The 59,480-nt window shown below is 28.1% G+C and overlaps 2 protein-coding genes and 1 long non-coding RNA gene across 3 annotated transcripts in view; 1 reads left to right on the forward strand and 2 right to left on the reverse strand.

Annotated features, from left to right (window-relative positions):
* The window catches only part of LOC132800354 (uncharacterized), a 1,961-nt gene extending 668 nt beyond the window's left edge, over positions 1-1,293 (reverse strand). The window contains exons 1-2 of the long non-coding RNA XR_009635389.1: positions 840-1,293; positions 667-727 (exon numbers count right to left, since the gene is read on the reverse strand). This is a non-coding gene — a long non-coding RNA (uncharacterized LOC132800354). The remainder of the gene's footprint in view (positions 1-666; positions 728-839) is intronic.
* A 17,995-nt stretch (positions 1,294-19,288) lies between these two features.
* LOC107426958 (BTB/POZ domain-containing protein At2g24240) lies at positions 19,289-21,724 on the forward strand. Its single transcript, XM_048465115.2, has 2 exons — positions 19,289-19,847; positions 20,094-21,724. Exon 2 carries the CDS (start codon positions 20,110-20,112, stop codon positions 21,445-21,447), a length of 1,338 nt encoding a protein of 445 aa, XP_048321072.2. The 5' UTR covers positions 19,289-19,847; positions 20,094-20,109; the 3' UTR covers positions 21,448-21,724.
* A 1,575-nt stretch (positions 21,725-23,299) lies between these two features.
* LOC107426965 (omega-6 fatty acid desaturase, chloroplastic) lies at positions 23,300-29,125 on the reverse strand. The gene is made up of 10 exons (XM_016037291.4): positions 28,788-29,125; positions 28,607-28,661; positions 27,141-27,379; positions 26,719-26,862; positions 26,406-26,557; positions 25,529-25,651; positions 25,229-25,406; positions 24,532-24,650; positions 23,999-24,113; positions 23,300-23,668 (listed from the first exon to the last, which is right to left on the reverse strand). Exons 1-10 carry the CDS (start codon positions 28,824-28,826, stop codon positions 23,507-23,509), a joined length of 1,326 nt encoding a protein of 441 aa, XP_015892777.2. The 5' UTR covers positions 28,827-29,125; the 3' UTR covers positions 23,300-23,506.
* Between the last annotated feature and the right edge of the window lie 30,355 nt (positions 29,126-59,480).

Raw genomic sequence — 59,480 nt, forward strand, 5'->3', positions numbered from 1 at the left:
GGGAGGTTAAAGAGAAAAACTTGCAGTGGTCACTTCGGCGTCCCGACAGTACCGACTGCTAAAAACCATCACCCGGCCAAGGAGGGGGGCGGCTATGCGCAACAATAACCTTGCCTGCCCACGGTCCAATGGCAACTCACGGGTGAAGTAATAACCGCACGCTAAACCATATAATAACCGCGTGCTAAACCACGTGTCCATACACCATACACCAGAACACCAATACTGTATGAGTGCGTCTAAAAATAAACATAAACAACAAACCGTACCGTTTTTCCAAAAACCACCGTGGGAAGTATACCAAAATTTCACAAAACACCATCCCACATATTTTATCCAATCACCCGGTACGAAACAGCGATAACAACAAACCACAATTTTCTCGAAATACAAAATGCAACCATAAAAATACCGCGGGCATAATTTATAAAATTTAACCAAATATTTTCACAAAATATTTAACCCAATTATGCCCGAGAAATCACATTTGAAACCACGTAAAATTAATACCGAAACATACCTTGCTCATGCATAACAAATAAATTAAATTAAACCGCATTAAAATCATAATTAAACCACACCACATGAGCATAATTAAATACTAAATTAAATACCAATTAAATTTAATTAATTGCCCAAAATAATTTTTGAAGGTGGGTCACTCACCTGGAGCACGTAATTAACCCACGATCTACTACGGGATCAATTCTACGACTCACCGGTGCTCCTAGAACAAAATTCACAGACAGTCAAATAAATTAATATTTTATTCGGGTAAATAATACCCGGTACCCGGGGGCTCAAACACAAACTTTAACCAAAATGGTCGAATGATATACCGAATCGAAGCTCGTGGAACGAGGATCACCAATCCGGTCTCCGTCGACCCCAATTCCGCCGGAGGTGGCCGGAATTTGGTCGGAAAGTTTCGGCCGGTGTTCACTTCCCCATATCTCGCAAACCACTTCGAATTTCTGGGATTGGAGGCCATTTTTGGATTCAGAGGACCCAAAATAGGGGGATAGGAGGCTCAATTGGGACTGGGCTGGCCGGAAAACACAAGAAAAGAGGAGAGAGAAACTTGGCCGGCCGGCGGCTTCTCCGGCCCGATCGGCGCGCGTCCGACGGTGGCTGGCCGTGAAACTTGGCGGCCAAGCTCGCGAGGTGGCGGGCTTCCTTGGTGGCTGGCGCGTGAGGGCTATGGGTGGTCGGAATTTGAAACACAGGAGAGAGAGGGACGGTCGGGAGAGAAGAAAGAAAAGCTGCGTGTGTGTGTGTATTTCGGGGAAGAAGAAGGAAAAAAGAGAAAAAAAAAAAAGAAAAAGAAAAAGAAAAAGAAAGGATTGGTGTTTTCCCACGTGGGGAAAAGAAAAGAAAAAGAAAAAGAAAAAGAAAAAGGAAAAGAAAAAGAAATAAAAAAGAAATAATTAAATAATATTAATAATAATTTTATTATTCAAAAATAATAAAATAATTTGATTTTTTTCACATGGTTGACATGTGTAATTTCACCATGGTGACACATGGCCACCTTCATTGAGTCACACGTGGCACATCGTTATGCGTGTAAAAATAATATTAAAATAATACAGTATTTGAAAAACTTTACAGATCCATAACTTTCAAACCACATGTCCAAATCGGACGTGCCGCTAGTCTACGGACTCGTATCGACGAGCACTTCACAACCATGCATGAGTCAACACTCAACCTTACATGAATAAAAAGTCAACTCTGGCACCCCTTGGACAGTTTGGACCTCAACTTGTTTTACTCAAAACTTTCAAACCGTAGCTCCGTTTTCAACGTGCTACCAGTCTACGAACTCGTGCCAACGTGTACTTCGTAACGGTACCTCAGTCAACCTAGAATTCCAACCGGATCAAAAAGTCAACTTTTGACCCCTTCGATCAACGGTCAACAGTCAACCTCGGTTAACGTGCACGGATTCCGGTGCGATTTGGGACGGGGTGTTACACATGCAACATTTAATAGCTGCTAATTTATTTTTATTTGGGCAGATTTGAATGGATTCAAGCAACGAATTAAAACATTAGTTTTGCTTGCAAATGGACCTAGAAAGAGTGTAATATCTTACAATAGATACATTATAGGGGCAACATTTTCATACGAAGGATGCTGAAAAGTTTATACAAAACAGTGAAGTCTCAGTTAAAGCATCAACAATATGTTCATCAAGTGCAAAGGACAATACATAACCTGTTTGAAAAAGTTACATATTATAGCATTATTAAAGAGATAATTCTATTAGATTATTTTGCACTTTAACTTCCTGTATTTAAGTGAGATTGGGCAAGTGTTCCAAATGATATTAGGATCCAAGATAGTCTTATAAGTGTTAATCTTCACCAAGGTCAAAATAAATTTATGAAAGATTCTTTTATTTTGGCATCGCAAGCAAAGTAGGTTTTTTATACTAGAGAAAATGATACATCTAATTAATATATTTTGTTAAAAGCTCCTCCGAGAGGTTTCCACAATTTGGATCTGTATGATGAGAATATGGATACTTATTCATCCCATCAATCACTCTGAATGCAGATGACAATGATAATAAAATTGGTTTTGTACTATTTGACTATGGAATTATTGTTGTGCTTAATAAAATGATATTTTATTTTTATTTTAAATTGTTTTCTTAAAGGTATATTTGAAATGTAATTAATAAAAACTACTTTTGAATTTGAAAGCCATTCTAATAACATTTTTATTATAATGTCATTGATAATTTAAATTTAATACTATTTTTTATAAAATTACACCATATAATGACATTATTTACAAATGTCATTTAATATTCCTATTATCTAAGTAAAATTCTAACATTATTTACAAATGACACATATCTTTCTATTATATAGGTCAATGAATAAAATCTATGAAAAATACCAATTAATTATTTTTTTCAATTGTGACATTAATTTTTTTAAATAAAATATTACAAATCATTAACATTTTTTAATATTATAATATATCCAAATTAAATGTTGTTTATACAAGTAAGAAAAGTAATTTTGTAACATTGAAACTAGTATATTTGAAATTTTAGTTATTAAAAGAATTAATAAGATTTTAATAGCATACTAATGATCAAATAAATTTATTTAACAGTATAATTACTAATAATATATATATATATATATATAATATAATTCACATTTATTTGCTTATGGCTTTTTTTTTTATTTGCTTATAATATAATTCATTATAACTTTATAAGATTTTTTAGAAAATAAACAAACTTTCGAATAATAAACATAAATCAATAAAGCTAATTAAAATCAAAATATAATTTCATAATCATAAAACCATATATCCATTGTCAAATAATGTAAAACTTGTAAACAAAATGTTACATCCCGCTCAGCTACCAACGTAAATAAATCAAGTATTAATAAGTATTTAATATATCTGCTTAACTGTTCAAATGAAAATAACTTTAAACGATATTCAATTTTGTATTATTAAACTAATACCTTCACATTACTTCATATATTATTCAATAACCTATAACAAAACATAAAATGGTTATTCGAGTGAATATACACATATATAATTATTGTAAGTTTTTATTTTTTTATTTTTAGTAAGGACATATATATTGCAAGTTATTTGAATAGGTATTTAAACATAATATTTTTCTGATTGTATATTTTATTGAATTATTCATTTTAATTATGTGAAAGTAGTTTAAATGATATTACTCTACAATATCAAAGTTAATGAAAATACACTTTTGCAAAATTAAATTTATAGTGTGTTACCATTTATTTACTCCATTATAACTTTGTCTGCAGGCCAAGCTACTGTACTACCTATAGCATCTTTAATATTATTCATATTTGATGTTGATCTCCTTAAATATGCTTCATGTTTCTTTGCCACATCAAGCCAAATTCTCATAGCATAAAGACCAAGAGAAATATGGTGAACAAAACCTGTAGGATCACTTGAAGACCAACAGTCTTCAGAAACAATTTCTCCTGATCCAACCCAATCTAGCAACTTGTACTTGTTCTTATTGGAGTTATTGTTCATACTCTTTAACCAACAAGGCATCAAAATAATGAAAATAAATGTCACTTACAAAACCATTTTATTAGCTATAAATATGCATGTATACAAATACAAAAAAATAAAATAAAAAATACCTAGGTAGAAGATATGTGAGCATTTGATGGTTCCTCAGTTGTTTGATTATGGCTCTATAAGTTTAATTATATAATCATGGAAACATTAACCACACAAATGGATTATTAAGAATAAAAAAATAGTTTATTTAATAGAATGTAATATTACCAAATTTTTCATCAAATTATTAATTAAACTTTCCGTACGAGCCACTTTCTCTTCCAGTACTGCTTGCTTATCTTCCATTTGATTGATATACTCATCTCTTTGTTGAAGTAATAATAACCTTGTCAAGGTAACTCCTTTACTAATCCCTCTTACTCTTCCTGAATTCTCTCGACCAACAACTTTTGTTAAAGTATTTTCTTGCAAATTTGATGGAGAAGATGGTGATTTTTCCTCAACTTCTTTGAGCTTATCCTATAAAAAAAATTAAAAAAAATATTTCATGAACATAAATATTTTGCATTTGCTATATAATTACTTCTTAACACATTCACAAAATAAAAAAGGTAAAAAAAAAAAGGATCCAAAGTCACTTCTAATTCATGAGAAAAAAATAAATGCAAAACCAAAAATAAAAGAATAAATAAAATAAGTACATCCATTTCAATCTCATCGAAAATAGATATAAAATGAAAAAAGCATAAAAATAAGTGAACGATATGAGATGTTATGAGATTAAAATAGAAGTGAAAGAAAGAATGCAAAAACAAGAGAGAGAGAGAGAGAGAGAGCAAAAAGAATAGCAATTGAATGACTAATTGGATACAAGCAAAATGACTAAAATGGTAAACTAAAAAAACAATAGTAATAAATTATAAAAACAATAAAACTTACAATAACTTCAGCAGCTACAACATTTATAGGTTCTTTATTCTTTTTTAGTATGTGCTCGTCATCAAATTGCAATTCTATCAATATTTTAGGGTTGTTTACTACTTTTTTTCTACACAATTATAAACAAAACATATTGTTAAAATTTGCACAATACTAAATAAAAAACTAAACTCAAATGAAATTAATTACCATATCATCGGCTACTTAAAGCAAATCTTTTGCGACTATAAGTGTGGGGGATCTATTTTTTTTCTCATGCCTCTAAATTTATCACTTATAGCCTGAAAAGATTTAAATATATAACATTTATATAATAATATGTCAAGGCTCATTCATAATTATTCAGCTAACTCTTTACACTTTGAATTTTGCACTTGTTTTTTATTTAATAAAGTCCTTCCAATCATAATCCGATATGATATTACTTGGTTTCAACTTAATTTTAATGCTCACCATAATTCTCCCATCTGTTTCAAAATATACTCCTTTTGCCAGTGCTTATTGACCTTATATTTTTTTCCTAAAAGTTTGAAATGTCAATGACATGTAAATAGAGTTTAAATATTAAGTTGAAAAGTAATATATTTAAAAAAGACATAGAAATATACTTGGATAGCTTCCCATAAAACTGTTTCATAGTTTTGGGAACATTTCTCCAATTATTAATTGTAAAAAGTACAATTTCATGCATTAAAGGTCCAAAAAATGAAGATAAACCAACAGATTCAACTCCAATAGCTTGTCCATATGGATTGTTCTGTTGGAGTTTCAATATCATTTACTTGTTCTTCTATGACTGAATCTACTTGATCAGCAATTTCAATGTTCTCTTCAGTATTTTCATCTATGTCTCCTTGCAGTGACAATCTCCTACTAGTAGGAGAACGGACTGCAACAACATCATCCACATGTTTAATTAATGGTAGCTACATAAGTATGTTTACTATATTCAATGGTGCTTCTTGTTGAGAAGCATTCCTTACACCTTTTAGTTTGCAAGATGACTTTTGACTTGGCATTGCTGAAAAAACAAATAAGGCAACAATTAGTATGATGGTCATATTTTCAAAATCATTAAAACAAATACTAATACCATTGTGCCCTGATTAAAGCTTTTAAATCCAAAGTAAGCTCTAAATAAAATCTACCCGATAACTCTACCTGATAAACACCTAAAAAAAATAGAAAAAGTGAAGAGAAATATATGAGAGAGAGATATGTGCCAATACTTTTTTATATATAAGAGACAGAGACAGAGACAGATATAAACCAAGACAGTATAGGGTGGTTTAACTTAGCATCAATTACCATAAATGAATTAAAAAACAAAAAAAAATAGTAGAAGGAAAAAACTGAAATAATATAAAATAATAGCATTTTTACTAAGAGAAAAGATTGATGGCAGAAAGCAAGCTTTTCCACTAATGGTTATTTCCAATTGGCCAAAGAATAAAAGAAAAAAAAAAAAGAGGATAATTGAATTCTCCGTTACTTAATATTAAAGTCCTAAACCTAAAACTAATATAATACCCTAAAAGCCCCAATTAGGAGAATTAAAAAAAAAAAGGGGGGGTCAGATTTGAAGAAAACTAGTAACATGTTACACAATCTGGTTCATGTTTTAGTTTACTTTTATTGGAAAAGAATATAGTGTCTCACTTGTACCCGATCTAAATTATAGAATTTTTCATTTGGTCTTATATTATCTAGAAAAAAATACAAAAATAAAAGCCCCAATTAGAAGAATGAAAAAAAAAAGAAGTCAATTTGAAGAAAACCAATAACATGTTCATAGTCTGGTTCATGTTTTAGTTTGTTTTTATTGGAAAAGAACATAGTGTTTCACTTGTACTCAATCTAAATTATAGAAATTTTTATTTAGTCTTATTATATCTAAAAAGAAATACAAAAAGGACATAATCAAAATAATGAATAATATTTCAAACTATTATTAACTTTTTTTTACTTATTGTATCAAGATATTTCAAACTTCAATAGACTAACTGAAACATGTTTAAACCAAAGATTTCTAAACAAGAAAATTGTGAATTTCTACCATTCAAATGTTTCACGATAATATAATAAAATTACAACCTTTAACATATATCATACAACATAATATGAAGCGATTACATAGACATTTATTAAAAATGGAATTTACTTAGTTTGGCATTTATGCAGTTTTCAAATGTGTACTTTTTTTTTTTTTTTTTTGCTTTGTTAATGCGGTACATACTTTTATTAATGCTATCATTTAGTATTGTACCACATGAATTAGTTTATTATGAAATGTATTGTTCCTTAGATCAATCATTATATGATTGGGGCATATGATGTGCACGGTTGTTACTTTTAATAATTTTTTTCATTTCTTTGAGCTTTCTAAATTATAGTTATCTTTAACAAAAAATCTTCTTAGGTTGGTAACATTAAATAAAATTTGGCTCCAAAAGACTTATTGTGCATAAATTTGTATGTACAGCTCTTTTGCCATTACTTTTTAAAATTTTGTATACATTTTATGTTCAACCAACTTTGTATTTAAATTAGTGATTTAGATATTATAGATATAATTAACTCAATTGCATATTTTATTACTAACTCTAGTTTGTTTAATGTGTAGTTTCTATGGATCCATGTATGCAATACTGTTATCGATTATAGGCAATGTTGGACTTAACAGAGAATGATACAATTTTAAATATGTATTTATTTTATTGAAAAAATAAAACATATCATATAAAAATAGATTTTGATTAGTCTTTAATTTATGAATTTTTTATATAATGATATTCATAAAAATACTCGAGATCCCACACAAATGCTGGATATTTGGGATATGCCTGATGGTGAGAAATATGAAATTGTATGTAATGAATACGGTTAACCAGGTGATAAAATGACAATCAAATTATCAAGCTTCATTGGGACAATTATAAAAATGGAAAAAATGCCCCTTTTATATATAAGAATTGGCATGATGTACCAAGAATATACAAAAAAACAATATGGGACATGATACAGGTACATAAGGAATACTTTATTTTAATTATATTCCTTCTTCTTGTAATAGTTTTAAGTATTTTTTTAAATTATTGGATACATAAAAATTGTTTATAATATTATAGGAAAAGTTTATCATACCTGCTCAAGCTAAAATCTGGGTTATGAAGAAATATGGCAGAAAATGGAGTACCTAGAAGGCTTATATTAAGAAATAGTATTACACTGAGCACTTGAGCTTTGAGTAACAAATGTTATATAAAGATAAAGGAATATGTGATGATCAGTGGGAGTACTTATTCAAAGAATCAGCCAAGAAAAATGCTAAGGTATTTATATATATATATATATATATATATGTATGTTCCTTATGTTATATGTTATAAAAAGATTGTATAATATGTAACTAATTATTTTTTTTAAGGCAACAGGTGCCAAGAACAAATTGAATCGTGGTAAGAAAAAGTATAATCACACCATAGGAATAAAGAGCTTTATACGAATTAGAGCAGATAAGGTATGCATTATTTACAAATATGGTTTATAATTTATACAACTTTTTAACTTTTTGTACACCCATTTGTAAATTTGTAGAAGGAGACATGACACTCTCCCTGCATGTCAATCTATTTCAAACTTATTATACAAGGAAGGATAGATTTTTTAACAACGATGGAACAAGAGAAATTTTGGCGTGTTAACAAAATATGTTTTAATATAGTTTGTGCTAACATTTGATGGAACTCTCTAGGTTGATTTATAGATATCTCAAATTGTCGTTTATTTTTCATGTAGGTTTCTAATGCTAGCATACTTTATATGTTACAACAATCATCATTAAATCATCTATCTGCTGAGGTAATAAGCGATATTATATTTAATTTAAGCAATAAGTTTGCAATTGTTTTATGAAATTATGTGATCTTTGATTGTAGGGTGATGATAAAGTATTGTTGAAAAATCTATTTAATGAAATAGAAATTGTTGTCATTGGGGTGCTAGCTAATAAAGATCCATCAACTGAAATAGTTGAACAATTAGGATCTGATTCTGTAGGAATAATAGTTCAAGTTGCGTTAAAGCCAAATGTACACTTGATTAGAAAACATGATCAATTTAAAACAATTGGGGAAGTCATTGGAGCATCTATTGTATGGCCTTCGCCATTTGTGGTATGTTATTTTTTAATCAACTTATTTATATTATATTATTAAGGTTTAATAACTTAAATTGAAAAATATTTATTACACGTTTTTTATGCAGACCACTGAAGAGATGGAGGATTCTATTTGATGATGTTCATCAACATAATCCCGTAATGATGCAATGTTTTATTAAATTTTTTTGGGATAGTTAATCTTAATTTGATTGTCAATACTTTTTATTTATACCACTATTGGTGAGTACTTATTAACTATAATTTTTATAGATCAATGTTGTTATTCTTATATTCTTTATTGAATATAATTTTACAAGTTTAATAAATAAATACATAATATATATATATATATATATATATATATATATATATATATATATATATATATATATTGGAGATAATTGGAATCTTGGGTTGAAAATGATATAATGATTAAAAATAGAATGCTAAATTTAAAAATGGAATGAAATATTATGAAAAATAATATTTTTTTTGACATTTAAATAATGACACTAGTTAATGTAATTAAAATTACAAATATCAAATTATTTTTAATGTCACTAATAATATTTATTAACATTTTAAAATATCTGTGTCTATATTAATCTAAATAATATTAGTAAAATATTTTAATGTTACTAATAATATTTTATGTCATTTTTAATTTATTATACAATAATGAATTAATAATATCCAGTAACATTTATCAATGTATATTTATTGCATCATTTTCAAATGTCATTATACTAAATAATAAATTTCATTTAGTGACATTTTGTTTGTTTTAATGACATTTTAAAGTGTTATTAATAGTTTTTTCAGTGACATTTGAAAGTGTTATTTAAACTTTAAGTTACATATTATTTATCATACTTTTTATGAGTGATACTAATTTATTAAATGTCATTAAATATATTTTGTGACATTTTGAAAGGTCATTATATTCAATTTTTTAAATGCTATAAAATCTATTTGGCATAGCATTTTTAAATATTATTAATATATTGTTCTTTGCATTTATAAATGCCATGAAATCTATTTGATATAGTATTTATAAATTCTATGAAATCTATTTGACATAGTATCTTCAAATGATGTACCAAGTAATTCATATTACATTTATAATTATTATCAGTGTATTGATCATAAGATTTAGAAATGCTAAAAAGTCTACTTGACATAGTAATTTCAAATGCTGTAAAAAAATGTATTTAATATTGCATTTACAGTTGCTATCAATATATTAATCATAGCATTTAGAAATACTATATAATTAACTTAATATAGCATTTTCAAATGCTATGAAATCTATTTGATATAACATTTTAAAATGCTATCATTGTATTGGTCATAACATTTGTAAATGCTATGAAATTTACTTGACATAGCATTTTTAAATGCTGTAAATATACCGAATATTGCATTTACAATTGCTATCAATATATTGATCATAGCATTTAAAAATATTATAATATATACTTAACATAGCATCTTAAAACGCTATGATATATACTTAAAATAGCATTTTCAAATACTATAAAATGAATTTAATATAACATTTCAAATGTTATAATATGATATTTATAACTATTTTGAAACACATAATAACATAAGACAAATGTTATTAAATGGTTATTTATAGCATTTAGTATAACATTTCAAAAGCACTATAAAAAATAAAAAAATGTAAGCTATGATGACATTTCAAAAAATGTAATTATATATCTTTTACAGCATTTAGACATGCGATAAAACCTAATATATGTTGTAGTGGTACTGTTTCTTTTTAACGCGATAATTTTTTGTTTTTAATAATTTTTGTAGTTTAGACTTTAGAACAATTTCAACTGACATAAATCATGTTGATTATGAATGGAGGATTAAAATCATAATACGTACATTTAAAAAAAAAAAATTAAACAAGGATCGTAGCCAGATTTTCAACTTACAAAGTGTGAGGATTTTAACTTATAAACCCTCAAAAACTGTGATATTTAAAATGCATGTAGTTATAAAGATGTAAAATTGTAAATGAAGAAGAGGAACGTTATTGTAAATACAACTTTTTTTTTTTTTGGGGGGTAAATGTTGTAAATGCAACTTAGGAGCAATAAAAAGAGGTTAATATTCCAATTGTCACGTGCGGTGGTGTTGCTCTTTGTCTACTTAAATAATTCTTTGATAGAGATCGAACAAAGACAGCAGTACTTGCCATGCTTCCACTTCCCAAACTTCCACATGCAGCTTGCTTTTTTTATTTTTTTATTTTTTTTATTTTGGGGGGTGAGGCATAAACTTTAAATTTTCTGATCAAATATCCCACTGATCTTTTTAATTTTTTTTTATTTTATTTTTCCCATTGTAGAATAAAATATCCCAGTGACCTAATAATCATGAAGGTTGCCCTACAGTGAACAAGTCTCTGATTTTCGCATGTGATGAGGAGTGATTTTCCAGGTCAAATTGGGCCCAAGCCCATAAAAATATCAATTTCATTAGTGTAAATAAAAATAAATAAAGTGAAATTAAATTACAGGAGAAAAATTTCCTGGTACAACTTTTGCATAGAACACGATGTAGCAAATATAGTAGCAATCTTTTTTTTTTTTTTTTTTTTTTTCTTCCTGGCAAATAATATAGTAGCAATCTTTGGACACTTGGAAAAGTAGTCAAAGACTCAAAGATTGTTGGGTCACCTTCATACATGACCTTTTATTGATACTCTAAAACTACATGGGTGAATAAAAGGAAGACAGAAGTGCCAAAAGATTTGCAATGTATACGGTGCATGACACATTATTTGATTTTCGAAAAACTAAAAAAAATATATATATATATATATATGAAATTTACTTGGGAGAAAAATGTTTCTCACAGAACATTTTCCTAAAAATTAATTATCAATAGCCACGTTTATTTCTGAACCGCAATGAAAAGGAAATTGCCTATCAGTAATCATTTGTTCCAACCAACTATAATTACCTGCGGTAAGAGCTAGCTATAGCCATGCCTGTCTGACCTACAAGCAGGAACCTAAAATCAGATATTTGCTTTGCATGTTGTATATATTTATTTGTTTGAATTTTTTTTTTTAAAATAGTACTATGTAATTAGAACAATTTCCTTTTTTTTTTTATTATATTTTTTTATAAAGGTAATTTGAAACAAGTCGGGCGCATGAAGTGAGTGAGTTTAAGCAACTTCAACTATTTCAAGTGTACCACTTTTGTAAATATTATTTCACAATCAAAAGCATCTGCAATCCATTGTATCAAAATGATGCAAATATTATATTAATATGCAAAAATCATATCAAACAGTAACTTCTCTCTAATTCATTACATTACAAAAAAATAAAATAAAATAATTCTCTTTATATTTATTTTTATCTATTTTTTATATTATTATTTTTTCCTTCTAATTCCCAACTTGTTATCTATTTCATCAATTGTATATTATGTGGTTTTAATTAATGTCATTTAAAATTTTAATATTAACATTTTTATATTATAATTCACGTTTTGTACTAATTACATATTAATTTTACTCTATATAAAATTTAAAACATGGGAGAAATGCAACACTTTTATTTTTTGATACGACAAATCAATTGATTTTGTTAAAAATATGTAATTGGAATAAAATTTATAAAATTGTTATAATATATATGAAAAGTTGTGTTATCAAATTTGAAAACTTAAAATAAAAAAAATGACATAAATAATAAATTGGTGAATAAACACTATGCCCCAAATTTGGTGCAATATTGTTCATTCCAGCTAAAATGGTGCAATTTTTAGTACATGATTGAAGTAAAATTGCACCAAATTTACCCTTTTGCTCTATAAATCAAGCCACGTCATACATATAGTTAGACCCAAAAAAAAAAAAAAACCGTTTATAAAATATGGTTATCTCTATAATTAGTTGAAGATAGACATAATATTTTATTAGATGCCTTAAAAATCACAAGATTGATGGTTCAGGATAGGTCGGCTTCGACAAATTGTAATTTTTTAAACAATTGTATATTTATATTTATGATGGGGTAAGCCTTATAATTGGAGTCATTGACCCTGTTTAAAGAATTGCCGACAGATGGAGTAGACCTATTTCAAATTGGAGAGAGCTCTGTCTACTCCACCATATATGTTAATAAATTTACTGCTGTTTCAAATCTCTCACATATTATAGAAAAAATATTCTTTGTTTATGATACACTATTATTAGAGGAAACTATAAAATGTTATTTAAAGTTCAAACAAATTAATCATATCTATCTGTTCATTTGTTTAATTTCACTTATAGTTCATGAAAGTCATCAATAATTTGATGATGAACAAAAAGTTGATTAAACTACACGGTAGCTTAAATATATGATGAGCATTAAAGAAGGTTATAGGTAATATTTTTATGAAAAAACTAGGACAACATAAAATGTTGACATTTATTTGTGTAAATTAATTGCATGCCGTGATTGGTACAAAACCAAATGAAGCTAAGAGGACTTGGTAGAAGTCTAGGGGGTTTACAATGGAAGCCTAGGGCTTACCAATGCCAATGACTTTCTTGCAACTTGTTCAAGTAGACCCAGGAAGCATTTGTTTTTAATTTGTATTTTGTCAAACATTTGAAGATTCAAGTCCATGTGGAAGCACAACTATTGGCTTCTTTTCCACTTATTTCCAAAGGGTTTTGAGTCAGTCTTCACCCCTCTTATTTAAACCTTAACTGCCTACCTCAATTGAAAAGTCCAATATCAATTAAATATTATACTGTATATTTTCTAATAATACTGGTAAGAGTTGTACTAAATACTAACTTATATATATATATATTTTATTCATTGTGCATGTTAAAGTAATAAGTTTTATATGCTATAATAATGACGTACAGATGTTTGGAGCAACAAAATTATAATAATGATATACAGACGGAAACAAAAATATTAACTAATTCATTCAGTTATCACGGAAAGAAAATTTTATCAGTACAATAAACAATCAATTTTTAAAACTTAATATTTTATATGAATATATATATAATAAGAATAATTTTGAGACATGGACGAAATTTATACAAATTGCGAATTTGGTGTTTTTCACCCTGTAAGTGATGATCGGAGAATTAATAGTTATGATTTAAAACTAATTTTTCCTCTAAAAACTACCTTTTTGATATAAACTTAAATGTTTGAGGCAATTTTTTCAATGTTTTTTATTAGGGATCCTAATATAATTAGACACAAAAATACTAAAATAGAGTCAAATGAGGTTGGTTTAATTAGTATTACCCTTTATATTCACACTCATAATGTTATGGATTTAAAACATGCCCTCTCCCTTTTAGAAAAATTTGTCAAGCCAATACAAATATTAATTATAGTATACTAGCAGTTTGGCTAGGTTGAACATTGAACCTTCATATTTAACATGTTCTATATGGCACCCTTAATTTGCAATTTTTCCACGTTAGTCTAATTCTATGAGGAAATATTTCATTTACAGTTTACGAGGTTGAGGTTAAATACAAAATTATCTTTCAGGTTTTGAAAAAATCATCTACACCCTTTGAAGTAGTCTAAGTTTATTCTTTTACCTTTTTAAAATAAAATTATTTTTAATTTTTTTTTTTGCAATAATTAATTTAAATACTTCAAAGTTTTTTTTTAAGCTAAATTTTATTTAAACTATTTGATAATTGTACCTTTTTTTAAACAAAACATATGATAATTTTAATATAATAAGCTTTTGAAGTAAGTGATATATTTGAAAAATACTTTTGGTTAAAGATATTTGACTAAATATATTTGATAAATCATCATTTAATTAAAAAAGTTTATCCAATTAAAATCATCAAATAGTTTTCTTTTCTTTTTTTCTTAAGAGCTCATTGGCATACATAATAACTATTCCAAATAAAATAAAAATAGTTATTTATGAGAATAAAAAATAAAAAAATGAATAATTATTTCTATTTATCTATTTCATAAAAATATAAAATTATTTAGTTTCATCAATATTTTTTTAAAAAAAAACGTTCAAATTTGATAAAAATTAATTAAAAATTAAAAATTATATATTGTTAGTTTATGATAATCAAAATATAATAAAGATAGTTTAAAGTTTATTTACAGTAAAATATAGGAATAAAAATCCTGAAATTTTAAAAAAAATTATTATTTTTTTAAATAAAGATATATCTGTACGGAATAGCAATTTTCAAATTAAAAAAAATACCAAACATATGAAAAATTATATTTATGGAATAAGTATTCTATTCCTATACGTATTCTACATACGAAATATGCTCTAATTGAAAAACTACATACAATTTAAATAAAATTAATTAAAAATATAGATTAACAAAACTTTCAAGTTTTCAAATTAATCTTTGCAAAATCATAAAAAAAATTAATTTTTGCAAAACGAAAAAAAGAAGAAGACATTTAAAAATAATTTAATTTAACTAAGGATATAAGGATATTTTAGTTTACCCCTAAGAGGTATAGAGATAATTCATTGGAAATCTAAAATTTTGCATTTATTCCAAACCTCAGGGGGTATAAATAAAATATTCTCATTCCAAAATTAACTAACAACGAAAAGTTTTAAAATTGAAAATATGAGCTATTTTTTTTTTATTTTGTTTGTAAATTTAAAAAAACCTATTCAATTTTCTTAAATTTTAAAATTTATGTTAGTCAATTTATAATATGAAATAAATTGTAAATTAAAGATTTCACATAAAATACTTTGAATTCGAGATATCTAATCCGACTAAAGTATATAATATTAAAATGCAAGTTACTCTGATATTTTACTCTGTCACGATCAGTTTGACGTAAAAAAAAATATTTTTTCAATCTTCAATAACAAAGATATATTAGTTAAAGAAAAAGCAAAACAGTGGTCAAACCAACTCCAAAAAACGGTAAGGGTCTTTCAATAAAATTAAACAAGAATATTAGTTGGATTAATATTTGGCATGAAGTACTTGTTTGCATTATTCTTTGATAGCTTGTTACTTATCTAACACCTAAAGTAACATGAGGTATTACTGAAAACCCATGGGGCAACTAAAAGAACATAGAGACAAAAGTAGAATAATGATACTAGTACTCTCTTTGAGTTCAAGAAAACTTCTAATTATCTCATAATTTGTATATTTTTCCCCAAAAGAAAAAATAAAAAAGTTTGGAAGATTCCTTGAGTAATTATCAATCATATAAATCAATACTTTTACATCTCCCTCTCAAAGCTTTGGCACTTCATAGCTATACCAACATATCAATCATGGTCTTCCTAGCCATGATTTATTATAATTGTATTTATATATGCTTATATTCACCTATCGTTTCTCTTAGTTAGTTGAGGGTCTTTCTTAATATCAAACACATTTTGAGGAGGATGAAAAATCAACATCCATCCACTTTTTCTTCTTTTCTAAGTTTCCATGCCATTTCTTCCTTCACCCTTTGATATTTTGCCATACATAGCTTAAGACTTTACAATCGAAGATTGAAAATGCTTGTTGGTTTTGGCTAAGTTACAAAATTTAGCGGTAAGGTATAATATCTAGTAGTTTATATGATCTTTTACATATTCAATTGGCGAATTGTAAATAAATGATTGTTCATTTACCAAAAAAAAAAAAAAAAAAAAAATTGTTCAATTCAATGACAGATCTCACAGTAGGTAATAGACAGCAAAACTTAAAATAGAACATCTACCAAAAAGAAAAAACATAAATTAACAAAAAAAAAAAACTTACAATAGAATACAAACATTTAATGGAAAATTAACAAATGTTCCCTTTAACTTTCTTTTATGCGTCAATTTGCCCTGTATAATTATTTTTGAAGCAATTTCCTTTTAAATTATCTCTTTTTTTTTTTTTGGGTTAAAATTTGATGAATTTGACCCTATATTATTCAAATTAACTACGTATATGAATAATATATATACATAAATATTTCTAAATTATAATTAGTTTTGAATATTATTATTATTATTATTACCAATTTTGTTCAATAAAAATTATAACTTAGACATACAGTAGTTAATTTGAAGATTATAAGATCATTTCGTCAAATGCTTAAAAAAGAAAAAAATAGTTAAGGGGGAAAATTGCTTCAAAATAAGTTTGAAGGACAAATTGAAAGATTGGTGAAAGTTGAAGGTGGTATATTGTAAGATTTACAAAACTTAATTGTGAAATTTCTTAAATGTGCATGGATCCAAACATGAAACATCGAAGTTTATTCCAGACTTTCCTGGATATATAGCAAAAATAATTTAAACACTTATATTATTTAGAGTTTTAAATGAGGGTGCATGTTTGAAGCAATACATTAATGCACAAGCAGTCCATTGGATATGCAATGCTTGTTATTTTAAATGCTACTTTGAAAAACCAACCAAAGGGTGATATTAATTGGTGCCGTCCCTGACACGCTACCAATTAGAGGAATTGCGGTGGAAATAACCGAAAATGTGTGAGAAAGCATGACAAATGAGATGCCCTCATACTTTACAAATTACACACACACACACACACACACACATATATATATATATAGCAAAGACATGGTAAAGATCTTATAATAAAACAGTTTGAGTAGTAAGCCATGTCATTTAATATATTTTTATTTTTTTTATTTAATGATAATACCTATCAAATTTATGTGAAACCTGTTACATCTATTATAAAAAGTTAACTGGATATGTATTTTTTTTTTTTAATCTTGATTGATAATTAAGTTTTTCTATAGCAAATATAATATAACTTACTATATAAGATATATTTAACATGAAGTTTTTACGATGTCTTTATTAAAATGTCTTTGACATTTGCTACTTAATTTATGCTAATTGTGAAAAGAGATAGATGGGAACACTATCAATTGGTCTTAAGTGAGATCCATCTTACTTTATTAAAATAAAATTCATCTTTGATGACCATTTGATCATAATAATAATGAAATTTAAAATTCATAAATTTTCCAAATATAGATTTATTGATAAGTTAAAACTCTGTTTAGAAAAAATAAATTTTATTGAGATCAATGATTAATAAATATAATTTTAAATCTAATAAATATTAAAAAATAAAAGCTGAAAAAAAAAACTCATGTTAATTCTCATATTAAAAATTTTATTGAAGCTCAGTTAGAAATGTTATAATAAAATTAAAAAGAGAAAATGAAAAAAAATAGTTACTTGTTATGTTTGTATGTCCATTGTCATAGCCAACTTGTTCTTTAAATTTGGAATAAACACACACAAAAAAACCAAAAAAAAAAACAAAAAAAAAAAAAGAAAATGAAAAGGAGAGAAAAAAAAGAAAGAAAAATATATATGGTAGTTTGAATACCAAACTTACAATGATAACTTACCATTTTAAAAATAATATAATAATTTAAGTTTTGCGTTAGTGTGTAATCTCATACCATAATAAACATGAAAAATTGTCAATGATACAACATTTACATTTAATCATAATTAGTTTGAAATATAGATTAGACTGTTATAAAATCTTTAAAATGACATTATTATTTTATTGAACTTTATTTTTATTGCATTAATTTTTTTTTCTCATTAAAGACAAAATATGGACCAAAGCACAGGTTTCTATCAAATAAATAATTCCACAAAAAATTATAAAAACCCATTATAAATGTAAATAACAGTGGAATAAATATAGCATAAAAGGACCTTGAGGTTTTTCTCGAAGAAATCGACATTTTCTTTCAAAAGAATTATATAAAGAAATGTCAAATAGAGGTGAATAAAATTATTGCTATAAGTCATCCAAAATCAAAATCAATATTGAAAATTTGAAATCTAATATAGTAATATTATAAATACGATGGGAAAGGATAAGAACCCTAATAAGTGACATGACTGGAGGATAAGAATAAGGGAAATTAAAAATTAAAAACCACACTTCTCATAAAGTTTCAATTTATTTCTTTGCAAAAAAAAAGGCAACGAATTAAAAAAATATATATTCAAATTTCACACTGATAACCAAAAGAACAGTTAAAAACAGCCCACAGTACACGCTTTCTAAAGGGTTAAGGAGCTGACTTGGTGGGAAAGACCTTAACTATTCAGCAAAGGCATATTTATTATGGGACAAACTGGAGCCCTCCTAAAAGATACCTTCATCATAACCATGCCACCGTTTGATGACCTCCAAGTTCTTGTAAATTTTAATTTTTGAGAATTATCCAACGGTGTAGATTCAAGGCTGAAGCAAAGTTTAAGTAGACCCCACATAAACAGTATTTAATTTGTCGAAAGTTCAGCTGTGTCCGGACCATAGGAAGACCCAAGGAGGAAGGACAGACGTGGGGAAATAAAGAGGGAAAAACATGGAGAAAGCAAAGTGAGAGAGAGAGAGAGAGAAAGAGTCTTTGTTTTTTTTTTCTTTTGAAATCCAACCGCTCTAATTGTCGAATTCATTTGCACCAAATCCCACAAATTTAAAAACCCATATCCGAAAACCTTCTCTCGTCAATACCCAGATCTAGTTTTCTCAGAATTCGATCAAATTCTTCCATATTTGATCTTCTTCCTCTGTTTTCTTCATGGTGTTCTTTTTTTTCTTATACAAAATCATTCCTCTCTGTTCAAGGCCAAGACTTTGTCTGTGTTTCACTAGCTCCTTAATCCATCATCTCTCTTTCGTGGGTTCTGATCATTTCTGAATACTTTTTTTTTTTTTTTTCTAATTTTGGTTCTTCAATCAAAATTTTAAATTTCTCGAACAATCCCGTAAAATTCTCCGGCTTTCCAGGAAAACCTGCCAGTTTTTCTATCCTAATCAATTTTCGTGTCGTGAAACTTTTTTGTTTGTACAATCCGAATCCTCTTGTCTTCGAGCTCAGAGAAAAAAGGAAAAAAACTCATCTGGGTTTTTCTCGGATTTTCAGGGGAAGAAATTCAACCATGGGAATTCAGAAAGACAGGGTGAGATTCAACGTCGGAGGCAGAATCTTCGAAACGACATCGACGACGCTCGCAAACGCCGGCCGTAACTCCGTCTTCGGAGCGATGTTCGACGAGAACTGGAACCTCCAAAAATTCACCAACTCCTCCTCCGATGAATACTACTTCATTGATCGGAACCCAGATTGCTTCGCGGTCCTCCTCGATCTCCTCCGAACCCAAGAGCTGTATCTTCCATCCAACGTCCCCGAAAAGCTTCTCTACAGAGAAGCCCTCTATTACGGTCTCCTCGACCATGTTCGCTCTGCGAAATGGGGTCAATTCGATGGCAACAGACTGAGACTCTCGAGGTCCGTAACGGGTCAAGCCCCTGGTGACGGTACGGCAATTCGAGCCGGCCCAGATGGTGGTTGCTGTGTTGCCCATGGTAGTATGGTCCATGTGTATGATTGGATGCTAGAAGAGCACCCACCAATCAATCTTGATTACCAGAGGGTAAACGATGTTGGTTGGATTGATTCTGAGAATGTTGTGGTAAGTGTTTGTGAGAGATTGGGCCGTGGTGAAGGAGGTATGGGTCTGTTCAGCTCATCAACTGGGGACCTCAGGTACAGATTCCATGTCAGCCATGATAATCAAGACAAGAGCTTCACTGCTGGGGCCTTGAGTTTCAGCTCGGACTATAAGATATTTTCGAGTTGTAAAGGTAGGAGCAATGAGTATGGGATTGGAGTTTGGGACCAAGTGACTGGGAAGCAGATTGATTTTTTCTATGAACCTCTTGGTTGGTCACTTGGTGATGCTGATAAGCTTCAATGGTTGGATGGTAGCAACTGTTTATTGGTTGCAACTTTGTTTCCTAGGAAAGACAACTGTTATATTAGTCTGTTGGATTTCAGGGAAAAAAATATGGTTTGGTCTTGGTCTGATAATGGGGCTCCCATAACAGTGGATGAGAAGAGGGTTAGAGATGCAATCGCAATGGAGGAGAGCAGCTCAATCTATGTGGTGAATGAGTATGAGGATTTGGGTTTCATTGATCTGCGGATTAATGGTGGGAGTATTAGGTGGAGCTCAAGAAGCAGGCTGATGAAGGGGTCGATGCCTGATGAGCCATGTTATCCAAAACTGGCTTTGCATGAGGGACAGCTATTTTCATCCATGAATGATTCAATTTCTGTGTTCTGTGGACCTGACTGGGTTTTGACTTCTAGGCTTAGACGAAGCTATGGAGGTTCAATTTGTGATTTTTCCATTGGTGGGGATCGGCTTTTTGCTCTTCACAGTGAGGAAAATGTGTTTGATATATGGGAAACTCTATCTCCACCAATTATATGAATTTTTCCTTTTTTTTTTTTTTTTTTTTTGGGCTTAGAGAGTGTTTTTGTCGTGGATGAGTTTCATTGGCCTTTCACATACATGGTTTTTTGCCATATACTTTTTAGATTGTATAAGATGAAAGTGCAGAAAAAAAATACTATGTAGACTAGAAATACTCGAAGAGAGATTCTTGAGTTCTGAGCTTGTGCATAGAATCTGCTCACTACCAAAGAGAAGTGATCTTTTTAACTATATTATATACCTGATGTTATAGATACCTAAAGTTTTTGGATAATGTATTGTTGTTTGCCAAATGTTATAGATTTAATGAATTGATTGCTGAAGAAACTAACATAACTGCGAAATATTTTGACCCCTCTGAAATGGGTCTCTTTTTTGCACAATTTGAATTTCTAATTTCCTTTCTTTAACCAAGCAGGGTTAGTTTGCTTTTTAAATGTTCAATTTCGGCCAATACCCTCTTTTCTCTTTCTTTCTTTTGACCTCTGCTTTTTCCTGAGTTTCATGCTTTGGCTGTTGCTTTAAAGCATTTCAAAGTTCTTGGTAAAGATTCCTGATTTGGTGTGTGTGTGTGTGTGTGTGTGTGTGTGTGTGTGTGTGTGTGTGTGAGAGTGAGAGAGAGAGAGAGAGAGAGAGAGAGAGAGAGAGATGGTCTTTATGCGAGCAGTTGCGACTGCTAAGGATGATTTTTTTCTTTTTTCTTTTTTCTTTTGGATAAACAACTGCTAAGGATGATTTGATAAATCAACTGCTAAGGATGATGATTGACATAATGAAATGCATCGCTTTGCATAAAGTTGTTAGTTGCAGCCTTGGTTTTCGGTTAATAGTTTTGCTTTGTGTTTCTTAAATGTTAGTTATGAAACTCATAAGCTTTCTCTGTCAGCACCAAATTTGCCATTAATCATATCTACTCCAAAGGGCCCTTGTTTCTTTTACCTTTTAATGTCTAAATTTTATGAAAATATTAATAAATAAATAAATAAATAAAGACATATAAATAGGACGAACATGTGAAGACTCCGTCAGCACCAAATTTGCCAATAATCATATCCTCTCCAAAGGGCACTGGTTTCTTTACCCTTTAATATCTGAATTTTATGAATTTTATGTGTATATATATATATATATACATACATATGAAAAGAAAAAATGTCAAACAAATAAGAAGAAAAGGGCCCTTGTTTCTTTACCCCTCAATATCTGAATTTTATGGAAAAAAAAAAAATATATATATATATATATATATATATGAAAAAAATCACATACAAATAAGAAGAAGACGTGTAAAGGTTTCAATTTCTCTTATTTTTTTCTTTCGCTAGGTAAAGTCCAATTTTTAAACACATTGTTAGTATTTTTAATTTAAGTACTGGAAATATGAAGATCTGAATTCAAATTATTGTTCAACGGAATAATAGCTTTACAACTAAACTAACAAAAACCCTCTATTATAAAGCAGAGGCTCTAATAAGGATATGTTCTATTTGGCTCACTCACTCACTCTCTCTCTCTCTCTCTCTCTCTCTCTCACTATATAATATTCCTTAAAGAGTGGTACCTCTTCTAGTTTATAGCCTTTAAAGTTCAATAACAACGATATTTCTAAGAGAATATACCCTGAGAAGGTTAATCATGTCAGCCAATCACAATTAAAGTAGATTAGATCCGACATATCCTACCCATATTTAAACTCACTTCAGTAAGTTTCTGATCCCTCGGATTTATTTTAGTGGTAGCCTAAATATAATGTGGTGATTATATATTTATATTTAAAAAGCTTTCCTAATAATCCAAAACACTAAAACGTCATTGCCCAAACAATGTAAAAATCTATTTCTACCAAAACTTCCAGGAAGCTTCCCTTGAATTTTATCTTTTCTCTTGCCTGAATCATAAAATCTTTCAAAGAATTACATCACGTAAGCAACGTACATGTAAATTATATAATAATGGAATTAAGATAAGCCTCTACCAAAGAAGAGTAGAACAGGATAAGAAAGAACAAAAAGGCTGTGAACCCCACAAGGTGAGGTTGAAGGTGACATAGTTTTTATCAAGCAAAATCTGGCATCACTTTTTTCAGAAACTTAATGGGATAGGAGTCTTCAGGGGCAAGCTGGTCAAAAGCTACGTAATTTTGTTCCTTGTTGTAAACGTGGCAGATTGTCATGATTGTCTTCATTAGACGCCAATTCCACGTAGCCTCGTTTAGATACTGTTCAGGGACATGGAAAAATAAACCCAATGAATGACGAGAATAATCCTACTTTCCTAAAAGAAGGATGACCATAGATCAAGTTGTTTTCACTTTGGTTTACAAAGCAATAACGAGCTTATGAGACATATTCATGCTTTCCAGTGCTAAAAGAAATAAAATGTTCATTTCCATGTGCAGCTAAGTTGATAGCTTGATACTTACCAAGAAACCAAAAAAAAAAAAAAAAAAAAGGGAAAAAATTGATGGGTTGATTCCATTCAATAGAAATGGCTTTCGAAAATTTTAATTCATTGATAAGAATATATAGAAAAGATCAATGAAATCTACCTTTCCCCAATTTTCTTGGAGAGACTTGTGAGCTGTACGTAAATTATAACTCGGAATCCTTGAAGATATATGATGGGGGATGTGGACATTGATATCATGGCAGAGGATCTCAATCCTGTGAAGAACATATACAGCAAATGAACCAATGTCACAAGCCAAAGATTTGAACTTGAAAATTCGAGACTACTTTGCCAGCATTGATTTAAAAAACCATGGCAGCATAATTTAATATGGCCAATAACCTAAATCTTCTTCTTGTAGAAATTTTGTCAATCACTCAAAAAAGAAATTAGATAAACATGTTTTGATGCACAAATTGATATTAGATGAAGAAGATAGTTCAGATGGTGATTATGGAAAGGTATATTTCATTTCATGAATAGCATACAGTTCGAAAGTACACACGAAGTCATCAGCAAACCGTTTTAATTAAGCTAATTGAACCATTGAATTGCATCAGTCCTACATCTCTAAGGTGAAATTAACAGACAAACAATACACAAAAGAATGAAATGAGGATGAAGAAACAGTACCAACGAGGGTAAGTGCAATGAACTGTTCCATTAAGTTGAGCCTGAGCTGCATTCCACTCCTCCGAAGATTTGAAAGGTATATGCGGAGCCGTATGATGGACCATAGTAAAAGTACTCATCTACACATTCAAATGGAATAATAACTATTAGAGATAGACAGAGAGTATCATAAATTGAAACACCAAATAACTGGGATATTTAGTCAAAGTAACTACCAGATCATTATGTATTTTGAAAACTTTACTACCAGTACTAGAAACAGATAATCACATAATAATTTGGAAAAAGATACTAATAGATTAGCATGCTAATGGCAGTAACAAATTTTAAAAGTTATTGGAGCATAGAAGTAAAGCACAACGTTTGCTAAGATATATGAAGTACTCATCCTGTGGAACTATGCTGTGCCATTCGGGATTATGAAAAATTGTTTGGAATTCAATAGCGTTTGATGACACAAAGTGGGTTAGTTCACTTACAGAAGTACAGAGAAAGCATATTGAAATAGAACATTTTCTTTATCGATCAGAAATTAGAGAACCATAATGAAGGTCTTGTTGTGTCCATTACAGAGTCACTACCATTTGCATGAGGTTTACGATGGATGAAAATTATATAATTCCCACAACCAGTCAATGAAAAATGTTTTAGTGCCTGCACTAAAAAAACAAGTATAAGAGACAGAAAGTAGTATTACCCAAAAGTGGTACCCCAGCCATGGCATCAACCAAAACTTGATCCATCCCATAATCCCCGTCTTGTAGATAATCAATGGCCATCCAATTAACATAAATGCAAACACACAAGCCAAACTTATCTTCACCCTTTTGACTTCATTTGGTCTGAACTTGTTCAAATCGAAGTGCCACATCAACCTATTAGAATGCAAAATAATGTTGAAAGACATGTATGTAAGTCAAAAAGTTCACCAACAGTGAATTAGAAGGCCAGTGAAATTAGAGATATGGTGTGCAGTTCTTCTCTATACGTTACATACCAGTGAGCTATTGACATCCACGGCCGAAATGGACCATATCCATATATAATTGCCTTGCGCAAAGCAGGAGATGATTCAATCTCTTCTTCCCAGACAGGATGCCAAGCTGTATCTTCAAACAGCCTAAAGATTTGTTGTGTACAAGAAAAAGGGAAAAGTGTGAAAGAAGAAAGCAAGCAGAACAAATTTATAGAAACATAAAACTGTCCCATCCACCAAAAGACAACAAACTAAGATGAAATTTCAGTGCACACAGACATGGATATTTACAATACAGCTATGAGAATCTGCAGAGCAAAAAAAGATACAACTTAGGCATACTCTTGAAATCTAGTATCTAACATTGGGAAAGAAAAATAATTTCTAGGACGCGCTTTAAATAAATTGTACATGTCATTTCCTTGAAATAGTAATACATCTAAATGTATTCAATGTAAAGTTTTTCATGGACACACAGCCCATGTTGCAGAAACTTAATCTTACAAATAAATGAATACACAACGTTGACACATGAATGCATGAATCTGAAGTGCACATATCTTCCACTTAAAAGTCCAACACAACATTTCACACCCTTATAGTCAAAGTGAGTGTTTATTTTCTTCATTGTTCTAGGGGCTAAATTTATATAGCAAGGGATTGTATGGCAGGGAAAAGGGTGTCATCCTAAAGGTCCTGCATGCATGCATTGGTCAAATTCACACAATCTAAGAAGAGAATCCATCATTGTTAAAAGCAAAATATATTCTCTTTTTTTACTTTTACTTCTTCCCATTTACATACTAGCATGTGATGCTGCTACAACAGGGGATTAATTAAAAATAATATATGAACTGAATTTACTAAAACTAAAATAAAAAGGGAATATCATACAGACATGTTTGTTTTTGCATGATGCCGATCGTGCTTAAACCGCCATGCTTCATATGGATATATCAGCGGCATAAAGGCCAGTGTTCCAACAATGTCCTCCACTAATTTGTTTCTTGAAAATGATTTGTGTGCACAATCATGACCTATAACAAAGAACTTAAAAATTTGGGGAAAAAAAAAAAAAAAAAAGAAGATGAAGGAGTTGGCCTGGATGCCCTTCAAGTTGTAATATAAAGAAAGATATTTTAAAAAACAGAGAGAAAAAGCATGACTTTTTAACCAAATAAGAAATTGCAAAGTTTTGTTTCAGAACAAACCCCAGTTATTGCAGTCCCAGTAAAAGCCCAAGCCAGAGGAAGCAGATACGAAGGGGCTTTTGAAATCATGAAAAGCCCCAACGCATATGAAGTGACAGATATTAGAACTGACTTCCATGCTTTCACATCATCAATCTCAAAAACCTAGTAGTACAAAAGAAAAAGGAACTGTGATTTTACATTTGAAGTTCAAGTTCTCGCTAGGATCATTAGTACTTCATTCTCATTAAAGAAATTTATACTAATTTCGTGGGGATAATAATAAAAAATAAATTAAAAAAAGACATAGTAAAGCAAAGTTAATGACACCAACCAAAGTTATCAGGTGGTCGGTGATATACGTTTTAGAGATGCTTCATGTTCGTTGAAGCAAGATAAGAAAGTGGAATGAATGATTTGGTTCTTAGAATAATAATAAATACCTTTTTTGGAAGGGTATCAATGATATCCTTTAATGTAACATTCTTCGGAAGTGATTCTCCAATCTGTTTGAAACCATAGCTCTCTGATAATTCTTTTCGATACTCGGCTGTGTCTGCTGGAGCTGGTGAAAATGGAACAGCTACAGCTTGTACCAGTTCAATCTTTCTTCTGGAATTTAAATATTGTTGACGTTTAATTCCCTTAGCAACAAGGCCGTCCCATTTCCAATAAGAGGTTCCTGTCCATCACAAGAAGTGTTATGGGGTGACAATAATATTTAGGAAATATTGCAAATTAAATAGCAGTTGAAAATGCTATCAGTTCAATGCTAAATGAGTTTACAGAAATAGTAAAAGCCAATATTTCAAGTCTTGAGTTAGTAGCTTCTATCATGGGCCTAACTTGAGGAGTTAGTCATACACGAGACATCTAATCGAAATTGATTTACAATGCATTAAAAGGGAAGCCTCAAAGTGTTTTTAATCTTATTATGACTTGTTTTACTCTTGACTGTACTTTAAAAGTAGAATCATAAGATTGTACTAACTCTTTGGTTACCTACATTGTTATCAACAAAATAAAACATCGTTTTTAGGATAACAAGGTGTTAAGAAGACTACAAAAGAAAATTAATTAAATAAAAGAATATCACTTGGGAACCAAATTAACTTAAGCTCCATCAAAAGGTAAACAGAAATACTTTGGTTTTAGTAACTTTAACAGAATTAAATACTTAGCAGTGTTGCAGTTCATCTAACTATGCTTGGAGAACCACAAAGGTTAAAGTTGGTCCTATACAAAGCTCGAGAACATACGTCGAAGATGACAGAAGCAAGTTGATTGTTGTAGGTTCTCTAGCCTACAATAACTTTAAATGTAAAAACATCCATATAAGAACCACTATTTACCCTTGCCTTGCACCTTGAAAGGTAAATTGAGTTGGGGGCTTGTAAAAACTAATGTATGGTATGAAGTTGGAGAAATTCAACTTGAAGTGCATTCAATTTTAGAAATACTTCAAAAGTTTTTCCAATCAGCTCAATAAAGATCATTGACAAAGTATACTTTAGCCTGCTCTTCAACAAAAAGTATTCTGACAATCATAATCAAGGAACTATCATATAGCATTTGATGTCAAGTAAATATCAACAAAAACCATTTCTTTTCATCTATTTGACAACTAGCTTTAAAGAATTTGATGCTTCTTCACCCCCAAAAATTTACATCTTTTGAAATCATTGATCAGCAATTCTTCCTCTAAAGCTCAAAGCGCAAAAACTAGTGTTCTAATAACTTGTTAAATCGCACGCACACACCGAGTAAAAAGGAAAAACAGTTCCCATTAGGCCATGGACCGTCATAAACATAAAAAACATAAGAACATATCAAACCAGACACCGAATTCCTTAAACGAAACGAGGAACACAAGCACCCTAAAGAGATAGAGAAGGAACATAAGGCACACCTGGAGAATAATGGGCTGCAATTTTGTGAACAGAAATTGGCTTCTGATGGGGGCCCTGAAACTCAAACCCATAACCAAGAATTAAAAAACCCAACATAGGAAAGAAGAGGGAAAAAAAAGAGGTGGGAAAAAAACAGAAAATGGGCACAAAGCAGCAAATGGGAAAAAAAAGAAAAAATACCATGAAAAGGAACATAGAATCTGCAACTCTGCAAGCCATGTTGAGCAGAATTGCAAGAATCCCAGTTCACAAGGACCCCCACACTTTCACGCTTTGAAGCTCTGAGCTTGTTGGCTCTTTGAGATTGAATGAATGAATGTGAAAAAGATAGGCTTTTGTCTTGGTTTTTAATCCTAAGTCGTGGACAACCTTTTATATTTTATATATAAATATATAGAAAGGCTGCCCCTCTCTCTCTCTCTCTCTCTGCTTGTTTTGTTCCTTTAACCGACCATTGTCGAAATGCGGCTGGTTTGATTGATTTCCCACTACCCTTACCTCAACCTCATGTTTTGTTTGCTTCAAAACTCGTTTTCTTGCCAACCTCAGAAAATCAAAAAGAAGATAACGTTACATCCAAAAACAATAAGAATTTTTTTTTTTTTTTTTTTTATGAAGTACAAAAACAATAAGAATTTGTTACTTATAAACAATGCTAATAACTTAAAATTCTTTACAATATAATCATGTTATGAACATTATGATACTAAAATCATAATATATATATATATATATATATTTGTAAATTATATAATAATTTTGAAATGAGATATAACTAGCAGTTTAAATAACAATATTTGTTTGGATGATTATTTTCCTATAATTAATATTGAATTAATTAAAAATAAAACATGGAAAAAAAAATATATGTTCTGTCTTCCATTCTCGTAATCTTATTTATTTTGTTTAATTTATTTATTTATTTTGGGTTAAATTCTGACTGAAAAATGAATTGAAGAAGTACATGAATAATTAATATTATATATTTGAGAGTGATGATTTTAACCGGAAATAAAGAAAGATGAGGAAGAAATAAAATATGAGGGAATTTCATAGTTAATTTATTAATCTTGGAAAATTTTTATTGAGGTCGAATAAGAATCACGCATTTGTAGAATAACCCAAAGCGAAGGTCTGTCCTTTCCTGCCAGGCTAGTTTTGGTTAATGGCGTGGACCTTATTGAGTCACACGTCAATCTAAAATTTGCTCATCTTTTCCATGCCATTTGCAAGGAAATTCATGCAAATCATTCATGGTTTGAATTGACTACAAGGTTTCTCTTTCCATTTTTTTTTGTTTTGCTCACTTCGAACAAATCTAATTGGGTAGATTGGAAAGCATCAATTCCAATGAGAACCAATTGTCAAAATTTTGACGGAAAATTATGGAAATTAGTTTCTCAAAAATTGATCTCATGCGAATTTATTTTGTCAGTGTTTGATTATAAAGGAAAATCTAGGACATAAAAATAATTAAATTTATCTATGATTTAAAATTGATGATAAATTTATCTTTTAATAAAATATATAAAAATGAGTTTTTTTTACAGACTATGATAATGGCTTTTTGTTTTTTTGAAATTTTTTCTGCTATACTTTTCAAATCTTGAAAATTAAATTTTCAAAGAGTTTATATTTTTCACCTTTTAAAAATTATCAAATATGGAAAAAATTAATTTTTTTGAAAAATTTCAAATTCCTAAAACAATGACACTTTCTAAACGAAATCTTAACCTAATTGATAATATAGCAAACCATAATAAACCGTTGATATGCGAATGTGTGTTTCTAGGAGTTGTTCCTGTGGAGAGAGACTGGTGGCAAAGTTTTTACTTTATTATTTTTTTACTTTAATTTTATTTTATATATTTATTTATTTATTGATTTAATTTTGAGAAAGCCTGGTAGCAAAGTTAAGAATTCAAAATCAATCAACCTTAACATTAAAAGAATTTAAAAATAAAAAAAAAAGAAAAAAGAAAAAAAGAAGTACTAACAAAATGTCAAAAGTGCTAGTTGGTAGAAATCGTAGGTAATATTTGGTTATTAAATTTATCAAATTTTAGATAAACAAATAGAGGGAGCTGTAATATCTATGAAAATTTATGATATTTTATGAAAATTTATGATATTTTTCTTTGATTTCTAAAAAAATTACATAATTTGATTAAAAAATCCATATTTTTCATGAAAATTTTTATAAAATTTTTTGAAATATCTAATTAAATTTAATTTTTAATAAAAAAATTATAAATATTATTCATGTTTAATAAAATTTTTTAATTGCTTTCTGAAAATGAAGCAAATAAAAATAAAAATTTACATTTAACAAACGAGAACTAGCAAGTCACAAGTGTCCATACATATTATTATTTTTTTTAGAATAATAAATTTAATAATTTTATAATAAAGTAGATAAAAATTAAAACGTATATAAAAATTTAAAAATATATAAGGAATATATTCTCTACAAACTCAATCATAAAAAAATAATAGTTATGTATAAAATCAACTTATATCTTATAATGATTATTATCAAAGACAATCACATCTAATATAAAATCCATATAATTGGCATATTATGAAATATAATGTAAATATCGAAAGTTTAAAAATAGTTGATTATTAATTTTTAAAAATCGATATTGATAAAAATATCAAAAATTTAAAATATGGACATACTCATGAAAATATTGTAAATTACTAAATGTTGATAATAATTTATTAAAAGTGATGAAAAATGATGAAAATTTATTTAAAAATTAAATAATCGAATTGAAACTTCAGGATTATCAACCTGACTAACAAATTGCAAAATTATTAAATGTATATTATATTTTTTTAATCAGTTAATTTATATTAAATGCTAATGATCATAAATATACAATTATTAATAAAAAAATATATAATTGATAAAATTATTTATTAATTAAGATATATATAAAACAATTATTACAATCAAGCTTTAAAAAAATCAAAATTTTCATGGAAATTTCACCTAAATTTTCATATTTTTAAAGAGTAGATAGGAAATTTTGGTTTTAAATAGAAACGGATAAAATTTTCACCTAAACTTTCTATATTACCTCTTAAATCTCTATCAAATATCCACATCTATTCCTCTATAAATTGTTGAAAAATTCATAACTTCTATGGAAATTTTTGAAATTTATTTATTTTTTAAAATTAAAAAAATATGCTTATTTGAAAGATCCAAATAAGCTTTGCCTTGGAATTTACTAATTTAAATTTAAGAAAGGATTCATGATCATAGAAAAATTATTAAGAACATATTAGTTGAATACGCAACTAATATAAATACTATTGATAATCTACAACCAAAACTTTATTTTTCCATAGACCATGAACCTTGGAGTTTAATATCTATTGAGTGGGAAATTACTAATTTAATAAGATTTCAGAGTTTAACTTTTGATGAACTTAACTTTCCTCAAATGATCAAATCAATGGTCTATTATGTAGTAAAAAATCACAAAAGAATAAAATATTTGATATTTTCAGTCGCCAGCACCATTGGATAGAGACATAGAGAAAAATTACTTCAACCTTATCAGATATGGTTGCTAACTAAAACAACAAAAATAGAAATGGCAAAGAAAAAATATCTAGATAATTTGATTTTGGCATATGGTGTTCATCCACAAGAATATTGAATCAATAATACAGAACATTTAATTGAAGCAATAAGGGATTTAAATTTTTTTTTATTTAAAGTCACTGATGGTAAAAGAATATTCTTAACATATCTACTGGTAAATTACTTTCTTTCCAATGAACAAAAAATGAAAGCTTAGAGTCTCTTGGAAAAAAATAACATATCAGCTAAGTACTTTGGATGTTTCAGAGGACTTAGCAATAAAGGAATAAAAAAAACTCCATCTCAAGGTAATGCTAGATCAGCAATTTCTAGCATTATCCTTCAACTCCATAGTAGAGGACAACATCATAAACCGAATAGAGGGTTAGATTTTTAACGACATAAATCTAGGTCCAAGAAAGTTTGTCGACAAAAATAAAAAGAACTGGTTACACTTTACTACATCTCATCCTAAAAGATTTCTAAAAACTAGTTTAATTGCCTTTAGAAAACTAAGACGTTTTAGGTACCATAATTAGTGGAAGAAGACAAATGTCAAAAACTAAAATGTCAAGGAAATATAAATGGTTTTCATATTATATATATTAAAGATAAATATATATATATATATATATATATATATATATATATATATATATATATATATATATATATATATATATTTTAAAAATATTTGAAGTAGCCTAAATAATATTACTGATCTTGTTTGTTTTAGGATAAAAAATATGATTTGCCAATTTAAAAATCTTAAAACTCATCTTAAAATACTAGAATTAACTCGTTATAAACCAAATCCTAAATTAGTTATTTTAAAAGGAGAAACTGCTCCAATAAAATCTTTTAACCAAGATAAATTTCGAAATATAAAAAAAATATTAGAGTACTTTTAAACAAATAGCAAAAGTTGTAGATGAATGGACACAATTGATGTCTATTTTATAAATAATTACTAAATGATATGGATAAAAGAAAGATTTTTATATTATTTAGCTAGAACATTTCAAAGAGAATTGCTCCATAGGTTAAAACAATTTGAAGCTACAACTTTATGACAAGCTTAAAAAAAAGAATATGTCGGAAAAAGAAACATGGATTGAACTTTTAAAAGCCTTAGATAAATTAATAATTAACAGTTCTGTGGTATGGTAAATAAAACAACAATACCAAATGTTACATACATGCTATCTAAGTTAGAATTATATAATATTTGCTATTTTAAAGATTTTTATAAATCATAAAGTAAAGCTTTTTATAGCTTACTTTACTATCAAACTAATTATTTGCTGCAATAATTTTTTCATAAATTACCAAATCCATGGGATAAACTAGCCATTAAAACCTATGATGACTGATTAAAAAAAAAAAAGCTAGATTAGATAATTTAAGATGAAGAATAAACTTTATTTTGAGGTTAATTAATGAAAGATATAATTAAAAGCTAAAAAACAGGTAAAATATCCTATAAATAAAAAATATTATGATAATCTTCAAAAAAATTAAAAGATAGGATGGCCAAATCCACAGGCAACAAAAAGGAAATCTAGAAAATATAAATGGAAACTTTTTAAGAAAAAAGGAAAAAACAATTTCTAAAAATAAAAAACATATAAGAAAAAAAAAGTTTACAACCAAAAAAGAAATGCTAGTGTTTTAATTATAATGAAAAAGATTATTACGCACTAGAATATCCTAAAAAATGAAAAAAAAAATGCCAAAAAAAGTAATTAAAAAACTAGAACTAGAGTAACTTGAAGTGTTATTTGGAGAAGAAATTTCAGACGAGAATGAAATACTTTATCAAATAGAATTTGAAAAAGACATTTATGATACTAAAGAATAATTAATTTTTACGTTTCAACTATAAAAAATAAATAATTAAAAAATGAAACAATAAAGATGTTGTGGAAAGAACTCTTTCTATGACAAAAGAAGAATTTAACTTCCTAAAAAAAGAAAGGTTAAAAATAAAAGAAAAAGATATTTATAAAATCCCAAAAAAAATTTACTATGTTTTCTATAAAAATATTTAAATACTTTAGGGGCAATACACAAGCTAATTGTACTCAAGAAGGGATTGTTAAAATACCCCCACTAAATAAATAAGAACATCCAAGATGGGTTAAAAAAATTCAAAAGCAAAATATATTTATACGGGATTAATTCAAATAAAACTAACTAGTCTTTTTAGATTAGGATTAAATACCTCTATTTTAGCAGTAGTCTTTGTTTATAGACTAAAAGAACCGATTCAAGCTTTAATTGGAGGAATACAATCTAACATTGTTAATAGAGTATAATGATTTAATGTCTTTTTTAGACAAAAATTTAGAAAATTCCATAAAAATAAAAAGTCAAATAAAAAATTTAAGTATGGATGATGGATAACAAGATTTATCCATATAATATAGAACAATCCATAAATTAATAGAAACAACTGAAATATCTATAAAATCATGTGATAAAATATATCTAAATTATATAAACCTCAACCATATGATGCTGAGATAAAATCAAAATTATTAAATGGTAAAGATTTAGAAATACCAAAACCATGGTTGGTATAAAATTACAACATAATATTATAGAAATTCAATAATCTGAAGAAAAAAAATTTATATTTTAGAGATAAAAAGTCTCTAGAAAGGAAGAAACATTTTTCTGTTTCAAAACAACTAAAAAATTTTAAACATTTGAAATTAAAGTGGAAAGAAAAAAAAGGTGAATCATCAAAAAATGACGAAATTCAACCAACAATTGGTCATAGTAATATACAAATTATGCCAAGATCAAATTACATAAGAAATGATGAAATCAAAATGAACGAATTATTTCATTTCAAATTACAACATAATATTATAGATATTCAATAATCTGAAAAAAAAAATTTATATTTTAGAGATAAAAAGTCTCTAGAATGGAAGAAAGATTTTTCTGTTTCAAAACAACTAAAAAATTTTAAACATTTGAAATTAAAGTGGAAAGAAAAAAAAGGTGAATCATCAAAAAATGAGGAAATTCAACCAACAATTGGTCATAGAAATATACAAATTATGCCAAGATCAAATTACATAAGAAATGATGAAATCAAAATGAACGAATTATTTCATTTCAAATCAAAAACTTAAGAAATATTATTTCCTCCTGGATTAAATAAATCCAAACAACATTATGTATTAAAAAAAATTTAATTTCAAGGATATAAGCTACATAATCTTTGTGTTTAATAGGTGAAGCAATAATATGCTCTTATCACCCTAATGCAATTCCACCAGAAAAATGGATATTAATAAAAACACCCATAAAAACCACTGGAATTCAGAATCAATAATCTATAATAAAATATAAGCTAAAAATATAGCTATATGGTGAATAATAAAAAAAATTTAATAGTAGATTTTCCTAAAATGTGTGAAGATTTTACTCTAGAAAATAATTTTATGGAAAAATATCTCCCTATAACTTTTCATAAAAAAAAGTATAAATTTAGGAAAAGATAAAATTGAAATAAAAATTCTATCATAAACACAAATGATCAAAAGGATTCTTTACAATAAAGAAAGAAAAAATGATAAAAATAATTGATGATATAACCCAAGACTATTGGGTGCATAATATTCATACAGAAAATTTTGGAGAAAATCTACTAAACTCATGGAACAAATTGCCTTGATTTTGTTCATTAAAATTAAAAAAATCCTAATATGATAATTAAAGTGAAACCAATGATTAATATAAAGACTGATATAAATATGTTCAAAATTTAACTAAAAGAATTATAAGAGAAAAGACTATTAGAAGAAAGTAAAAGTTCACATAGTAGTCCAACATTTTGGTAAGAAGCAATACTTAAATTATTAGAGGAAAAGCAAGACTAATAATAATAATCTGTAAAAGACTCAATGAACATATAGAATTTGATGGATATTTTATTCCTCGAAAAGATGTTTTAATCAATCAAACTAAAGGTAAAAATTTTTTTAGTAAATTTGATTGTAAATCTGGATTTTGATAAATAAAACTAACAGAAGAATCAAAATCATTGGCAATTTTTAGCACATAGGTGGACATTTTCATTGGAATGTGATGCCTTTCGGCTTAAACATAGCCCCACAAGTATTCTAAAGATGGATGAACTTTTTTTTTGAAAATTTTAAATGGTTTTGTGTTGTCTACATAGATGATATATTAGTCTTATCACAAAATCAATAAGAACATAATAATCATCTTAAAATAATTATAATTAAATTTCAAAAATATGGAATTATTATTTCAGAGAAAAAAATGATTCTAGAAAAAGAATCTTTAAAATTTCTAGAAATAGCCCTAGACAAAACAAGAATAAAATTACAAGGACATATAATAATAAAATTAAAAGAATTTCCAAATGAAATAAAAGATAAAAAACAGTTAGAACAATTTTTAAAAATTTTAAATTATGGAAGAAATTTATCGAAAAAATGCCTTAATTAAAAAAACCTAAAACAAAATCAAGAATTTTGTTGGACAAACAAGGATAAAGAATTCGTAACTCTACCAATGATTTGTTTTCCTCAAACATGAGATAAATTAATTCTTAAAACAGAAATTTCTGATTTAGGCCAGGAATGTGTATTAAAAGCAATACCACTAGAAATATGGAATGAAAAAGACATTCCATTATATATAAATAAAATTACTATGAGAAAACCCCTTAGTAAAATACTTCAAAAAAAAAAAAAAGAATTATTATATGGATATAATTCTGGCAAGTTTAAACCAAATGAACAAAATCACATTATTTTTGAAAAATAATTACTAGCCATAAAATCTTGAATAAAAAGATTTCATATTTATTTAGCATGAAAAAATTTTATTCTTCGAACATTTCTATGTTGCTTGTGATTTTCTTGTTAATAAGAAAAACATAATGGATGGTTGTAGACAAAAAATTTACAAATATATATCTATATATATTTTTAAGGTAGAACACCTAAAAACATATGAAGATTTTCTTAGTGATTATCTTAGCAAGAATAAATAAGGGTAAGCAACCTAGTTAACAGTTGCGAAGGCTCCAAAACCCAAAAGTTCTTATGTAGTCTTTGAAGGGTTCCAAACAAAAATTTATATCTTATGGGAAGTCTATCATCCACAGGTAAATACATAGAAAGGAACTTTATACAAAGGTTTTAATGATCACGAAGAAGCTAAAAAAACTAATTAATATTATATAACAAAGAAAGTTAATAATCAAGTTTTAGAGATACAACGAAACATCTATCCAAGTTTTTTTGATTTCTTTAATCTAGGATAGGATAGGATAGAATACAAAGGGAAAATATGATATAAAGGATGATGCCCTTTTCATGTTGAATAAAGGCCTATTTATAGTAATACAAGATAATATCTTATTGACATACTTTATAAAAGGTGAAGAGTATTTTTACTATTCAAAGATAAATAGTATTTTTTATTATTCATGAATAGTTCCTTTTTGGATAGTGTTGCAGAGGGATACAGAGGAAATCTTTCTTTTTATTTTTATCGACAAACTTTTTTTGCCATAGATTTATGTTGGTAAAAATCTAACCCTCCATCTGATTGATTATTCATACCTTTTAAAATAATATTATCCACATCCCCTTAGAAGTGTTAATTGTAATTTTCAAAATTGATGAATCAAATTGTAATTAATAAAAAATTCAAGGGATTTAAATGTAATATTCCATTATTCATATTTTTACATATAACTATTTATGAAATATGACAATTTATGGTTAAGTTCATAGTTTATGTATTTTGATCAATCATGCTTATTAAATATTAAACTACAGGTTTGGGGTATGCGTCATGTTGAGCTGTGTTCGTGTTGTGGTGTATCATGTTCGTGTTAAATTTTTTTGATCCGAACACGACCCATTAAATTTTCGTACTGAGATATATAAACCCAAACCTATTTATTAAATTTTTGTATAACCCGTTAATCCGTTAAGCATAAATGTCAAATTTTGATTAGGTACCAAAATGATAAAATAAACCCTTCTTTCTTTCTTTTTTTTAAAAAAAAAAATCAAATGAAAATGTTTGTTGGTAAGCTAAACATCTCCAAAAAAATTTTAAAAAAAAAAGGAAAAGAAAAGAAATAAAAAGAAAAGCATTAGCATTCACCTACTAAAATTTTAAATGCATTAATAATTATCAATTATAAATATTATAAACCAAACCCATATGTAATATTCATCGTAGCTAAGGAACATGTATTATCTGTTTAAAATATTCAAAAATTACAAATCAAATCAACATTCAAAATCCAACATAACTATTAGAAAATATTAAATCTAGAACATAACATTATTGTTGAATTTTTTATAAAGTTGTATCTTTACACCACTTCCATGCAATATGGTATGAAGCTCATAATTCCCTTAAGAAAAAAAAAATATATTAAAGAATATAAAAAATTATCTATAAAGGAATAACCAAATAATTATATGCATATATATATATATATGTGTGTGTGTGTGTGTGTGTGTGTGTATATATTTCTGCCTTTCAATCATCAATGCAAACTCTATTTTAGCTTTGTTCGGAGTTAAATTCCTCAATATTCAAATTGAACACATCTTCTGTTAGCTCTTCAAAGCCAATCATGAGTACACAACAAAGCTTGCACATTTTTAGGCATTAATAAATTGCAATATTGATCCAACACTCTACCACCAATACTAAATGCAGATTCGGAGGCAATTGTTGAAATTTGTATGGCTAATACATCACAGGCCAAATGAGAAAGTATTGGATAGCGAAATTGCTGCACTTTCCACCAACTAAGAACATCTAAATCTTACTTTCTGTCTAGCCTTTCTTCATCAAAATATTTGTCAAGTTCGATTTTTTTACTCGAAGAAGCACCATCCTTGTAAGAAATATCAAAATTCTGCATGATACAATATACTATAATTAATATTTTTAATGAATCTATAAAAATTCAAAAATTTTAATTTTTATTTAATAAATAAAATCAAATCAAAATTTATCTCAAAAATAAGATCTCTGCTGTCCATCTGCTTAGAAGTCTCATTTACTGTGGTACTTATATTGAGAACATGAGATAAACTATCCATATACACCTTAAATAGAGAAATTAATATGCAACGAACATGCTGAACCTCATAACAATTCTTACCATAAAGCTTTGTATAAGCTCAATTAACAAAATGAATTTTGTACCGGGGATCTAAGATAATAGCAATTGTAGGAATGAGGCTATACTTTGATCAATATTTCTTAAACTTCAAGTTCGTACAAGTTCCCATCTTTTTCAAAAAGCTATCACTTCCTTTCATGGCTAATTTGATGTTGTGTTGTATTATAAACACTTTGGGAAAAAATAGATTTGATGTGAGATATTTTGTTCCGGAAAATAAACAAGTAGCTTCATAAAATGCCTCCAAAACTTAGAAATCTTTTCTATTTTATCCCACTCTTCTGGAGATGGACAACAATTGAAATTCGAATTAGACAATCATAAATTGATTAATGCATGACGATAGAAAATATCACTCTCAAGCATGATATGGGTGGAGTTTCATCTAGTTGGCACATATTGTCTCAAGCCTTTCTTAGTACTTACTATCCCTACTTGTGCAACACAGTCATAAAATTTATGCTTCCTACTAGAAGAACCTCTAATATATTTTATGCATTCTCTAATTTTTGAAACTTAGTCATCAATCTCCTTAAGTCCATCTTGGATTATCAAATTTAAAATATGAGCACAACAACGAAAATGAAAGAATTGACCACTCATAAGAAGTACACCTCTAAAGTTCAACTGATTTTTCAAAATCTCAACAAAGCAATCATTAACAGAAGCATTGTCCAATATGATAGAAAATATTTTCTTTTCAATTTCCTAATCAGTTAACAATGAACTAATTTTATCAAATAGTGAAATACTATTGTGTGGTGGGGGCATATAACAAAAATTTAAAATCCTTTTTTGTAATTTCCATACTTGATCAATAAAGTGGGTTGTAAAAGTAAGATAACCATCAATTGATACAGAAGTCCATAAATCTGATGTCAAACTTATCCTACCTTGAACTGAATCTAACAAATCATGAAGCTTTTTTTTTTTTTTTTTTTCAATTTTAAACATTCTTAAAATGCATGCCTTAATTGTGTTCCTAAATGGCAACTTGAGATCAGTAGAAATATATGAAAAAATACCTCTTATGCTTTCATATTCAACAAAGTTAAAAGGCAAATCATGCTTGATAGTTGCCTCTATGAGCAAATTGCAAAAGGTTTCATAATCAAAATTTGAAGATTTCATCAAAACATGTCGTTTAGAATTAGATAAAAGCATTTGTTTAACATCACCATCTCTTTTTTTAGGACAAATTTGAATATGATGCAACATATTTCCCATTCTATGAGAACTATCACATAAATATATTATCCCACATTGCTTACACTTAGCAAGTTTCTTTTTATCCTCATGAAGTGGTAATAAGTCAAATAAATTCCAAGCAGGTGATCTTAATTTTTGTTTTGCACCCTTACTTGCATGTTGGCCTTTAGTCTTCTTTTTTGTATCAGTTTCCTAAATACTCTTTGTATTATCTATGGTCAAACCTACTTTAGTGGAAGCCTTGATTGAGTCTTCATTAACATTGATTGGATTCATCTACATACATTTCAAAAATCAAATATATTATTAATTTAATATAAATTAATGTTAGCACATGATGTTATTTTAAAAAATATCTTATTATTATAATTTGACATATAAAAGTATGATCAAAAATTTGAAAATCGGTGAAAAAATATATTCAACCATGGTCATTCATCATTTAAGTTATATACAACTCCTATGATATATGTTTATATATTTAACTCATATACAATTTATAATTTACAACAATAAATACTATAGACTTATGAAAATATAAATTTCAATTATATTCATATGGCTTCTTTTCAAGTAAACCTGACAACAATAAAGAAAAGAAAAATAATGATACAGAAAAATCATAATATATGCAAAATTGTACAAAGGTCCACTCGCTTTGTCTATTATGGGTGTTATTTAATCTAGGTTGAAACATGGCCATATACAATATTGAAACAACAATCTTGACAAAAATAAATAAATAAATAGACACTGGACTTATACAAGCTGGATGCGACAGTGTAGGATGTACTTTAATAATCATGATGATTTTCTAACCTAAGTTATTTGCTTGAGTTGAGCGGTAAGTCAAGGGACTGCAAGTCTATAGGACTTCCAAAAAAATAATAATAATAATTCTACCAAAAACAAGAAAAGAAAAGAAAGAATGAATAAAAAAGTAGACACTGAACTCTAAATGGCTGAAGCAAGGTTTCAATTTGAAGTGAAATAATTAACTAAAAAATAAATCAATTAATAATATAACAAAATTTTTTTGAATATCATGGAAACATTTATTTGTAATTTTCTAATAATTTTTCTACTAAATTCTAATGTAACATAGTAAATTTAAATATTAAATCAAGATTAAGAAACTGAAAAATAAGAATAAAATCTTACTTTTTATGTTTAATCAACTATTTCTTCGTATCTACAAACTTCCAACTTTCAATGATGCTAAAATAGTTTTCTAACTCCGATGAATCTTGTTGAGTAATTTGAATTCTTTGATTATAAAATTGAGAATGAGAGAATAGTAACGTATTTAAGGCAAAGGCTAAAGTTATGGTAAAATTATTATATCATATATAATTACAAAAATATTCCATATAAATGGGTTTGATGGGCTTAATGGGTTAATGGGTTGCACCTATTAGTATCCATTTTTTTAACATGTTTTATTGGATGACACTAAAAATTAAATAATTTCGTCCATTTTCCTTTGGTTTCACAAGACCAAGACAAATTTTCAACTCTTCTTTCATTGTAATGTTAAAATTTTAACATCATTTCATACAGAGAAAGTTTGATGGTGTCTGGGAACAAAGACGATTGGTCCAGTTTAGCTTTGGAGGCAGCAAGCAATAACAATGGTGTTTTGTTTTATTTTTTTTACTAATTTTATTATCTTAGAAATTTTATTATCGTACAAAAATTTTAATATTTTAGCAACTTTAGGAAAACGGTGGAGAATTTTTTGGAAAACAATTTAGAGAAATTTGTAAACAAATAACAATATTTTTCCTTTTAGCTTTGTTTACTTTTTTTTTTTTGTTTTTACTAAAAATAAATCAATAAACTTCATATAAATTAGAATATTAACCGGATGTCGATGACCTTCGTAGGTATTTTCAAACTTAATGACCTGAAAACATTCCACTGATATCTATATGATTTTAGAGGAGTTTCCAGACCAATGCCTTTTATAGGACATCTAAAACCAATATATCAGTAAAATAGGAAAAAAAATTAAATAATACTAACAGAAAAAAGAAAGAAAAAAAAAACGAAATTTTACCAAATTTCATAATCTTTAAAAAATACTATATCATATATTTTTATAGGATCATTTTAAATTTAGGAGATGTGAAATAAAATTTTAAAAGAGAAAGAGAAGAAGACTCTCAAAACCTTTTTTTTTTTTTTTTTATCTCAATTCTATGAACTTTTTTCCCCTCCTTTTCTTCGTTTTTCTCCCCTCCTTTTCTTCGTTTTTCTCTCTGAAGTTTTTTCTTCTCCTTTTTCCCTCCCTGAACATTTTTTCTTTTTTGTTTTTTTTTTTTTTCCTCTTTTCACTTGCTTCATATATTTATATGGAAAAAAGATAAATCAGTTTAGTTTAATATCTTACCACTCATGAAGAGCGGAATGGGTAACTAACCACTTCCATTTTAAACTCTAATGCCCCTTCCTCTTTTCCTCTTTTCCCTTTTATTTTTTTTAATTTTTTTTTATTTGAAAAAGATTTGTCATACCTTTTTCCTTATCAATTTTTTTATGGATAAAATATAGAGATTTGGGGGATGTTTTTGGTAACCACGTCCACAACATTTCTCACTTCATGAGACCACTTCTTTTATTTTAATTTTATTTTTCGTTCTACAACAATTTTTTAAGTCAAAATGATACATTATTAAAAACGAGACTAAATATGAGGAACATTCGGCAAAAGTGAAACATTCCAATTTTTTATATTGGAATCTACATTATCAAAATTATACATTATTTTATCAAAAACAGAATTAACAAGTGAAAATTAAATAAATTAGTAAAAATATAATTATGTGGGAAGAAGTAAATCAATTATTATTGTAAATTAACAATTTAATATATATATATATATATATATATTTTAATTTATTACATAGAAATGGACAATGACCAATGGATAACGTTACATCCAAAAACAATAAGATTTTTTTTTTTTTTGATAAGTATAAAAACAATAAGAATTTGTTATGTATAAGTAAAAGCAATGCTAATAACTTAAAATCCTTTACAATATAATCATGTTATGAACAGTATGATATTAAAGTCATTTTGAATATATATTTGTAAATTATATAATATTTTGAAATGGGATATAATTAGCAGTTTAAATAACAATATCTGTTTGGATGATTATTTTGCTATAATTAATATTGAATTAATTAAAAATAAAACATTGAAAAAAATATGTGCTCTGTCTTCCATTCTAATAATCTTATTTATTTTAATTTTTTTTTGGGGTTAAATTCTGACTGAAAAAGTATTTCAAGAGATACATAAATAATTAATATTATATATATATATATATATATATTTTTTTTTTTTGAAGAGATTAATATTATATATTTGAGAGTGACATTTTTAACAGGAAAGCAAGAAAGTTGAGGAAGAAATAAAATATGAGGGAATTTCTTTATTAATCTTGGAAAATATTTATTGAGGTCGAAAAAGAATTATCCATTCGTAGAATAACACAAAATGAAGCGTGTAGGTCGGTCCTTTCCTGCTAGACTAGGTTTGGTTAATGGCGTGGACTTTATTAACCATTTAAATGGTGCATATGAATCACATGTCAATCTAAATTTTGCTCGCATTTTTTTTGTTGTTTGCAAGGGATTTCATGCGAATCATTCATAGTTTGAATTGACTACAAGCTTTCTCTTTCCATCTGTTTTTGTTTTTCTCACTTCCAACAAATCTAATTCGGTATTTAAACCAAAAAAAAATCTAATTGGGTAAACTGGGAAGTATTAATTCCAATTAGGCCCAATTGTCAAAATTTTGAAGAAAAATTATAGAAATTAATTTCTCAGGAATTCATCTCTTAGGAATTTATTTTGTTAGTGTTTGATTAGAAAGGAAAATTTTAGGACATGAAAGTAATTAAATTTATTTGTGATTTAAAATTGATGATAAATTTGGCTTTTAACAAAATATGTAAAAGTAAATTTTTTAGAGACTATAAAAATGATACATTTTTCGATAATGATACCTTTATGATGGAAATTATTTTCTACCACATTTTTTCAAATTTTGAGATTAGATTTTCAAAAAAAAAAAAAAAAAAAAAAAGAAGTACTAACCAAAATGTCAAAAAGTGCTAGTTGGTAGAAATTGTGGGTAACATTTGGTTATTAAATTTTAGATAAATAAATAGACGAAGCGATAGACCCTATGGTTTAAAAAATAAAAAAAATCTTTGAAAGTTACATGAAATTTTCATTTTTACAGCACATAGAAATGAACCTTAGCTCTTAAATGAAAACAAGTATAATTTTCATAATGTCTAAGGAAATTTATGATATTTTTCTATAATTTTCATGGAAATTTACATCAAAAGTGTATATCAATTTCTTCACAATTTGATTAAAAAAAATCCATATTTTTCATGAATAATTGCATAAAAATTTTGAAATATCTATTTAATTTAATTTATTTAATAAAAAAATTTGTAAATATTATTAATGTTAGTAAAACTTTTTACTAGATTAATCTTATTGATAATTTTTTTTAACCTTTTAATTGCCTTCAAAAAATAAAGCAAATAAAAATAAAAAATTCATATTTAATAAATAATATCCAAAGTTACACTAGATAAGTCTACCAATCTAATTCTTAAAGAATAGTTTACATACCTATTATTATGTGTTTTGGATAATAATAAATTTAATAATTGTATAATAAAGTAGATAAAAATTAGAATGCATACAAAAAATTGAAAGATATGCAATGAATATAAACTCAACCATAAAAAAATAATAGTTATGTATAGAATAAACCAATATCATATAATGATTATTATCAAAGATAATCACATTTAATATAAGATTTATATAGTTGGTATATTATGAAGAGTTTAAAATATAGTTGGATTATTAATTTTCAAAAATTTCAACATTGATGGAAATATCAAAGGTCTAAAATATAATATATTCATGAAAATATTCAAGTTATAGAATATCGATAAAAACTCATTAAAAATGACAAAAATTGATAGGAAACTTCAAGATTATCAACCTGACTAAAAAAATTGCAAAATTATTGAATGTATATTGTATTTATTTTAATCAATTAATTTATAGTAAATGCTAATGAGTATAAATATACAATTATTAATAAAAAAATGTAAAAAATATATATTTGATAAAACTATTTATTAATTAAGATATATAAAACAATTATTACAATCAAGGTTTAAAAAATAAAATTTTTGTGGAAATTTTGTCCAAATTTTCATATTTGCAAAGCGTGAATAAGATATCTTGCCCCCAAATGAAAATGAGCAAAATTTTAATCAAAATTTTTGATACTTTTACAAATTTTCCATTGAAATCTTTATCAAATATTCACTTCAATTCCTTCATAAATTATTGAAAATTTCACTTCTATTTAATTTATTATTAATGTTTAACTATTTGCCTACTCATTATTTTTTTTACCATAATAAATTTAATATTTCTATAAATATTATAAAGTATATATAAATTATAATGTAGACAAAAATACAAATTATAGGACCCGCTCTAAAATACCCTAAAAAAATCCCAAGTGGCCATGTATTAGGAAGCTTCACTAGGCAGACCTTACGTAAAGCCCAATGAAACCTCATCTAAAAGTCATGGATGTCCCTAAGTATAAACAAATCAAGTAACACTCCAAATATATTCTACATCATCAATACAACATTCAACCTATAATCCCATAGTCAACCTCCACCACCAAAAACACAATTACAATATAAACCAAATACCACATTGTCTATTATATTCACAACATATAAAAAGAAAACGTCTCAAATATCTAAAATAATATAAAGGTATACTAAATGTTACAATGGTAAAAGAATAATAAAGTTTGAGAAGACTATTGATTTGGAATGCAACTGATAAGATGATATACGAGAAAAGCTATCAGCTAATTGTTTGAATCTTAGAAAACATATTAAAATAAAAAACGTAAGATAACAATATTTTACTGAGTGACATAGTACAATTGAAAAAAATAACAATTTATTCATGCAAATTTTTCCCTCAAGACCTTGCACTCCATTCTTTTGGAAAGTTTTTTTTTTAAAATTATTTCACAAACTCTAACTTGTATCCCAAATTTGTAGTTTAATATTTATTAAACACAATTAATTAAAATATATAAATCATGGACTTAATCATAAATTGCAATATTTCATAAATAGCTATATATAATAATATAGTAACAGAATATTACATTGGGACCTCCTAAGTTTTGGATTAATTACAATTTAATCCATTAGTTTTGAAAATTATGACTAGCACCTTTAAGGGAATATGAATAATATTATTTTAAACGCTATGAATGAAATAACAGAAGGGAAGATGATAACTTTTTGAAAATAGAGGGACTAAATTGTATTTTAGTCAAGGTTTGGGGAGATAGATAAAATTAACCTAATGAGTAATAAACCATAAATAAACCATTGACTAAAATTGTAAAATCACGATATATCAAAAAACACTTATAATGTACCATATGACATACTTAACACAATGTATAGTGTCCCGAACATCACCGGACATTAAGGAGATTCAAAGAAACCAACTTCGCAAGGGAGTGACATACAATCCAATCACACTCAGAGAGAATGGCAAAAGACTCAATCATTATTCTCTCATATCATGATAACTTATTATCCTATGGTCATGAGAAAGTGACACATAACTCAATCATCATTTTGAAGAATAACACAAAACTCAATTGTCATTCTTTTATATCACAACTATATATAGGATGACTAAACTTGTATGCTGCTAATACTATAAAATAGAACACTTGTAGTATATGATATACCCTTTAAAAACAGCAGTACCATATTAATAAACAATATTTTTAAGATCATACTTTTTATTTTTGTCAAATAAATATAATATCATAAATCATAATTTAATATTTAAACCTAACTATTTATTTAAATATTTCAAATCATCATTTTATATTGCAATGTAAGTACCAATTGTGAAATATATATTACCATAAATCACTTTTAAATATTTTGAAATATTAACACTTATACATACTTAAAAATATATAATTTTGAATTAATTTTTCAAAACCAATTATTTCACAAATGCACTAAATCAGTTATTTAAATATCTGGTTAATTACATTAGGTACCCTCGAGGTTTCCTTTAATTACAACCAAGTACCTTCAATGTTTCCATAATTACATTGCATACCCTCGAAGTTTTTCTTAATTACAATAGGATACCTTTATGTTTCCATAATTACATTCCACATCCTCGAAGTGTTTCCCTTAATTACAATCATGTACCTTCATATTTCCATAATTACATCTGTCTCCCTTCTGACAAAACTCCATCCATAAAAATGTACTGTCTCTCTTGTATGGCAATTAAAATTTTATTAATTATCCTTTGTATATATTAATTAAACATGGATTTTGATTGATTTGAAAAATAAAATTTTTTTAATTTGAAAAGATTGAAGCGCAACAGATAGTAACTACAAAAATAACTAGGTCACCCTTGTGATATTATATATTTTTATAAATTATGTCTTTCTTGGTGATTTTAGTTCCTTTAATTTTTTTTCTTAATTTTCTTTTTTTCTTGATAGAACTAGTTATATATCATATTAAATATCATAAAGTGCACGAAACATTTTTAAAATTTTATAGTCATTGATAGCCTACATAACTTTTAACATATAGAAAAGAAACTTTATATATATGTGTGTATAATTAAGGATCTTAGTCCTAAAATCCCACATCCATTTATTGCAAAATACATGCCAGTCTTATCTTTTCATATTTGGCTAACTTTCTAAAATTTTTCCATGAACAACTCCAAAGGATGACCCAAATTTGGCCAATGTTTGGCCATTCATTTTCAAAAACAAGTTTTGAAAACAAATTGAAAAAAAAATTTAGAAAACATAAAAATTATGTTTTAAACATTTCAAAGGATGCCGTTAAAAATTGGGAGTTATTCTTGTATTTACTTTCCGTTAAGCTTTAACCTTTTCAAATTTAAAAACTTTTGTTTTTCAAATCAATCAAAATCCACGTTTAATTAATATATACAAGGGACAATTAATAAAATTTTAACTGCCACATAAGAGAGAGAGTACATTTTTATGGATGAAGTTTTGTCAGAAGGGAGGCAAATGTAATTATGGAAACATGAAGGTATCTAGTTGTAATTAAGGAAAAAAGCTTGAGGGTGTGCAATGTAATTATGGAAACATAAAGGTATCCGACTGTAATTAAGAGAAACCTCAAAGGTGTGCAATGCAATTATGGAAACATTGAAGATATCTGATTCTAATTAAGGGAAACCTCGAGGGTGCCCAGTGTAATTAATCCTTCAAATATCGAGATTGTCAAATATCAAAGGATTAAAAAATTTTGTCCCTTTTTTTTTCCCCTTATCAGAACTGAGCATCAAGGAAAGATAAATTTGATATTGTATTATTTTCTCTTTCACGTAGATTGGAAAAATCAATTTCTTCTTCTCTGATGAATTTGAGATTCAAGTAAAGGTTTCTTCTTCTTGTTTTTCAAAACAATACTTATTCCATATATTTTTGGACGTGAATCGAGAAATGAAAATAAAAAACAATTTTTTTAACTCAATTTCCGTCCATTGTCACATCATAAATTTCCCTTTTTTTTTTTAAAAAAAAAAACTGTCTTGACATCATCTTTTTTGCAAGAACCTCTGTGCATTTCTGTAGGCATTCTTCAAACTTAGGTAATGCACAAGGATAAAAATTAAATAATTTTGTCCTTTTTTCTTTGGTTTCATAGGACCGAGACAATTTTTCAACTCTTGTTTCATTGTAATGTTTCAATTTTAACATCTTTTCATGCAGAGAAAGTTTGTTTGGTGTTTGGTAATAAAGAAGATTGGTCCAGTTCAGCTTTGGAGGCAGCTAGCAATAACAATTGTGTTTTGCTTCATATTTTTAGAAATTTTATTATCTTACAGAAATTTTATTTTTTAATATTCTAGCAATTTTAGGAAAACAACGGAGAATTTTTAGGAAAATGATTTAGAGGAATTCGTAAACGAATAACAATATTTTTTCTTTTAGCTTTGTTTACTTTTTTTATTAAATAGAAATCAATAAAACCCATATAAGTTAGAACAGTAAGCTGGATCAATGACCTTCATAGGTAATTTCAAACTTAATGGCCTGAAAACATTCCACTGATATTTATATATTCCCAATCCAATGGCCTTTTATAAGACATCTAACATCAATATATCAGTAAAATAAAAAAGAAGATAAAGTAAATAAAACAAAAAAAAAAAAAAGAAATTTCACCAAACTTCATAATCCTTAGGAAATTCCAAATCATAGATCTTTATATGATCATTTTAGATTTAGGAGATTAGTGAAATAAAGTTTTAAAAGAAAAAGAAAAAAAGACTCTCAATACCTTTTTTTTCCTTCTTCCTGTATACTCTCTTTTTTTCTTTTTTTTTCCCCTCAATTCTTTGGATTTTTTTTTCTGAACTCTTTTCCTCTCTCTTTTTTTTTTTAACGAGAAAAATTTGCATGAAACGGTGGTACCAAGTCAGTTAGTACCAACTTAAGTCAGTATATAACACCTGTTAAAATTGAAAGCGAGCTTACCTTCCAAATGTATTATATTCATTATTTCTTTTTCTTTGAAGTTTAAAACTTTTTACAGAAGAAAAGCGTAGGCCGGACTTTTATCCATGGGTTTATGGTTTATTCCTTCTCCATCTCCATTATGAGCAAGGGCTTAAATAAAAATGTAATAATTAAAATAAAGCTAAATAAAAGCTCTCCAAAATCTACATTCTAGAAGCATAAAAACTCTCCAAAATCTTCACCTAGAAAGTATCAAAAAGAGAAAGCGAGCCTTCAAAGAGAGCTCCAAACCTCTTTTTTTTTTTTGGTATGTGTTTTAAAATCACCATAGAAATCTTAGATCCAAATCAAATGGGCATTGAAGAATGGAGATAGAGAGGTATATTATTTAGTAGATCCACTTATGTAAGATCTCATGTGTTATAGTGCTCGAATGCATTGTCTATCCATCCAACCTAAATAAAAAACACTTAGAAATTGAAAGAGTCCTGTGTATGAGTCAATTCAAAAGGAAAAAAAAAATTATGGCTTTGAAATTGAAAGAGTCCTGTGGATGGGTCAATTCAAAAGGAAAAAAAAAAAATTATGGCTTTGATAATCTAAAATTGCAGATAAAGAAATGGGCCATTCATCTACACCATGGAAGGAAGAAAAAGAGTCCTTGAGGATGAAAAAACAACCTGCAAAAGTTTTTATCCTTTCAAGAAAAAGAATAAAATAATGAGTAAGAATAGTGAGATGATGTGGCATTTTTAACAGGTGTCAAATATTGAATTGAAGTGGTACCAGATCCGTGTCATACAAGTTTTTCTCGATGTCAGCACCATTGCTCACTTCATGCTATAGAGGTGGGCACCATGCGGGTTAATTCAAGTTTATAGGCTTTTTAAAACCGAATCGACAAATTCTATTTGGATTAGATATGAAATCGAATAGAATCGACTTCCAAGTTCAACTTGAAAAATGACCGAACCGATGGTAATTGGTCGGTTTGAATTGGATTCATGGTTTGGGTCTCATGTTGAACCTTGATCCAAATTTTATATTTTGGGCCAAATTTTTGTAAAGTTTTTTGTAGGCCTTTTTAATTATCAATCTTCAATCATATTCATGTATTTATATTTCGAATTAAGCTATATTTTCAAACTATTCTTTAAATTAAATAATTTTAACATACATCCATCTAATCAAACATACCAAATAAACTAACTATTAAGCATCAAACATGTGAAATAATACAACATAAAAACGTATAACAATAATACAAGTCTATAACTACCACCTAATTATCCAAACACATTATAAACCAACAAATAAATTCTACAAGAAGTCTACAAACATTATTAGTTTAAAAATTAAAATGCAACAAACTTCAAAATGAATTTATAATTAAATAAACTAATAATCCAGAAAAATAAAAATTATTTTAAATATTGTCTTTTTCCATACTCTCCATTCTATGAGCAGCCACTAGCAACCACAATCTCATACTTACTCACAATATGTCATACATTTACAAAGCTCCTTGCCTTAACAAGCCATATTCCATCCATCCTTCAACAAACATTAAAACTGCACAATAAACACTAGACATTAAACATTAAATATAATAAACTAGCAAGCATAAACATTAAGTATATTACTAAAATATTATATAACTGAAAAGATAATTGATAATATGGATTAACAACAAACTTACTAAGCAATCATAGATCAATTAGGTGGAGGTAGACTTTGTTTTGTAATACAGAATGCTCCTAAACAAATTAAAATATGTTATTAAATTAATCAATAAGCACTAAAAAGAAGTTATATATATTACTAAAAAATTTCAAAAGCTCTAAAAAAAGATAATAAAAATAGAATTACAAATAATAAAAATAAATTCTTACCTGACTCAATAGAATCATAATATGCAACATCCTCATTTGGTACTTCAACTTCATAATCGTACATCATAGGAGTTGATTGCAACCAATTTTGAGAATAAATCAAAGCCTCCACCATCTTTGGACCTAATGAACTTCGGAATGCATAAAAAATATGCCATCCGGTACTAAAGGCAGATTCATATGCTACTGTAGAAACCAAAATAACATATATATCTCTTGCAATTTGAGATAAAATTCAATATTTTGTGCAATTATTTTTCCACCAAACCAAAATATTAAATTTCTCACTCTCCACATCCTCTCATGGATCAAACAAAAATTTATTCACCTCATTCTTTATTTCCAATACATTGTTCTTTATTTTCCTTTTTTTAAATTGTGATTTCTTTAAACGTCGACGATCAACTATGCTTCCATCATCCAATGACTCCACCATCATCCCACTTTGTTATGCTTGCATTGATTAACTATCATTGGGATTGGACATTTTAGAACCCTCATTCATAGAATCAACTTCCTTGTAGAAGTTATAAAGATTAATTAAAGTATCGTTCACATCTTTAGTCAAATATTCAACCATACCACTTTCATAAGCATCTTCAAAGAATTATGATACAAATTCTAGCTTATATCGTGGATCAAGTACAATGGCAATAAGCAACAATTTGTTGACATTTCCAAGTGAACCCCAATATTTCTCAAACTTTGTCAAGATTTTCTTTGCCATATCAGCCATCAAATGGTTTGCACTATTACTCCATTCAACAAGAGCATTATACATGAAACTCAATTCATGAAAACATACACTAAAAGTAACAGTCAAAGAAGCATTAAATTTTAATGTAACCTCATAAAAGTAATTAGGAATTTTACAAAAATCCTTGCATTATCCTAATCTTTACTTTGAGGTGATCTCGTTCTCTTCCTTACAACTTCATCTTTCTCAAAATATCTAAGATAATGTCCATCATCATCTATCATCCTATCAAAAGCTTTTTGATACTTTAAAGCTTAGTTCAACATCAAATAGGTGGAATTTCACCTAATAGACACATCCAAAACCACAGTTTCTTTAAATTCAATCTTCTCATTCTCTATACATTCTTTAAATTTGTTTAACCTTGAAGGAGATGATCAAATATATCTAATAGCATTACGAATCCTAGCAATGCTATCATGGATTTTCCTTAATCCAAATGTCACAATCAAGTTTACAATGTGTGCAGCACAACGAATGTAACAGCCCAGTCTACCCGCATGCGATATTATCCGCTTTGGACCCAGCCTGCATGGTTTTGTCAAAACACATCGCAAGAGAAAGGTATTCACACCCTCTTTTAAGGCATGCTTCGTTTCCTTTTCCAATCGATGTAGGATCTCACAATCCTCCTCCCTTGGGCCCCAGCATCCTTACTCGCACACCGATCTGGAACCAGGCTCTGATACCAACTGTAACAGCCCAGTCCACCTGCATGCGATATTGTCCACTTTGGGCCCAGCCTGCACGATTTTGTCAAAATGCGTCGCAAAGGAAAGATAACCACACCCTCTTTTAAGGCATGCTTCATTCCCCTTTCTAACCGATGTGGGATCTTACAACGAACATGCAAAAACTCACCATCCAAAACACTTCCTTTCCAATAATTTAATTTTCTTTTCAAAAAATTAATAGCCACGTCATATAAAGAAACATTATCAACCGTTATTGTGCAAACCCTTTCAATACCCCATTCAATCAAACAATTTTCTATGACCTTACCAATCATCTCACCTTTATGATTTTGGATAATACAAAAATTTATAATTCTCATATGCAACTTCCAGTCATCATCAATGAGGTGAGCGGTAAGAGTTATATAATTTTTATTTTGAATGGAAGTTTATGTGTCCATCGTAAGACAAACCCTTTACTTCTTTAGTGAAAATACACTCTTCAAAGCTTTTTTCTCATCTAAGTACAATTGAAACACATTCCTAGAAATTGTTCTACGAGATGGTGGTTCATATCTATGGTTCAAAGTATGACAAAACTTTCTAAACCCTTCCCCTTCAATATGGCTTAATGGCAACTTGTATATGATGATTATTTGTGCACATGCAAGCATACATACCTCTTTACTAAATGTTGTAGAACTAGACATCAAATTACTACTACCACTTTCAAAGGAAAGAACTTGTTGCTTTTATCCACCATCCTATTATGATACTTTTTGCATTGGTTCATCAAATGATTTCGCAACGTACTAGTTCCACACCTCTTAGTAACACATATATAATCTATCCCACAATATTTACATTTGCATTTAGGATTATTTAGATCACCATCTAGAATTTTTTCAAAATGTTTCCAAACCAAGGATGAAGCCCTAAAAGGTTTTCTCTTTTTAGTTTTCTAAGGTTTATCTGATTGTGAAGGTTGAGACTTCACTCTCTCTGATTCATATAGATATTTTTCCAATTCATTAATATCACACAAATCAGGATGGTCCTCATCCATCTAGAACCTATTAAAAACAAAATAAATCTATTGAAAAATATATAAAAAAAAATGAACCAAAAAAAAAAAAAAAAACAAAAGTATAACTAGATTTCATGCACAACCATGTCTTCACATATAAATTATAAAAATGTCACAATAAGATTTTCATAGCAACTTCATAGCAATCAAATCACACATAGTTCATTTCACAAACTCCAAATTTCACAGTAATCAATTTCATAGCCTAAGCTTCACTATACTTTTCAAAAAGTAATTTTTCACCTTCCCACTTCCAATATATTTCAAATTTTAAAAATTGATCCAAAACTAATGGGAAAAATATTAACTAAAAGGCTAAGTGACTTACCTTCAGACAGTAGACAAAAATGCTAGTTTGTTATTTGATTTTGGGGTGAAACGAAGAAGAGAAACTCTACTAACTAAGTCAATTCAAGCTTTCAAATTTCATCTACCAAACAGGGAAAAAAAAAACACATAAGAACTAAGAAAAGAGACTACATCAAACAGTAAAATAGCAATGATAAGAACAACTATGCTTCTGCTAATCATGCAGTAACATACACTTAAAAGAAAAAAAGAGTACCGAAAGAACAATTATTTAAAAAGTTTGTAAACAGCTGGTTGGTCAAACCTAAAGAATATATATGATAATCAAGCATTTATTTTATTTTTTTTCAAATTTTTTGGTGAAAATCTATACTCTGAATCTGGCAAAGGCAGTTGGCGTGAGGACTGAGGAATGCGATTTGAACCTTCAACAAAGGCAGCTGGTGGTAAGGATTGAGGAGAGCAATTCGAGGGTGCTGGTTGGAGATGAAGTTATGCCTCGTGGCCGTCGGATCGTTGGGATCGTTCTTCATGGTGGGTTGCTTGGTGGTGTCGCATGTGGTGGGTCGGTGGCATTAAGAGTTGGCATCATAAGTGGTGGGCCGGATAGAGGCGTTGGGCATCGCAAGTGGTGGCGTTGGACTGAGGAGAGCAATTCAATGGTGCTGGCTAGGGATGAAGTTGTGCCTCGCAATCGTCGACCCGTTAGGGTTGTTCTTGATGGTGGGGTTGTTTGGTGGCATTGCAAGTGGTGGGCTGGCCGATGGCGTTGGGCTTTGCAGGTGGTCTCATTGGGAGTTGGCATTACCATTGGATGGGAGTTTCAAATGGCTACCTGCCTTAGCCCTTGCTTGCTGGTGGAGAGGAGATGAGACAAGAGTGGTGGTGGTTAGACCTAAGATGGCTGCGAAGGTTTCAATGAGATGGGATTGAATCCAATGGTGGAAATTAGATGGGGAAAATCAAGGGCTTACAAAATTTTAATAAAAATAATTTTAACAGTTTTATTTTATATACTATATTTATATATAAAAGTAAAACAAAATGTTAGTTGTATTATAATGATCGGTTTGGTGTGGGTTAGGTTGGATAAAATTTCATCCAACCTACAATCCAAACCGAATATCTCAATTTTCTTGTCCATTTAACTGAACCGAACCTATTAATAAATTAAATCCAACCCAAACCGAATCAAATATTTTGGTTTGGTAGATTTGGTTTGTCCAATTCAGTTTTTGCCCATTCCTACATGAGACCACCTTTTTAATTTAATTTAATTTTTATTTTTTGTTGTACAACCATTTTTTTAAGTCAAAATTATTCATTACTAAAAATTAGACTAAACATGTAGAACATTGAATAAATGTGAAGCATTCTATTTTTCATATTGGAATCTGCATTATCAAAATTATACATTATTTTATTAAAAGTAGAATAAATAAGTGAAAATTAAATAATTAGTAAAAATATAGTTATGTAGTAAGATGTAAATCATTTATTATTTTTCCCAATAAAAAGAAGATGCAAAAATAGTTTGTTAGATTAATTCAATTGAAGTCTTTTCAAAAATTTAGGGATAAATGTGTAGAATTTTTTTTTTAATTATTTATATTTAAAAAATTATTTATATTTTTTATTTAAAAGTTAAAAATCATTAATATTTTAAATACCATATGATTTTTATAGACTTTTAAAAAGTTTTAATTGAATATCCCAAAAATTTTAAACTTTTAAAAAATCTTTTAAAATCTATTGAATACCCCATACTTTTATGAAGTCATTAAAAATCTATGTTCAATGCATCAAAATATTTAAATTCCAAATAAGTCTATAATTTTTTTAAAAAATCTTAATTTAATACACATTTAATTTTTCTTTTAAAGAAAGAGAATCGAAATATGAGTTAGACATGACTTAACAATTTTTTTAGATATCAAGAAGGCTTATGACATAGTTAAAACAAAGAGTTTGCCTATTAATCCCCTTTTCTCAGCCTTAATGAGGTAACCTACAGTTTTTTCCCTGAATTGAACTATATTATAGTCCCTAACGGATCATTTGAGCATCTTGAACTTTTTAATATTCAAGATTTATGGACTTCATGGCAAGATAGAGTATATTTGTACTCAAAGAATGCCTGGTGCAAACATAAAAAAAAAAGACTTTTGGGAAGTGAAATGAAATTTAGAATTTCATATTGGAAACTACATTGATATTTTATTTTTTCAAACTGGGTTCGAGGAATACAACTAAAGAGCTCCCTTTATATAGAGGAGCTTGCAGATACGATATATCAATAAACCAGAAGGAATCTACTAGTACAAAAGCATAAATAACTAAAGCACACATGGCTAATATAAAGCAGAGGGAATATGCTTTTACAAAAAACAAACTGATAAAACACATTATCACACCTAAAGCATAAAATACTTTTTACAACTGGATTCAATCTCATGGATAAATAGGCTCATGATTAGGCGACAAATTTTCTAATTCTGGAATGGATGGAATGTTGGAATCATACATACAACGGAAACCTGATCGAGATTGAATAGAGTATGTGATAAATTATGTCACTATCCATTATATTTTATTAATCTTTTACGTAGGACCTTCCAAACTATTTTCCAAGTGACAGATCTGCGTGTGGGCATACCTGATTACAAAAGAAACAAGAAGGTTAATGTGAAAAATACTCTGAAACTAACATTTTCTGTTTTTCTCTCAAGGTGTTTTATCGTCTACTGAGATTCACACTCTCTATAAAATAATACGTAAAAACCTATTTCTGGAGGCTAATAACTAGTGTATTTATATACTACTAACCCTAATCCTCCTACGGTTCTTAACATCTTGGGCCCAATTAATGGGCTCCTTCTTGTATCTTAATAATCAGTTAAATGGGCTCTATCATTTAATGAACTAGTTTGGGGATCCTGTGGCCCATTATTAATTAAGGCTCCTGATCATGGATTAGCTTGCTCTAATAGCAGAAATCCAACAATCTCCCATTTATTTCGAGCAAGCCTGAGACTTCGATCTTATCTGGTGCTACTCCACTAAAAGCCCATATGTGAACTCTAAGATTAATAATATTTATATTAAATGTATTTATCCTTTGTAAAATATTAATAATTAATCGATAATAATTTATGTTAATCAATTAATTATTTATTCTCTTAATTTATCAGTTTCTCTAATGGATCCAATGCATTGGCCAGTGACTTTCAATATTCGAGTACCAAAACATGTCAAGAGGATATTTCATACAAATTCTATTCTGTATATTTCATAAATACTTAGTAATCAAAAACCCATAATTCTCAAATCATCAAGATATAGGCCATTCAAAATAGACATCATTTATTGATAACTCAAAGAATCATAGTCACTTAATTACTAATTTATAATACACTCAGGATTAAGAAAAAATAACATATCTAGTATTGCCTGAGATTTAATTCTCAAGATAGATTATTTCATAAAATATTATAGTCTAAATAAAGTGCCCAGCTTTACTTAACAACTGTGAGACAATTCACTAATTATGAGAATCTATGATCATGTTTTTTATGAACGTATCCATATTATCGTATACTACATAATTAATCTAGACCTTATACTTAAAACAAAGTGTGCATAAGTGTCAGGACGCATCCAAAATTTCTCACCGGAACCCTAGACAAGCCATGATCCAGGGAAATACCACCGAACCTTCCAACAGAAAATCCGGCAGCACCTCCTCTAAGGGTAGGACTAACCAAAAATTTCCTGCATTGAAAACACACTTCTATACACATCCCCTTATTCCTCCCACAATACTACAATATAATTCCACAATTTGCAGCACTCCAAAAGAATAACAGGGAAACAATGCAGTATTTAATACATAAATGTCCAATACAGTATACAAAGCATTATAAAAATAAATGTGGAATTAATACAATGACAGATAAAGAAGTAATACAAGATGAAGAGAAAAAAGGGAAGAAATGCTTCTTGGACTTTCGGTAATGAACTGAGACGTCGAGTTCGCCCCGGACGAGCAACGTCTCCCAACCTGGACCTAGGGGAACGGAATTTAAAAATATGAGATGCTAATCATCTTAGTGAGTGACCTTAACTACTGTACACTTTTAATATTAATAATATAACAAATAAAGGAATTTAATTACTCAATACCAAACAATTTAAATAAATAAATAAATAATAATCATTTGAAGGTAATATTTTCTCTCAAAACCCTCACTATTCACTCCGTTGGAAATGTTCCCCTTTTAAAACATTTTCACAAAACCCGACTGTTCGTATTCCCCGAAAACCAAGGAATTAATTAATTTAATAATTATTAATTAAATAATCCAATATAAATAAAATGTGATAAAATCTAATAAATAATTTTTGAACACTTTGGGTTTGAAATCTCTATCTGAAAATTTATACTTGACGCACCACACCATATACCAGTGATGCCCTCCAATACCCAGCGTCCCGA

This window comes from Ziziphus jujuba, chromosome 1 (genome assembly GCF_031755915.1).
Source record: "Ziziphus jujuba cultivar Dongzao chromosome 1, ASM3175591v1".
Lineage (NCBI taxonomy): Eukaryota > Viridiplantae > Streptophyta > Magnoliopsida > Rosales > Rhamnaceae > Ziziphus > Ziziphus jujuba.

Coding starts and splice junctions, on each gene's coding strand:
- LOC107426958 (XM_048465115.2), top strand. CDS start 20,110: ATGGGAATTCAGAAAGACAGGGTGAGATTCAACGTCGGAGGCAGAATC.
- LOC107426965 (XM_016037291.4), bottom strand. CDS start 28,826: ATGGCTTGCAGAGTTGCAGATTCTATGTTCCTTTTCATG. Junction 28,662..28,787: donor ATTCTATGTTCCTTTTCATG/GTATTTTTTCTT, acceptor TTTGAGTTTCAG/GGCCCCCATCAGAAGCCAAT. Junction 26,863..27,140: donor TTGATACCCTTCCAAAAAAG/GTATTTATTATT, acceptor TTGTACTACTAG/GTTTTTGAGATTGATGATGT.